The sequence below is a fragment of the Cricetulus griseus genome, chromosome 8 (assembly GCF_003668045.3).
Source record: "Cricetulus griseus strain 17A/GY chromosome 8, alternate assembly CriGri-PICRH-1.0, whole genome shotgun sequence".
In the NCBI taxonomy this organism is placed as follows: domain Eukaryota; kingdom Metazoa; phylum Chordata; class Mammalia; order Rodentia; family Cricetidae; genus Cricetulus; species Cricetulus griseus.
The window spans coordinates 92,055,717-92,127,805 of record NC_048601.1 but is presented as its reverse complement, the minus strand read 5'-3'; the positions used below and the strand labels follow the sequence as shown (position 1 = coordinate 92,127,805).

At 42.8% G+C, this 72,089-nt stretch overlaps 1 protein-coding gene across 6 annotated transcripts; it reads right to left on the bottom strand.

Annotated features, from left to right (window-relative positions):
* Positions 1-26,154: 26,154 nt before the first annotated feature.
* On the bottom strand, positions 26,155-47,211 carry Tra2a (transformer 2 alpha homolog). 6 transcript variants are annotated; one of them, XM_035448501.1, is made up of 9 exons: positions 46,986-47,210; positions 35,655-35,964; positions 35,240-35,373; positions 33,529-33,688; positions 30,522-30,710; positions 29,204-29,319; positions 27,857-27,991; positions 27,285-27,352; positions 26,155-26,957 (listed from the first exon to the last, which is right to left on the bottom strand). In XM_035448501.1, exons 4-9 carry the CDS (start codon positions 33,559-33,561, stop codon positions 26,947-26,949), a joined length of 552 nt encoding a protein of 183 aa, XP_035304392.1. In that variant the 5' UTR covers positions 33,562-33,688; positions 35,240-35,373; positions 35,655-35,964; positions 46,986-47,210; the 3' UTR covers positions 26,155-26,946. The 6 variants fall into 6 exon arrangements, with proteins under 6 accessions (XP_035304392.1, XP_035304393.1, XP_035304394.1 ...); XM_035448502.1 differs by having other exon boundaries at positions 35,666-35,964; XM_035448503.1 differs by having other exon boundaries at positions 35,886-35,964.
* Positions 47,212-72,089: the final 24,878 nt, after the last annotated feature.

Here is a 72,089-nt window from a genome sequence, read left to right as displayed (position 1 = left end):
AACAGTAATTTTTCATAACAACAAATTGATCAGCTTGCTACCAAGTTGTACTGTTTTTCTGGATTAACTGTATTTGGTTTTTTAAAAATGAGACCTAACGAAATAACTTCTTTAAAAACATGGGATAAATTATTCATTTTTCTATAAATATTAGCCCATGGTTTTCTATCATTGTCAAACAAATCTTAACAGCTGGACTCTAAACCAAGTGTGTGGCGTTTTAATGAATATGTTCCTGGGCTCCTGTGAATTTAATGTGTTATTATTGTAACAAACTGGATACTCTGTCTAGGACCTTAACACTCCATTAATAAAGTTGAGACATAAAAAAGGGAGGTGGATATAGCCCACTTCCAATCTTCTAAGCATTTGGGAGGTAAGTATATACTTCATGGCAAAATTAAAAACCAAAATACAAGAAGCTAGCTAATTGGTAATTTGCTTTTCGAGCACACACACACAAAAAAAAACCTTTGAATTTTCTAGAACCAATATGAAGTCGGTGTAACTCTTCAAGTTCGTAAATTGTGTCGATGCTTTAACTCACATTGGATGCAGACAACTCCAGATTCTTCAGCAATTGTAGCTCCCTAATTAATATTAACTCCACGGAGGAAGATTCCCCACCCATCTGTTTACCCAGTCGACAGCTGCATCTCTTCTACTGACCTGAAAAAGTTAAAAATGTTGGATATGCCTGGAAGGTTCGTTACGGTTGCTGTATCCACAGGTTGTGAGCTGAGGCTAGGTAGGCAGAGCCGAGGGCTGCGGCCCTGGGGCTCCCCTGCCCCGGCCTGACGCCCTCACGCCGATGGGCACCTTTCTTGGCGAGAACCGCTCCCCTGAGCCCTGTTGAAGCAGTGGCGCGATCAGGGACCTAACCGCTCCCGCTCCAGAATCTGTCACTCCCCTCTGTATTAAACATGGTGTCCGGGAGCTGAGAAGAAGAGGTGGCTGCTTTCCCTTCTCCAGCTCTGCGCAAAGAGGGCGAACCATCCGGCCGCATCCACGCGCGGGGCCTGCGTGTGGCCCGCGAGGAAGGCGCGCGCTAGAGGATGCTCAGCCGCCACCGAGAGGGAGCGCAGGCTGCGTCTGCTCCGCAGGGGCGGGGCGGGGCGGCGGGCGGCCGCCGATGGCGCGGAAAAGCGGCCTAGGGCGGAGCTCCGACGCCGACCCACGGCTCGGCAGAAGCCAGGCCCGCACCCAACGCCGGGAGAGGCCACGCCCTCGCGGGAGCCGCTCGCCCATTCGTGGAGGCGGCGAGCCTATGGTCGACAGCTACCGCCTCCGCGTCTTCGCTGGTCTCCACCCATTGGCCCTCGGGCCGCCCCTGTATTTGCATATTTTGTGGCGCGAAAATAACCCTTTGCTCCCTTGTTGGCTGGGCCATGGGTGAGGGGTGGGCTTCCGTTCGCAGCGCCCTGCCCTTTAACTGCTCGCCCGCTCCCAGTCCCGCAGCGCGTGGTACGCGGGGCCAACCTGGAGGTCGGGGGCTCGCACGCGCAGTGCCGCTGGACGCTTCTTTTAGGTCCTCGATTGTAAACGTGCTTTTTTTCCTCCTTTTTGTTTTTTTTTTCATTTCAAAGAACCACAATCAAACGTTCCCAGGTGCCTGAACTTAACCAATCTTCTAGAGAACTCGTCCAGCCCCTTCCCTGCCCAACTCCCTTTGTGGTCCGCAGGGTTGTTTTAAGCAAAACCTAACAACCTCTGCAAAAAAAAAAAAAAAAAGTAAACGAAAAATTACGGGTAAAATCAGCTATTCCACGACCACGTTTTCGTTGAAGCTGCCCTAAAACCGGTGAAGTTGAGACCGACCTTGAAGGATTAACGATTTCTGTAGCTGAAATGTACTAATTTCACTGACGTTTGGTGGAGACGGTGAGAAAATATAAATACGAAATTGGCTTGGAAAAGTACGAAACAAACGAAATAACCATATTTAACTTCAGTAGCCGAGAAGGTAAACATACACAATGTCTAAGGTGCTGGTGGGGTTGTGTTTATAAATAAATTTTTTTCTCAAAAATACAGCGATGAGAACTCTGGTTGTGACAGAAAGGGAAGTATAATTTTTTTATGTGTCTACATTCATAAAATACTTTAACACTCTTTATCTGGAGAAAAAGAAACGAACCGATCAGAAATATAACTAGTTTATCCACAGATAATTTTAATTATTTTAAGTCTTGGCAAGGGGGGAAAGAAACTCAGTTTAATTAAAAATCGGTAAAAGATTATTCTTCAGCAAATATTTAAGAAATATTTGAAGAAATCGGTTAAATCAGGACGTTCAAAGAATTTTCTGTGTGTTAACATTCAGTTGTAGTAGGTCACATCTTCAACTGCTTTGGGGAAAACTATAGTTTTTTACTGTTTAGATCTAGTCTCTATAATCGAATTAAAAAGTAACAAACTTATTTAAACAGCTTTTAAAAACAAAATTTAAATAACTGAGTTGGTGAAGAACTTAAACAGAAGTAATCATTACACATTTTGTTTAGTTCAACTACATGTCACTAATGTGGTCAATAAATGGTGTTTTTTAAGCTTTTATGTAAAGTCACTCAGAAAGAGTCACAAACGGTTTGAGGTGAACAAACTAATTAAAACTTCGAGACTGAATTTAAAAGTACAAAGCTAAAAATCTTAGTAAAAATCTTAAATAAGCCCATATCTAAGAAACTTTAAATGTGAAGATGTGGCTACTTAGAAAATGATTTTAGGTTGGGATTTATTTTTGCATTTTGAAATGGTGTAGTATACCAAAAAAATTAAAGAATTTTAAAGAGAAAGTTGCATTTGTAAAATAAATTCAAAAATTAAACTAGACAAGCCAAAACTCTAAAACCTGAGATTATTTTCAAATGTTTTCTCAAAAACAAAGGCTTATACAAACACTTTTCTTTGATCTGGTTGAGAAATGTATTGTTTTAAATTTTCATCTTTAAGTCAGAAATTGGGATTTCACTTGTCTGTTAACTTTATGTAGAACTGTGAAATAGCAGATAGCAGGGTTCCTCTTTCTGCAACTGTATCTTGTTCTATACTGCTTCTCATGGGTGAAAACTGTAGAGTGCTCTTTCTTCTGGGCAGCGGGAGAATGAGACCTTTCATGAAAAGCCTCGGTGGGGATTGGCGAGTTCCTATGTATTTCCAGACTAACCATAGAAAACAAAAGAGCTAGGCGTTTGTTTGTAGGGGGAGGAGCCTGAAGAGGCTGGGGAGAGTTGGATATTTAAACTTATCTATCCGTTGCAACTCATTTACTGTGCACGTTCCCTTGAACAACAAAAGTGCAAGGAAGGATTGAGGAGAATGCCTTAACTAAAGGTGAAATGAGACAAAAATTCAAGCGTGGAAAGTCCATTGCAGAGAACAGTCCAAAGCTAGGCTTCCTCACTAAGATACCATGAGAGCTGGGGGCATGGAGAGCTGGAGGGTGCTCCCCACTGCTCAGCATTTTCTAACTTCTGTAATTCAAAGACACATCTTGGGTTACTGTTTTCACAGTTGAACTGTTCCATCCCAGAAATGTCTTCCCCAAACATTAGGAATTAAAGTTCCCTTGATGACAAAACAAAGCCCCTCCTAGGTAGCCTTCGAGGCCCCCAGATGAATGCCCCAATGCTGTCAATACACACGCGAAGAGGTCATTTTTAGATTTAATAAAGCAGACGTTTTTCTAATTCCTTGCTTGTCAGAATAATGATGGCTCATTACCATGTCCACTTTAGTCACCGAAATTCATTCCCTCTTGAGTTCAGTTGTGTTTTGAACCTGAGCCTTCCTGCCTGATGATCCCAGCTCTAAAGGGGAAACTCCAGCATTTGGTTTGATTTCAGAACATGTCAGCTGAAGTTCATGAGGAATATGACATCATTAGATGTAGTTTAAAACAAACTAATCTGAGATCTTTATCAAAATTGACCTAGGATAGTTTAAAAACAAACTAATCCGAGATCTTTGTCAAAATTGACCTAGGACACTTGTAAAACATTTACTTTCTTTTTTTGTTTAGTATTGTTTAATAATATAAATAGTAGTAGTAGTGTTTTGTTTTATTCGTTTTTTTATCAACCAAAGTATAGTGTTTTTGTTTTGTTTTATTTTGTAGCCAAGGTTGACTTTGACCTGGTGATTCTCCTGCCTCAGCCTCCTGAGTACTGAGTTTACAGGCATATACCAGTGAGCAGTTAAAGTATACCCCTGCCTTCTTAAAGAGAAAATTTTGTCTGAATGGAGGTTTTGTTTAATATCAGTAACTGGAACCGTTTTATATAAGTTTTATTTGGTTTTGGTTTTTGGAGGTCTAGTGGCAATCATTAAGGTAATTTTTCTATTTTTTTTTAAATATTAACTTAAAAAAACAAAAAAAAAATCCATGGTAATATAAACTATTTCTAGCTACTTAATATCTAAAATGTTTTTCCTAGGACTTCCAAAGACTGGGAAATATTTTTTCATAAACTTAGAAGTAACTAAATCTTATTCTGTAAAATTCATGAAGACTTTTAAAGATAGGTATTTGATATATAAACAAAAATAAAACACGTTACTATGGAAAATTCCCCATTTAGCTAAAATAACTATTACCCTTCTCTTATGATCATTCTAATTCTAATTCAGCCACTAAAATCCAATTAATAAAAAGGACAGGAACAAAATAACATATCATGAAAGTCAGAAACAATATTAGAAATTGGTCTGTCATACTGTTCACATTTGGTTATGGACTGTTAAGTTCAGGGAGATGTCACAGCTTTTGTTTTTGTTGAAAGCTACTTAGAGTTTTGCTCCTTGGCTCATAGTTTATTTGCTTTTATAATTTTATACTGCCACAATTCAAATCAGTCTTTGTTTTTTACTGAAATGCATGACTATGTATGAAAAAGCCAAATGGAAAATAAACTTAAAAAAAAATAGAATAAGGGCAACCATAGAAATATATTCAAATTTTAGTTTATACCAGAGCCAATATTGTAACTTTTTAATTAAATTGAGTTTTGTTTTGAATAAAACATAAAAACAAGCTGAGTTTCTGATGACAGGGACATCCAGGCTAAAGGCAGCAAGCATGTCTCTGTTTCCTCAAAACAAATTTTCCTGCTGGGGCAGTCTTCTCTGGAATGGACTGCAGTCAGTTTTCGACTGAATACCTAGATGCCTTTGCACTTCTGCTGAGAAGTCTTCTGGAGAGGTCTATGAAGGTATAAAGCAAGCTGGGGCTTGTGTTCAAATCAGAGGTTGCAGGTCAAAACGAGTGACTAAGCACCATTTTCAAAGGATTTTTCCTCAACCATCAGAATACTGCAGGGTGTTTTGAAAGCTGGGGGGTAAGGCTACCAGGGCAGACTGAACTGAAATTAGGGGCTGTCAGTACGTCCAATGTGTAATTTCTAAAACAATGCAAGTATCTTTTCAAGTTTGTAGCTTCCTAACCCTGTTTTGTAAAATATTAGTATATATTTGTAAAATATCCCATATTGGTTTTTTTGGGGGGGGCAGGGGCAGGGTTTCTCTATGGCTTTGGAGGCTGTCCAGGCAGTAGCTCTTGTAGACCAGGCTGGTCTTGAACTCACGGAGAACTTCCTACCTCTTCCTCCATGTGCTGGGATTAAAGGTGTGTGCTACTATACCTGGCAGTTTTGCCTCTTATGAGTTCTAAAACGTCTACACATTGTGATTTTCACAGCATTTTTTTTATTAAGATAGTAGCTGATTTCTAAGTGAATATCCTTTGTATCAGGTCTAATTAAAAATGAGATTTCATTTTAGATCTACAAACAGTACAGTGAGATCACAAATTTAGGTCAAAATATAAATGTTGTTAATGTATTTTGTGGCTTTACAAATACCATGTACTGGATCTTTCTTTATTCTTTTTTTTTTTTTTTTTTTTTTTTTTTTTTTTTTTTTCCAGACAGGGTTTTTCTGTGTGACACTCCTGGCTGTCCTGGATCTCACTCTGTACACCAGGCTGGCCTCACAGAGATCCACCTGCCTCTGCCTCCCAGAGTGCTGGGACTAAAAGCGTGCACCACCATCACCAGCAAAATATCCCATATTGTTAAAGCATAAATATAATTAGCTTTAATACCAATAAAAGTAACCCTGACTTCGTAGCTTGATAAATGTTGTTTACCCACAAAATCTCAAGTCGTCACAGTTCCTTTCTCTGGGCTATGTGTGAACAGTGTAATAAAAGTAAATAGAAGTATAGAAAATGCCATTATGGAAAAAAGTGCCAAAGATATTGGTCTACTTTTGTGAAACAACTTTTGAAACAATAGAAACAACATTTTAAGTAAAATTTGAGTCCTGTAATTTACCTTTTTTTTTTGTCTTGATTTATTATATTTTTACTGTGTTAAGGGAGCTGGGAACAAATTTTAATGTTGTTCCTAGGCAGATCACTAATAAAGTTCTTAGTGGTTAGAAATAATGAATGAAGCTGGGCAGTGGTGGTGCACGCCTTTAATCCCAGCACTCTGGGAGGCAGAGGCAGGTAGATCTCTGAGTTCAAGGCTAGCCTGGTCTACAGAGTGAGTTACAGGACTGCACACAGAGAAAACTGTCTCAGAAAAAAAAGAAAAAGAAAGAAATGAAGAATGATGTTTCAATCCAGTGATAGCCCCTCATTGTGTTGCTATAAAGCTCCCTTAGTTATTAAGTATCTATTAGGTTATTAGTTACTAAGTATTCCTACATTATTTCGTTACAAAGTAGAGGGGTCAGTCCTATGCCACAAGCATTTTTAACACATGGAGCCTTTAAACAGATAAATGACCACTGTTTTTAAGCAAATGACATTATGTTTGCTATAGTAAGTAAATTTGTTTCTTTTTCTTTCTTCTTTTTCTTTTTTTTTTTTTCCTTTTTTTTTTCCCTTTGGTTTTTTGAGACAGGGTTTCTCTTTGTAGCCTGGGCTGTCCTAGAATTCCATCTGAAGAACAGGCTGGCCTTGAGTAGATCAGAGTGCTGGAATTAAGGGTGTGCTCTGCCACACACAGCTACAAACTTATTTTCTTTATACTTGACCTTGGTCTACTAATGCAGTATGACCCAAAATCACTCTCTTGGTGTGGCAATCAATAGAAATAAATTTGTTATATTCAAGCAAATAGATAAAAAGGGAAAAGAAGATCAAAATCAGATTTATGCAACAATTTTAACTCTTAAAAAGACTTAAAAGCTGGGTGGTGGTGCACGCGTTTAGTCTCAGCACTCGGGAGGCAGAGGCAGGCAGATCTCTGAGTTCAAGGCCAGCCTGGTCTTCATAGAGAGTTCCAGGACAGTTTCCAAAACCTAAAGAGAAACCCTGTGTGTGTGTGGGGGGGGGTGTCTTAAAAAATCACTGGTCAACTTTAGTGTACTATTGAAAAATTTGTAAAAATAAAAATTTGGGGGCTAGAGAGATGGCTCAGAGGTTAAGAGCACTGACTATTTTTCCAGAGATCCTGAGTTCAATTCCCAGCAACCACATGGTGGCTCACAACCATCTATCATGAGATCTGGTGCCCTCTTCCGGCCTGCAGGCATTCATGCAGGCAGAACATTGTATACATAAGAAATAAAATCTTAAAAAAAAAGAATAAAAATTTGGGTGTGCAGTTAATACATAATTACTGTACTTGTGGGAAGGATCATCTAATAGTTTGTGGTTTCAGATTCTTGTTATGGTTTTGGCTTTCCAGTTCATGTAATTTTATATATGAAATCAAAAACAATTGCTTGTTTACTGAAGGCTGTCTAGTTGAAGACTTGGAGTTTAAAAAAAATCTATCTATGGATTAATCTGTGGCATACAACCTATTAAAAGCCAGATTTAACAGCACTTACCAACTCATAAAACAGGTTTTGTTGATTCTTTTAATTTTAACTGATATAAAAAATAAAAATTACACATAACTGGGGTATTATGTGATATTTCAATGCATAATATACTTTATATCTGTTTACGTCAGATTTAATTTACTTAGCTCCTAAAGCATGTATCATTCATTTCTTTATGATGAAAACACATGAGTCCTTCTAGATTTTTGAGGCACACAGTACACAGTTGTCTCCTATAGTTACACAACACAATATCATATTAAAGCCTGGTGGTGGTGCACACCTTTAATTCCAGCACTCTGGAGGCAGAGGCAGGTTGATCTCTGATTTCAAGGCCAGCCTGGTCTCCAGAGTGAGTTCCAGGACAGCCAGGGCTACACAGAGAAACTGTGTCTCAAAAATAAAAGTAAATAATATTCTTCAGTGTAAAATGAAATTGTAAATTCCACAATTTGAATCCTCATGTGTATAACAACATGTTCTTTATGTTCTCTTTATAATTTTATTTCAAAATCCAAGCTAGAATGGATGAAAAACCAAGAAATGAGATTAGTGTAAAGGAAAGGCAAGAATTTAGAACTCTTGTAACTGACAGTGGATACCTAAAGCCAAAGGGATCTAAACCCAGCATAGTATACCCTGTTACTTTGTCTCTATGTACTACAGAGGAGGTGGGTGGTATGTTTTAGATCCTAGTACTAGAAGCTTCCAAGTGGGAAAATGTCTACATGTTTATGCCAAAGCTGTTCAGTAACGGGTGTTTACACAGAGCTTGTCTCATTTGACTTATAACTCAAGATTGAACTTATTTCATAAGATAATTTCAGGGGCAGCAACATTAGCGATCTCAATTCCATTTGGGGAAACTGGACAAAGTAAGGTCAATTCAGGCAGACATTCTGGGTGCTCTTTGGAGGACGAGAGGTGAACTAAATGGCATCATCTGGTAACCCTAGCTCGGGTGATGCCATTTCTTCTTTCTATTTTTATTCTCAGGGAAAGAGACTCAAGGGCAAGATTTGCCCAAGCCCAGTATCATTACCTTCATATCTCTTGGTCAGAGGTTCTGGCTGTCATTGACAGCTACTGCTGAAAATGCAATGGTGGACAGGTTCTTGAAAACAATCACCTGCTTTGCCTCAGGAACTTCAGTCAGGATCTGATTTAAACTCTCCCAGTCTCGGGAGGTGCAGCCCCGAGGTGCAGTGTCTGCCTAATATGCAAGCCCTGGCTGGCTTTGACCCCCCAGTCTCTTTACAACTGGTAACATCACATGTGAAAAACTGGGGTATCGAGAAGGTCCCATGACCTCACTCATCTCAAAAAGCTTACTTCTGTGCACAGCTGTGTCAGTCTCATGGGCCAAGAGACGGAGTTCTGCACACTGCCTTGCACACTCTTGGTGGTGAGCTAAGCCAGTCCTCCCCATATCAAATTGGGGGAAAAAAAAAATGTCATGTTTAGGTTTGCTCCTTCTTCACTTCCTAGTGGGTTTGAGTCTTACCTCACTCTTGCTTTACTATTCTTTGTGTGTGTGTGGGGGGGGTGTTAAGTGAGTGTGGATTACTATTTAAGTGTGTGTGTGCACACTCGAGCGTGCATCTGTGAGTGTATGCAGAGTATGGTTCAGAGAGTTCCCTCTGGGCCCATCGCCCGGAGAATTAGTTGGACGACAGTTAACAGAAACATTGGGAGATGATGGCCACTGGCCATGAGCACTCCTGGCTTCTTACTGCTGACTAGATAGATGAATTGATGTGACCCAGGCTGATGACTCAAGACCTTGGCTATTCCTTTGTTGAAGTGTTCTTCCATAACTTCATTTACCTGTAAATCATATGGTCTTCCTCAGCTGTCAACACTGACCCTGCTGTGACACCAGGTCTGTGTTTCCCCACCTCCTACGCCTTTGTTTCCATGGCTGTAAAAAGAGTTAAAGGATTTATACAACCGTCTACCTTTTTTACAGCACAAGGCCACTGAGTACCCATCAGCAAATATTTGTGGAATTCAGTTTTCAGCAAGGAAGCTACGATGGGGGCTGTTGATTATGGGCCACTGCACTTCAAGGAAGGTTTATGGACACTGCACTGCACAGTCTAGAAATACTAGTCTCTTTAAAAACCTGAAAACATCACAGCCACATCTCTTCCAATAGATTACAGTGGACCCAACTGCAGCTGTCATTCAGTGGTAGAATGCTTGGCTTGCCCAGCTATGTAGCAAAGCTAGGTCCAACCCCCGGTTGGAGGAGGGTACAGTAAACATAATTTTTCCCTTGTTTTAAATAAACTAGAAAAAATGGCTTTCACATCACTCACTTTGTGCAAACAAGACATTTTCTAGAATGTCCTAAAGGTGTAAGAGAAGAAGGGATTACTGTGGATTGTTGTCCTTCCCTGGTGCCAGCCTCTGTCACAGACCACTGTCCTGACAGAAAACTAAAAATATCTTCACTGTCAACATAAAACAACTCATCTTCAGAGAGGAGTTCCCTCTGTGTTTCCTTTATATTTAGAAAGTAAGTTCTTGTTGTAAGAACAATCTAGAGTGAAGTCAAAACCACACAAATGATAATAATAAATCAAATGTCAGATGCCCAGATGGTCTATAATGTGGATGTTTAGTTCCTGTTATTTTTAAAGTTGCTTCTCTTAGGTTTTTTTGTTTTTGTTGTTGTTGTTTGTTCATTTTGAGACAGAGTTTCTCTGTGTAGCCCTGGCTGTCCTGGAACTCGCTTAGGAGACCAGGCTGGCCTTGAACTCAGAGATCCGCCTGCCTCTCCCCCTCCCAAATGTGCCACCAAACCCCCACTCTCCATTAGATTTTTAAAGACATACCACTTAAAAAAAAAAAGACATACCTCTTTTTATATCTTAATTCTGAAAAAAAAAAAACTAGATCATTAGGAAAAAAACAAACCTATAACCTGTTGAAACCAGTTGGAAGATATTCTAGCCAAAGCAAAAGTCACTGAACGATTTATTTTGTTGTTGGCTTTTGTATCACTAGCTTTAGACTGTAGGTAATGGATTTAAAACATTACAGTACTCAGGATGGATGCCTGTGTTCACTTCTATTTCTGTTTTCTTAAGCATGACTTGCTAAGAAAAACAGATATAGAAGGTTCATCTGTTTTAATCCAGCACTTGGGAGACGGAGGCAAGCGGATCTCTGTGAGTTCCAGGACAGCCTGATCTACAAATTGAGTTCCAGGACAGTCAGAGCTGTTATAAATAGAGAAACCCTGTCTTGATAAAAAGAAAAGAAAAAGCAAGTTCATCTGTGAATCAGATGTAAAACTGTAATCCCCTGTAAAACTGAAACGTTCTTTTGAGTAGCATTTAAGAGTCAAGACATTTTGCATAGAATTAAAGAATTTCGGCATAGTCGCTGCTTCTGAGTAAGTTTCACCAACGGAGCACTAAGAATTGCGAAAGCAACGGGACTAGAAGGGGGACTAGCAGGGCGCTGTGCGAGAGGAGATCCTGCAGGGGGCTCAGACAAGGGATAGTGCAGACAGCGCTCTGATTGAGGCGTTCCCCGCACAGAGTAGGTAATTCGTTTTTAAGACGACAGCAGAGCTTGATGGAGTAAACGAGTGGCTTAGGAGCGGTTTCCTCTTTCTCACTTAAAACTAAAGGGGAAAAAAAGAAAATACTGGAATTTACCAGAAGTGAGTAAACTGCTGGTTCCACCTACAAAGTTTAACATTTTTAGAGGGACTAAAATTTGCAGAGTTTAGGCAGGCTGAGAAGAGATTTCGTTAATAAAAATTTTATTATGCAAATGACAACATAACAGTCAGTCAGTACAAAAGTTTAATTAGTTTATAGTTTAATTAGTTTATAGCCCCAAATGCCAAGAAAAATAAGACCCTTGGCTCTGCTACCTTGGAGTTATCAGTAATAAAAACAGAAAATAAAAAGAAAATTATTCTATGAAACTTATTCCACTTCAAAAACTTAAATACTTTGCTGTGTATTTCTTCTTTGTTCTGAGACTGGATCTTGCTATGTAGCCTTTCACATATAATTTGTAAGAGAAGAGTCATTATCATCTAAAATCAGAACTGATAAACAACCAAACTTGTATTTACTTCTTAATTTTTAGAACTGTTAATTTTTGAGTTGTTAAATATTTCCCACTGAAAATCTTTCAAATCTATAACACTGACAGATGGTGCACCTGCAATTTTAAACTCACCATTCTTTCTCTTTGTTTTTTTTTTTCTTTTGTAGCAAAGGACTGTAAAACCAATTAAGCACCAGCCGAGCTATTCTATTAGAGCCTACACAGTCTCATTTATTTCATATGTAAGTAAACTTCATGAGAGATTTTTCCCATCTATGTTGTTAACTCCTAATTACCCAGTACTGTAAATGATTCTTCATGTAAATTATATGCCTAACAAATATTTGTCGGATGAATGTGTGATATCATTTAATAGCTGCCCTTCAATGCATAAATTCTCCTTAAAAGTGGTTGAACATCTAACTACTGGTGTTTGTTCTAATATGACAAGTGCATACTCCCCTGCCTTGTAAAAGCTATGCGCTGCCTTTTAAATAGCAAACCAGGGGGTGGTGGTCCCAGCCACTCAGGACACTGAAGGAAGGAGCTCTCTTGTACACGAGAGTTTGAGCTACAAAGAAACCATGATTCAGGGGGGAAATTTTTCTCTTTCAGATTGAGAATACAGACCAACTTTTTCCAGCTCAAAATATCCTTAAGCTTCTTTTCCCCCAAAGATACTGAAAACCTCAGAACTACCCTAGTGCCACACAGCATCGTGCTCCTCCATCATTTCCTCAGTCAGGCGCCTGAGGACTAGTCAGAACCGAACTGAAGGACGGGACAGTGTAGAAGATCTCACCGCACTTGGATGAATGCAAAGATACATTCGTTTGATGTATTGGATATAATTCAGACTGTATTTCAAGTCTACAGTTCTCTCTCTGTCGTAATAAGGAAAAAATGATGTGGTGTTTACTTAACTTATTCAACAAATATTTATGTCCCTAAAGTGCAGCACTTTGGAGGTAAGAAATGGACAAGTTTGGTCAGCTCCTTACAAGGAAGCACTCTGTCATGCATGTTGTCCTTAAAAACATCAGTGGTGTGCCCAAGAGGCCCTTAGCATTCGCCAATGGCCCATTTTATAGCTTTTCTTTGGAGAATTTATCTAAATCCTCCTTTCCCTGTGGGGCACAGTGTGCACATGGAGGCCAGCAGAGGGCGCTGTGACCCTCGGAGTTACAGGCTCTGGGGTAGACACCTGGCTTGTTACATGGGTGCTGGTCATCATGATTGTGCTGTCCTAGAGGACTTGGTAGTGAAGAGCCACCGGAAACTGTTGCTACATGAAGGACCTTTTCCTCCATTGCATCTGAATTGAAAGCTGATTTTCTAACTTTATATGCAGGAATGCAGGATTTGGTGAAAAATTGATGCTCTTCCTGTTTCCTGTCAGCAATTTTGAGCCTCAGTTGTCCACCCATTGATTTCAGCTTTCCAGATTAACCGGCCTGGTTCTCAGTGTGGTCTCATTAAAGGGAACGTTTGATCAAATCACACATTTGTCACCTTTTCCCAGATTTTTGTTCTCCTTGTGTTTTTCTGAGTAATATTCCACACCCAGGCATTATAGAAGAGAGATAGATAGATGAAAGATGGATGGATGGATGGATGGATGGATGGATAGATAGATAGATAGATAGATAGACAGACAAGAAGGAAGGAGGGAAGGAACGAAGGAAGAAAGAAGGAAAGAACACTGAAGAAGGTCACTCCATTTCCTGATAACATCTCCCAGCTGCTGATTGACTGTCTTGATACAGAACTTTGTTTCTCTTTCTCTCTCTAGTTTTTTTGTTTGGTTTTTTGTTTTTCCAAGACACGGTTTCTTTGTGTAACAGCCCTGGCTGCCCTGTAATCACTCTGTAGACCAAGCTGGCCTGGAACTCACAGAGATCTTCCTGCCTCTGCTGGGATTAAAGGTGTGCACCTGACTGTTATTTTACTTTAAAGTGAGGTGGAGTGAGTGACCCTTTGAGAAGGATCATCTTGGCCTCAAACTCGTGATCTTCCCGAGTTGACTTCTTGAGCCCTGGGAATACAGTATGTGCCACCACACTCAGCTGCCAGAAATGATATGAAAGCATAAGGAGGGCGGTCACTGCCTACCAGCTGCCCCGTGGGGTGTAACCAATGAATGCGGTTCTTTTGTTTAATTAAAAAGAAAGCCCTTTCCAGTTCTAAAATTTGGATAATTCTTTTGAATTTGTTACCTAGGAGTTACTCTTTCTGTGGTATGTATGCATCTGTGTGTGTGTGTGTGTGTGCGCGTGCCTGTGTGCCTGTGTGCCTGTGTGCCTGTGTGCCTGTGTGCCTGTGTGCCTGTGTGCCTGTGTGCCTGTGTGCCTGTGTGCCTGTGTGCCTGTGTGCCTGTGTGCCTGTGTGCCTGTGTGCCTGTGTGCCTGTGTGCGTGCCCATGGAGGGCCAAAGGCTGATTTTGAGAATCTTGCTTGGTCACTCACTGTCTTATTCATTGAAGTAGACCAATATGATTACTGTGGCTGGCTAGCTTGCTCCAGAAGTCCCCATCTCTGTCTAAGAGTTCAGGAATTGCAGGTAGCCTGCCACATCCTGGCAGTTAAACTGGAGCTGGGGATCTGAACTCCAGTCCTCAGTCTTGCTCAGGAAGCCCTTTACCTGCTAAGTCATCTCCATGGCCCCGGTTGTTCATTTTGTTTTTGAGATAGGATTTGGTGTAGCCTGGAGTAGCCTTCAATTTCTCGTCATTCTGCCTCTACCTCCCAAGTACTGGGATTACAGGCATGTGTCACCATGCAGCCAGCTGCTGCTTTTGAAATATTTAAACAGGATCTAGCTAGTTGTGTTGCCCTTGCTGCCCTCAGAGTCTCAATCTTCCTTCCTCAGCTTCCCAGTTAGGATTATATACATGAGCCACTGTGTCTGTCTGATTGGAGGGCGGGGGGTGAACCACAGGTGGGCGTCCTGTGTCTCCCTCTGTCACTCTCTATTTTATCATTTGAGATAGAGACTCTCAGTGAACCTGTAGCTTAGTGATTAGCTAGACTGTCTGACCAGCAAGCCCCTGAGATCTTCCAGGTTCTTCCTATCAGTGCTGGAATGACTTTGACTTGTCCTGCTTTTCAGGTAGGGGCTGGGGACCTGAACTCAGGTCCTTATGCTTGTACATCAAGCACTTTACCCACTGAGCCATCCCCTAGCCCTATATCTAGTGTTCTTTCTTTTTACAGATTTTTAATGTGTGTGGGCAGGTGGGTATGTGTGCGTGTGGTGGAAGGTGCCCCTTGTGCTTCTAAAGTTGGAATTACAGGTGGTTGTTTGTAGCTCAGTGTGGGTTCTAGGAACTGAACTTGGGTCCTCTGCAAGATCAATATGTTCCCTTAACTACTGAGTAATCTCTCCAGCCCATTTCCTTAAAAAAAGAATATAATAATGAGTATCCTGGGGCTGGAGAGATGGTTTAACACTTACTACCCTTGCAAATACCCTATGTTTGGTTCCCAGTGCCCACATGGAGGCTAACAGTGGTTAGCAACTCTAGTTCCAGGGGACCCAGCACGGTCTTTGGCTTCTCACACAGTAGGCTTACATAAAGTGCACAGACATACATGAAGCAAGCATTTATAAAAATAAAAACAAATCCTCGCCGGGTGTTGGTGGCGCACGCCTTTAATCCCAGCACTTGGGAGGCAGAGGCAGGCGGATCTCTGAGAGTTTGAGGCCAGCCTGGTCTCCAGAGCGAGTGCCAGGATAGGCTCCAAAGCTACACAGAGAAACCCTGTCTCAAAAAAAAAAAAAAATCCTCTTTAATCCCAGCACTCAGGAGGCAGAAGCAGGTGGGCCTCTGTGAGTTCGAGGCCATTCTGGTCTACAAAGTGAGTTCCAGGACAGCCAGAGCTGTTACTCAGAGAAACCCCGTTTCAAAAAAATCCTAGCCAGAAGTTGGTGGCACGAATCTTTGTGTAGTTAAATAAATGCAGCTAGGGGCCTGGAGAGATGGCTCAGAGGTTAAGAGCACCGACTGCTCTTGAAAGACCCCCGAAGAGGTACTTTCGTAGAGGGAGACCCACACCCAGGAATCAGCGAGGCCACGAACTGGATGTAAAAACAAGAGGCTTTATTGGGGAGGCAGGTACCCGGGGCAACTTAGCTTCTGTGTGGCTAAGCGCCCCGAGCCAAGGGAAAGGGGTCCTTATATAGGGAAAAAGGCGCAAGCTAGGAGCAAGGATTCTATTGGATAATTCTAATGAGGCATTATACAGAGCTATTCCCATTGGTCAATGTATATGAGGCGCTATACAGGGTTATTCAAATGAGGCAAAGTACAGAGTTATTCAAATGAGGTGAAACACAGAGTCTTTCAAATGAGGCGAAATACAGAATCATTTCCATTGGATGGTTCAAATGAGACACAGAGCCATTCCAGATCAGCATATTCTCAAGGTCTGGTGTCTGGTGTCTGGTACAGCAGACTCAATTCCCCCCCCCTTCCTGATGGCTGACCTTGGGGGCGGAGACCTTGGGACGGAGTGTTTCTCTTCGGGCGGGGGCTCAGGGGCAGGGCTTCAGGCCGGCTCACTTGGTGTTTGTTCTCGTGCCGACCCACCTGGTGCTCGCCCTCGTGCCGGCCCACCCGGTGCTCGTTCTCGGGCCTGCCCACCTGGTGCTCGTTGCTCGGCCCCAGCCCCGAGGCGCGGTGCCAGGCGGGGCGGGCCGGGGGCGCGAGCCCTGCCGGGGTGAAGGCTTGGGAGGCTCCGGCAGCTTCGGGGCAGGGGGCTCAGGGGCATTTCGAGCGGGTCTTTCACTCTTCCAGAGGACCTGAGTTCAATTCCCAGCAACCACATGGTGGCTCACAACTATCTGTTATGAGATCTGGTGCCCTTTTCTGGTGTGCAGATACACATGAAAGCAGAATGTTGTATACATAATAAATAAATAAAATCTTAAAAAAATAAATAAATGCAGCATAAACAAATGTAACCCATCTTTACATAGTTAAAGTAATATTATACAATATATATATATATATATATATAATATATATATATATATATACTCTGAATAGATCAATAAATTAGCTGGGCGTTGGTGGCACACGCCTTTAATCCTAAGCACTCGGGAGGCAGAAGTAGGTGGATCTCTGAGTTCAAGGCCAACAAGGTCTCCAGAGTGAGTTCCAGAATAGCGGGGCCTGGAGAGATGACTCAGTGGTTAAGAGCACTGGCTTCTCCTCTAGAGAACTTGAGTTTGATTCCCAATGCCCACATGGGAGTTTACAGCCTCTGTAGCTCCAGTTTCAGGGAGTCAAAACCCACTTCTGGCCTCCTTGGGGAGCCAGGCATGTAAGTGGCACACAGACAAACATGCAGGCAAAGTACACATGTGCGGAAAATAAAAAGAGAAGGACTTTTTTTCTTCTTTTCGGGGGCGGGGATGTTTCGAGACAGGGCTTCTCTGTGGCTTTGGAGCCTGTCCTGGAACTCACTCTTGTAGACCAGGCTGGTCTCGAACTCACAGGCTGGTCTGCCTCCCGAGTGCTGGGTTTAAAGGTGTGCGCCACCACCATCTGGCTGGACCTTTTTTCTTTACTTTTGAAAAATTATATTTATTGTATGTGTATGGACACCGGAAGCCATGGTGCTTTTTTGGAGGTGAGACGATAACTTGTGAGCACTGCTCATCCCACCATGTGGGTTATGGGTATCCAACTCCATTGTCAGTCTTGGTAGCAAATGCCTTTGCTTGCTGGGCTAGCTCGTTGGTTCAGGAATGAATTTCTTGACAGAATTAATTTTGCTTGTTTTGCCAGAGAATAGTCAAATTTCAAGAAATTAGTGTCAGGGCTAGAGAGATGGCTCAGAGGTTAAGAGCACTGACTGCTCTTTCAGAGGTCCTGAGTTCAACTCACAGCAACCACAACCATCCATAATGAGATCTGGTGCCCTCTTCTGGCCTTCAGGGATACATGCAGACAGAACATTGTATACATAATAAACAAATAAATCTTAAAAAAAAAAAAATTAGTATCACAGTCAACTTGTTTGTGTGTGTGTGTGTGATTCCGGGGGGGAAAAAGAATGTGTTAGAGAATTAAGTTTTCATTTAGAGTTACAATTACAGCAGGATTAGAAAATTGCCTCACAGGCTAAAGAGATGGCTCAGTAGCTAAGAGCACTTGCTACACTAAGCATAGAGGCATACACCTCTAATCCCAGCACCCAGGAGGCAGAAACAGGCTCATCTCAGAGTTCGAAACCAACCTGGTCTATATAGTGAGTTCTAGGACAGCCAGGCATACACAGAGAAAACATGTCTTGACCCAGGTTCAATTCCCAGCCACCAACATGTCTGTAACTTCAGTCTCATGGGAACCAATGCCCTCTTCTGACTTCTAGTACTGAGCTGTGTCTCCAATCCAACTAACAATGGTTTCAAACCTTTTTAGATTTATTTATGTTTATGAATATTTGACTACAAATTGATCTGCGTACTATGTATATGCCTGGTGCCATAGGAGTCTGTGGTGGTTTGGATGAGAATGGCCCCCACAGGCTCATACATTTAAATGCTTAATCTCCAGTTGGTGGACTGCTTAGGAATGCTTAGGAGATGTGGCCTTGTTGGAGGAGATGTGTCATTGGGGGTGGCCTTTGCGGTTTCAAAAGCCCAAGTCAGGCCCAGTTTCTCTGTCTCTCTCTCTCTGCTTCTGCCTGTGGATCAAGATGTAAGCTCTTAGCTACTGCTCTAGCATCAGGCGGGCCTGCCTGCCACTATTCTTTGTCATGATGCTCAGGGATTAATGTGCAGATACCTTGTTTATACTCTAGCAAATAAAGCTTGCCTGGAGGTCGGAGGGTGGAACTAGTTACTAGCTAACCATAGAGGTCTGGTGGTCTGTGCAGACAGACAGGAAGTGAGATAGCTGGACAGTTACAGAGGGTTGAGGGCTGCCATGTGGGTACTGGAAATTGAACCCTGGTTCTCTGGAAAAGCAACCAGTCCAAACTAGCCTTGAACCCTGTATGTAGCCCAGGAAGACTTAGAACTTTCCATTCTCCTACCTCAGCCTCCCAAGTATTTCTAATTACAGGTTTGTATCACTGGGCCAGGCTTTTGGTTATTTTGTTAGTAGGTCTTGCTATATAGCCCATGTGAGCTCACTTTCTAGTAATACAGTTGCCTCTCTCCTTGCCTATCTGTCTGCAAGCCTACAGCAAGATGGTGACCGGCTCCTGTGAAATCAAGTCTCATAGAGGAAGGTGGCTCGAATCCTGGATGGGGAGTAAATTCAGTATCACATATTCCCCAGATACCACACTGCAGGACTGAGGTGTGAGCCTGGGTGAGCAACACAAGGCAATCGCAACTGAGGGCTGGTATTAGACATGAGCTACTAAGCTCAACGTAAAATTATAATATTGAAAGAAGAAACTGTTTCTTTAGTTGTTTTGTTTTTTCGAGGCATGGTCTTGTAATGTAGACCCAAGCTGACCTCGAGTTTGCCAAGTAACTAAGAATGACCCTCCAGCCTCAGCCTCCCAGTGCTGGGATTAGATGCATCTGAAGGGGAGAAGAGGAGCGGGGAGGAGGACATGAGGGACCAGGAGATACCTTAATAGAGGGAGTCATTATAGGTTTAAAGAGACACCTGACACTAGAGAAACGTCCAGAGATCTACCGGGAGGACCCCAACTCAGACTCTAAGCAACAGCAGAGAGGCTACCTTAAATGCCCTTCCCCTATAATGAGATTGATAACTACCTTATATGCCATCCTAGAGCCTTCACCCAGTAGCTGATGGAAGCAGAAGGAGACACCCACAGCTAAACACTGAGCTGAACTCCTGGAATCCAGTTATAGAGAGGGAGGAGTGATGAGCAAAGGGGTCAAGACCAGGCTGGGGAAACCCACAGAAACAGCTGACCTGAACAAAGGGGAGCTCATGGACCCCAGTCTGACAGCTGGGGAACCAGCATAGGACTGATCCAGACCCCCCTGAACGTGGGTGTCAATTAGGAGGCCTGGGTAGTTTATGAGGCCTCTGGTAGTGGAACAGTATTTATCCCTAGTGTACAAATGGATGTTGGGAGCCCATTCCCCATAGAGGGATACTCTCTCAGCCTAGACACAGGGGGAAGGGCCTAGGCCTTACCCCAAATGATGTGAAAGACTTTGATGATCCCCCATGGAAGCCCTCACTCTTTCTATGGAGCAGAAGAGGGATGGGATGGGGGGGGGCATGGGAGGCGGGAGGGAGAGGGAACTGGGATTGATATGTAAAATAAGATTGTATCTGCCTGGTGTTGGTGGTGCACACCTTTAATCCCAGCACTCCGGAGGCAGAGACAGGTGATCTCTGTGAGTTCAAGGCCAGCCTGGTCTACAGAGTGAGTTCCAGGACAGCCTGCAAAGCAATACAGAGAAACCCTGTCTTGGAAAACCAATTGAGAAGACAAGTAAAGATAGAGAGAAAAGACATTTAGTGCTCGTGTTGGCAGAACATTGTGAAAATCGCTATATTCCTGACAACAGTCTATAGATTCTGTGCAGTCCTTATAAAAATTCCAGTGATATTCTTCTCAGTGTTAGAAAAAAGTCCTAAAATTCACAGGAAAGCAGAGCTGGGAAGATGGCTCAGATGGCTGCTCTTCTGGAAGTCCTGTTCAATTCCCCCGCAACAACCACATGATGACTCAAAACCGTCCATAGTGAGATCTGGTGCCCTCTTGTGGTGTAGAGGTATACATTCAGGCAGAACATTGTATATATAATAAATATTTTTTAAAAATTCACAGGAAAGCATAAATGTCACCAAATAGGCAAAAGCATGCTAAGCAGAAAAGGCAATGCTGGGGGAAGTGTTGGGGGTGGTTGCACAGTATCTGATTCTCAAACTGCATTTCAGAGCTATAAAAATAAAACCAGTGTGGAGTTGGCAGAAAACAGACACATAGGGACCTTTAATCCCAGTACTCTGGGGACAGGGGCAGGCAGATTGCAGAGGGCAGCTAGGGCTATGTAGTTCTAGGTCATCCAGGGCTATATAGTGAGACTCTGTGTCAAAGAAACAAGACATATAGACTAGCAGGATGAAAGAGAAGACTCAGATGTATATATTGGAGAAAAGACAGCCCTCCTTAACAAGTGATGCTGAGAAAAACTGGATTCCAACATGTAGAATGGAATGGGATTCATGTTTGTCAGCCTATACACAAAAGTCAATTCAAAATGGATCAAAGATCTTAGTGTAAGACCCAAACTGTTAGGGGAAAAACACCTAAGATATAGGCAAGCTGAGCATGGTGGCGCACGCCTTTAATTGCAGCACTCAGGAGACAGAGGTAGGCCGATCTCTCTGAGTTTGAGGCCAACCTGGTCTACATAGAGAACGCTAGACCAGCCAGAGCTACATAGTAAGACCCTGTCTCAAAGAACCAAAAACAAAAATACAAGTATAGATAAAGATGTTCCAAAAAGTACTCCAGTAGCACAGTAAACAATCCCAAGAATTAGCAAGTACAATTGCATGAAATTTTTATACACTTAGTGCAGTGTCTCATGCCTTTATTCCCAGCACCGAGGAAGTGGCAGCAGGGGAATCGCTGAGTTTGAGGCTAGCACGGACTATGTAGCAAATTTGGGACAGGCAGGGCTACAGAGTAAGACACCCTGTCTTAATAAATAAATAAATCGAAACCAACCACACAAAAAAAACATAGTAATAAATCAGCTAGTGAACTCAAAAGTTCTCAAAAGAAGAAAGGCCAATAAATACTTAAAACTTGTTCATCAGCCTCAGCCATCAGGTAGATGCAAATTAAGACAGCATGGAGCGGGCTGGAGAGATGGCTCACTGGTTATGAGTTCTAGCTGCCCTTCCAGAGGACCCAGGTTTGATTCCTACGACGGACATGTGGCTTACGACCCTCTGTACTCCAGTTCCAAGGAGTCAGACAGGCTTTTCTGTCCCCTGACAGCACTGCATACAAGTGCACAGGCAAAACACCCAGACATATAAAATAGAAATAAATAAGTCTAAGGTCGAGAGGGTTTAATGCCAGCACTTGGGAGGCAGAGACAGGAGATGTCTGAGTTTGTGGCCAGCCTGGTCTACAGATCCAGTTCCAGAACAGCCAGGGTTACACAGAGATACCCTGTCTCAAAAAAACACAAATAAATCTAGACGGAAAAATGGTCTTAAAGGGTACAACATCGAACTTCATTGAGAGCGTGTCTTGCCCTGGTCAGAATGGCTGTCACAAAGGGGAAAAACTCTGATGAGAATGTGGAGAAAGAGGAAACATGCACTGTAAACTAGTGCTCCACTGTGGAAACCATCGTGGAGGTTCCTCAAGAATCCCAAAATAGAGCCACCTTGTGATGTCCACGTATGACTTCTGGGTCTATACCCAAAGAACTCGGAGTCAGCACACCATAGAGACATCTGTGTTTACGACGCACCGCCAAGATATTGAACTTGTCCAGCTGTTCACTAATGAATAGCAAAGAAAACAGGGCATTTATCCACACTTGAAAGACAGGTAAAGCTATATATCTAAATTTATACATACATATATCTCACATACATGACCTGAAAGCAGGAGAGGCACTAATTGGAATAAAGAAAGGGACTGATTGGGGTGGGTGAGACAGGACAGTGGGGAGGGACAAACAATAGCCAGTTACGCTATTGTAATGTCATAATGAAATTATTTTTATTGTAACTTTAGTATATTAAATAAAGAATTATCATAAACATTTTAATACTCTCCACACGCCTGAGAACTAGCCTGATTGTTTACTACTTTGGAAGTTGCTGAACCTTTAGTAAATTTCTGCAGACTAAGGGCCATAGAATAAAGCTTCTCTAAATAATGTTCTGCTAATCACCTTGCTCCCTACTTCTTTTAACTTTTAAGATTTTCTGTGTGTGTGTGAGTGCAGGTCAGAGGACAGCTCTCTTAGAAGGGTCTCCCTTTCTGCCTTGTTGACACAGGTTCTCTCTTCTGTTGCTGCTGGGGTCTCCACAGCACACACCACACACACCCCCACACCCCCCACACCCCCCCCCCCCCCCCCGTCTCCACACAATAACGCCGGGATTACAGATGCGCACCATGGAATCTGGCTTTTACTTGGGTTGGGGGATGGGTCTCCAGTTCTGGAAAGTATCCGAGTTACCCCTTCAGGCCCTTCTCCCCCTTATTAACCTCCTCTTTTTCTTCCCTCTTTTTTTTTTTTTTTTCTTTTTCTAGAGAGGGTCTCACTAGGTAACTCTCCTAGAACTCCGTGGCCTACAATGTTTTGGGAGTCCCTTAGACAACACTGGACAACTCAAAAGGCAGCTTTTCATGCTTGGTGTTGGGTTTTGTTAAATAGTCTATGGTTCTTGGGGGAGCACCGACAGCCTGGATGGGAAATTTCATTTAAACTATGTATGTATACACTTATATGTATTATATGTAATTTTAGATATAGTATTTTTAGATACTCTTATTTTACCCAATCCCTCCTTATGTATTTATCGCCCCTAATTGAAACCACCCCATTTTTCCCGTTTCCCTTTCAGATCACTTATCCCGAGACAATTCCCCTCTCTATTGCTCCCCCTCCCTCTGTGGTCCTTTTACTTTCCTGGTTTCTGCAGTTACTCCAAGTTATATATTCACATCTGAAGACTTGGAGCTAGGAGCTACAGGTGAAGAGAACATGTGACCTTTGCCTTTCTGGGTCTGGGTTACCTCACTCACTATTATCTTCCTGGTTCCATTCATATATGTGGATAGATCCTGGTGAAAATTGAAACCATTTAAAAATCTTAAACTACTAGACCATGGCTTGCATTCAGCAGTCTATCACGTTCTTTTAGTCTCCTTCAATTTGGACTGTTCCTCACGCCCCACACCTTCTTTCGGAAATGATGTTGTTGCCCAACAAGCTGGTTTCTCCTGCACCTGGCTTCCGGTTAGGTGAGATGGGGACACTATGCTGAATTAGAATACCCCTCTATTTTCCCATCATCTTTCATGGGATTGAAATCAGTCTGGCCACCTCCTTTCTCCCGATTCTCTCTAGTGTGGTGGTGAACCATAGTGATGCCATCCTAAGTGTTTTTTGGGGAAGCATAGTTGTCTGCTGTTCTCATCACTTAATCCTTTAGCTGTCTACCAGCTTTCTTCAGTCTAAAATTCTAAACATTTTCTTCTTTGTAGTGAATACCCTGAGTGGAATATACTAAGAGCATGTTTCTTAGTATGAACACCATCTCTCTCACCTTGACTATCAGGGCAGTAAAATGGTGATTTAGAGCTTTGTTGTTTGAGACAAGAGTCTATGTAAACACTTGCTGACCTGGAACTCCTTATATAGGTCAGACTGGCCTTACTCGGAAATCCCCCTGCCTCTACTTCTGCTGGGATTTAAGGTGTGTACCACCACATACGGTTATAAGTTTGTGTGTGTGGTGTTATGTACATGTATGTATGTATATGCACACATGTGCATGCATGCATACATCTATCAACTCAAGGATGCTCAAAGAGTACATTGGGTTTATTTATTTTTTGCCATATTTCCTTGAAACAAGTCTCTTAATGAACCTGGAGCTAGGCTGTCAGCCAGCATGCCCCAACTATTATCTCTACCATCCGTACACAACTTTAGGGTTACACGAATGCAGTCAACACCTGGTTTTTATCCGAGGCTTTGAATTCAGGTCCTTAAGGCAAGCACTCTCATTTCCTGAACCATCTCCACAGCACCCCCTCTACACCTCTTTCAAATGTCATTTATAGTTCTATTTGACTTCACAATAACAAAAATGTCAACAGCTGAGCCATCTCTCCAGACCCAACAGCTTCTAAAGGTCTTATCTCATTGTATGTAAATACCATTTCATCTAGTTGGCCACTGCTGGATACTTGGGTTGATGACTTGGCATACTAGTTAAGACTCCTTGGGGATACAGGTCCCGGAGCGGGGCCATTCCTATCTTTTGATGAATTGATACATGTGCGTCATGCTCCTTCTGTCCACACACTTGCTGATACTTGTCCTTTTGTAAGTCATCTTTGTTTTTTTTTTTTTTGGTTTTTCCAGACAGGGTCTCTGTGTAGCTTTGGAGCCTATCCTGGCACTCTCAATAGAGACCAGACTGGCCTCGAACTCAGAGATCCACCTGCCTCTGCCTCCCAAGTGCTGGGATTAAAGACTTGTGCCACCAACACCCTGTGTAAGTCATCTTAAGATACATTTTTCTTTATAGCAATGATTCCATTCAATAACCTTATATCTTAATGTTTATTTTATGTATATTGGTGCTTTGTGTGCATTTATGTCTGAGGGTGTCAGATCTCGTAGTTATGGACAGTTGTTAGCTGCCATGTGGGTGCTAGGAATTGAGCCCTATGTCCTTAACCGCTGAGCCATCTCTGCAGCCCTTAATAATCTTAAAATTCCCATAATTTTATGGGAAGAGTACATTTTCATTTAATTTTTTCAGACAGAGTTTCTGTGTCCTGGAATAAGCTCTGTAGATCAGACTGGCCTCAAACTCAGAGATCCACCTGCCTCTGCCTCCTGAGTGATGGCATTAAAGGAGTGCACCACCACTGTCTAGTGGAGTACTTTCAATTAAAAAAAATTATTATATATATAGTGTTTTACCTGCATGCCAGAAGAGGACACCAGAATCAGCTGATCCGAGCTAGTGAGAGATCACTGACTCAGGTCTGACAAATGGGGAACCTGCATATGACCTTAACATATGACCAAACTAGACTCCCTTAACAGGTGACAATGGTATGACAGACAATATGAGGCCACTGGCAGTGAGTCCAAGATCTAATTCTAATGCACAAACTGACTCAGTGGAGCCCGTTCTATATGGAGAGATACCTACCTTGCCCAGCCTAGACACAGGGGTGTGGGGGAGGAGAGGTGCCTTGGTCCTGCCTCAGTGAGATGATGGGACAGACTTAGTAGACTTCCTAGAGAAGGCCTCACCCTCTCTGAGGAGCAGATGGGAGGTGGGGAGAGGTGGACAGCCCTGGCTGTTCTTCCAGAGGGTCCGGTTCCACTCCTAGCACCCACATGGTGGCTCCCAGCTCTAACAGTTCCAGAGGATAAGATGACCTCTTCTAGTCTTCAAGGCGGTCACCGCATGTACACACTGCTGCACTGACACACATGCAGGCACACACTCAAACAAAAATAGCTTTCAATCCAGTTGCATTGTCCACTGTTATCAAATAAAACAAACAATCCCTTTTCAAATTAACTTTTATTTGAAATTACTCTTCCCCACATGTATTTTAGGATTCTATACTATACAATAACCCACAAAACCAATAACCCAATACCAAAATTTCTAACAGCAAGTTATACAGTTGTTCTAGGTAATAAATAAAGGTTGTCCTTCAGTGATTAAGGGAATACTTAAGTTTCTGTAAATTTAACACAAAAATCACACTTTAAGTTTATAAGGTTTAACACGTAACTTCAAACATAACATGTTTTATAGGAATCTACAAGCTTTAATTCCTAAAAGGTGACTTAATTTTTTAGGGTCAAAGTTACATTCTTCATAGTTTCTCCTATAGCTTCAAACTTTCTACACTCAACTCTGTTCCAGGCCACTCTAGACAACCTGACGTGACTCATCTACTTAAAGTGATCTTCCCCAAGAAGGTTAAAAAGCAGTTTGTCACGACTGCAGGGTTCTAATAGGACGTCTACTACACTACCCATCACAAAAGCTTTCAAAAGACGGCCATTTCTTCCCTCCTAGTAGGGAGTTAGTCCCCTGTAAAGGCAAAGAACCACAAAGCATAACAGCGGGCTCCTTTTTTCTCAGATGTTGGACGACTTAAATGACAATTACACCTTTAAGAGTATAACAAAGGATGGAAAACAGTAACACAACTGGCCACACTATAGATGAAATAAACCAAGGGTTTTTTTGTTGTTTTGTTTTGAGGACTAGGAAGCATCGGAAGCTCATAAATCCAGAATCAAAAAAGGAAAGGAAAGTCCTTAGCCATAACTGCTTCATTATCAATAGCGTCCTGAAAGAGAACAAAAACAATTATTATAGTTTGACTTGCCTAATATTTTTCCAACTATTAACAGCTACCACATATGCAAGTATCTGGTTAGAAAGATGGTTTCAGCTGGGCGTTGGTAGCACACGCCTTTAATCCCAACACTCGGGAGGCAGAGGAAGGAGGATCTCTGTGAGTTCGAAGCCAGCCTGGTCTACAGAGCGAGTTCTAGGACAGACTCAAAGCAATACAGAGAAACCATGTCTCAAAAAACAAACAAACAAACAAACAAACAAACATACATACATACATACATACAGTTCCAACACTACAAAAGCAAATTTTACATACTTGGGCTGTAGGAACGAGATCTTGACCTTGACCTGTAGCGACTGTAATACGGAGAAGGCGACCTTCTTCTGTAAGAAATGAGAGATGAATTAGCACACTACATAATCACTTCACTGAGTCTGGGGAAGAAAAAAAACAAAACAAAACAAAAACCTAGCCATTGTGGTAGTACAGGCCTTTAATCCTAAATATTGGGAAGACGTGACGTTAGTGAGTGGAGGCCAAGATAGTTTATACAGCCAGTTTCAAGCTAGCCAGGGCTACACAGAAGACCCTGTGCCTTCATTTTTAAGGAGTATGAGGACCTAGCACAGGACCTAGCACATACTGGACAAGTACCATCAAGTGACACTCTCACCCCTAAACTTTCTTCAACTCTGAACCACCCTAGCCCCCAAAATATGTAAAGTCACTTTATTAGTAGGTTGAGCTCAAGTGATCTTATCTTTGTCTCCCAAGCAACTAAGACTACCCAGCTCAAACATCCAGTTTCTATTTGTACATGCTAACCATTAAAGTACCAAATAAAGCTACCATCCACATAGACTTGACATGTCAGATTAAAACATTACCTGTACCGATAATCATAGTCTTCGTATCTGTCATAGCCTCGGTCATATCCTCTATCATAGTAAGAATCTCGTCGTCTGCCACCGCCGCCTCCTCCTCCTCCTCCGCCGCCTCCTCCTCCACCGCCACCACCACTACTACACACACACACACACACACAAAAAAAAAAAAAAAAAAAAGAGGAAGAAGAAAAGATTATTATCCTGGATCATTTTATACAAACTGGCAGGATAAGTGAGATAAGCGGGAACCTTTCTTGCATGGCAAATGTCCTCCCATCTCACCCTACTGACTCCCATGGTGTTCTGCTTTGGCTCCTTATGGTCTCACAGAACTCTATGGGGACATGGCCCAGCAGTTAAGAGCATATTTTGCTACTCTTCCAAGATTCAGTTCCGTTCCCAACACCCACGTAGGGTGGCTCACAATGCCTGCTACTCCACCGAGGGGAACTGATACCATCTTTTGGCCTCTAAGGACACTGTACTCATGTGCATACACCCCTCCCCAAAATACATAAAAAAAAAAAAAAACCAAAATACTTTAAGACCAGTGTGGTGGCACATGCCTTTAATACCGGGCACTAGAAGGAAGAAGCTGGAAGATATGTGAGGCCAGCCTGGTCTACAAAATGAATTCCAGGATAGCCAAGGCTCTATAGAGACCCTGTCTTAAAAAAAAAAGAAAGGAAGGAAGAAAGGAAAGAAAAAAAAAGAAAAAGCATAGGAAATAATAACAAATGTAAAGGGTTGAAAGATGGGTCAGTGGGCAAAGGCACTTGCTGCTTTAAACCTGACAATTCTATCCAAGGGATCTACATGAGTGGAGAGAACCAACTCCTGCAAACCATATACCCTCTCTCTAAATATATAGTTGAAAAAAAAAAGTATGTATTAGTTTAATTAAACTAGGCCTGAACACCAAAAAGAATGACTATTCCAGGATCTAATGTTTACTCATTGGGGGTGAATCTGAAGCCCCCTTCTTTGGTGTGTTCCAAAAACAAGGGACAATTTCAAGCCTGGTTTTCTGTAGGTCTTCTCTTCCCTATCAACATATCCCTCAATTAAACAAAAACAAAAAAAAAAACAAAAAAAAAGCCTGCATCTATCTGCCCCTCTTCCCACCATGTGCCACTTTTTATGTGACAGTAGTCCTGGCTGGCCTCAACCTCTAAAGATCTGCCTGCCTCTGGCTCCTTTGCATTCCTTAAAAAGCAAACAATATGAAAACATTTATATTTTTGTTCAATGTGAAAATCGTGATATTTTAAAAACAAAGACCAGTATCAATAAACTGCCTATAAAGAGGCCTACAAGAGATAACCCCTACAAAACACAAGTTCTTACTGTGTTGGTCTGCCCATGTAAATGCCTGGTGTAGGCGTGTGTGCTCTCTTGGTGATAGAATAATCCACACGAATTCTTCTACCATCCAGCTCCATCCCATTCGCCCTTTCCATAGCCTATAAAAGAAAAAGAAAATTATTCATAATTCATTAATCTTGAAGCCATTTTTAGCTAATTTAAAATTAAGTATGAACTATTTATAAAATAAACCCACTTTTGAAATGGCATAGAACTGCAGCTTATATAAGGAACCGCCAGCATTTCCAGAGCTAAGTATTACCCAGAATATATTTAAGTTGCACAATGCAACTAAGATCTGCTTCCCTTACAAAGACAAACCTCAGATATTCAGAAGAGCTAGCTAACCTTTAGGATTCTGTTTGTTTTTAACTTATAACCCCTCCTACTCCCCTTAAGACTAGATATCAATATCACCCTGAATTGCTTGGGAATTACAGCAATCCTGCCTCTGTCTTACAAGTAATAGATTACAGGTATACACCATCATGCTCACCTTAACCTACCTCTAGCCTTGCTCTTCAGTTTGTAGTTCAATATTTATTTGTAAAACTCACTAAGTAGCCAAATAGCCATGATTTAAAGGGATGCAAGAGAACAATTATAGTAGCTTGCCTCCTCTTGTTGAGAATTGATAGTACACAAATTAGTACACAATTCTAAGCCAGCACTGCCCCCTAGTGATCACCACGGGACATAACCAGCCTGCATCTGAGCTCACCATCCCACTCACTCAGGCACTTTCTGTGTAGGCCTAGCTGCCCTCAAACTCAGAGATCCACCTGCCTCTACCCCACCCCACCGAATTAGACATAAAATTAGACTGTCAACTTAAGCATCAATATGGCTCATATAAAGAAAAAAGAACAGTTACACACTACAGTTTTTAACATTTACTCATATCATTCACTTCATAAAGATTTCAATTAGCATGTAATTATATAGAAAGCATGAACTGAGAAGCAAAACTAGTTTTTTTTTTTTTTTTTTTTTTTTTTTTTTTTTTTTGAGACAGGGTTTCTCTGTATTGTTTTGGAGGCTGCCCTCGAGTTCGCTTTGTAGACCAGGCTGGCCTCAAATTCTCCTGCCTCTGCCTCCCAAGTGCTGGAAATAAAGGCATGCGCCACCATCGCCCAGCGCCAAACTAGCTTTTTTAACTGCAAAACTGTGAGCTGAGTTCCAATCTGGTCAGACAGTCAGGAGGCATGTTTACAGAAAAGATAAACAGACTTAATAATGCTGCATCATTATCATGCGTGTAAAAAATTCTTTCAAATGAAAATTATAAAACAAGACTTACCTCCTTAGAGTCATCTATCCTCTCAAAATACACAAAAGCAAATCCACGTGACCTCCCAGTTCGCTGATCATAAACCACATTCACACCACTCAATGGTCCATATCGAGAAAACACTTCACGAAGATCTCTCTCTGTTGTGTACAAACTGAGGCCAAACACTCCCAGGCAAGTATTGGGATCTGGATTTGCCTGTTGAATAAAGGTAGAGTTAAATTTTAATTAAAATTCCAATATAAGATCAAAACACAAAGATTTTCTTTGGAATACACTTTATGGCTATAGTTTGTATAAAAGCATTCCCTTTCAGCTGGGTGGTGGTGGTGATGGTGTGAGGCCTTTAATCCCAGCACTGAGGAGGCAGAGGCAGGCAGATCTGTAGATGTTCTAGAGAGCATCAACATGCTCTCTAGAGCATGTTCCAGGTCAGCTAGGACTGTTACACAGAGAAACCCTGTCTTGAAAAACAAAACAGAAAAATTCCCTCTCTCATCTAGCTCAGCAATTCTCAGAATGTACCCAAAGAATTCACCTTTTGCATGTCTGGTTCATTACTAGTTAATCTGATTCATTTCCACTTTTCCAGTAACCTCAATTTTATGTAGTGCTGGAGACTCAACCCAACAGCTAAGTACTCTGCCCATTCAGCTACAATCCTAGCCCTCTATTTTCATCCTTTTAAACATTTACTTTAGGGGCTAAAGAGACAGTTCAATGGTTAAGGGTACCTACTGCTCTTGCAGATGACCCCATGTGGGATGGTGGTGTATAACTACCTGTACCTCTACATCCAGGGGACCCAGTAACCTAACTTCCCAAAGCAAACATGTGTACATACTTTAGGCAGGCACACATAAACACATTAAAAGAATTTAAAAATTATTTCCCCCCCAGTTTCTGTCCATGTGTTCCCAGAGGCCAGATGGGGACAATGGATCCTCCCAACTCTGGTCGGTCCTCTGGCAAAGCAGTTAAGTGTTCTTAGTCACTGAGCCTTACCTCTAGCCACATTTTCATTCTGTAGCAGGATATCCTTTGAATGTTGTCAGGATCAAGACTTTAATATTATTATTAAATAAATACTGACACCAAAACTACTGTGGATGTCAGCATCACTGGTATCATATAGGGAAAACACAGCAAACAACTTTAGAGTAGGGCAATTTGAGACCTGGGCTCTAACACTTATCTAAAACAACAACAATGAACAGAACCCCCCCCCCCCCACATTTAGTGTGTGTATATATGGACACACTTGTAGTATGAAGCACATATGGAGGTCAGGACAATTCTTTCTACAATGTGGATTCTAGATATAAACACAGGCCATTAGGCTTGGCTGCCAAGTGCCCCAATCCACTTACTGAGCTATCTTGCTGGCCTCTCTGCCAACTCAAAATCAAAACAAAATACTTCAGTGCTTCACACCCAAATAACCTGCACATAAAAAGTATTACACGGAGGCTGGAGAGATGGCTCAGAGGTTAAGAGCACTGACTGCTCTTCCAGAGGTCCTGAGTTCAATTCCCAGCAACCACATGGTGGCTCACAACCATCTGTAATGAGATCTGGTGCCCTCTTCTGGTATGCGCATATACATGGAAGCAGAATGTTGCGTGCATAATACATAAATAAGAAAGTATTACACGAATTCAATAGGAGTATAAGATATTACATAGATCTTTGGTGTTTTCTTGTTTCTTCCCTATAATAAAACTTTTGAGTGAAAACAAAACAAAACTTGAGTGTACCACATAGAAGTTTATGATTCTCATTTTAATTGAACATATTTTTTCCCAAATTTGATTTTTTAAGAAACCTGGAAAGAGCTGGGTACAACTGTGCACACTCAACATCCCAGCACTAAACAGACGGGATTCCTGGTGCTTGCCGTACAGCCAGCATAGCCAATAGTTGAGGCTCACAAGACACGGTAATTAACTGAGGAAGATAATGGGCACACCCTCTTGTCTGTATGTGTACACTGTGCAGACACAGAAACCAACTCAGTGCTTAGGACCTCACACTGCTCTAGCAGAGGTGCATTTCTAGCGCCCATGTTCCGAGGATTAAGGACTGTCCATTACTCTGGCTCCAGAGGAACTTACGCCCTTTGCAGCTTCCTTAAGAAATGCACTTACACAAACTTCCTGCTTAGTAAATGCAGCATTGAAGAGGATGAGGCAGATCTACATGGCAAACCTGTCACACACAAAGTCAAGAAAATGTACTTTGGGGCTGGAGAGATGGCTCAGAGGTTAAGAGCACTGACTGATCTTTTAGAGGACCTGGGTTCATATCGTAACACCCACATGGCAGCTCACAACTGTCTAATTCCAGTTCCAGAGGACCTGACACCCATGGCAAAGCACCAAAGCATATAAAATTAAAAAAAAAAAACTAATAAAAATGTACTTCATTTGTAGGAGGTTTGTGAAATTATGTATATTTATTAATGTACACAGTGTTCTGTCTGTATGTGTCCCTGCAGGCCAGATGAGGGCACCAGAACTCATTACAGATGGTTACCAGTCGTCATGTGGTTGGCTGGGAGTTGAACTCAGGACCCCTTAAGACTAGCTAGTGTTCTTAACCTCTGAGCCATCTCTCCAGCTCCCCAACCCCACCTTTTCAAGAAAGTATTTCTCTGTGTAGCTCTGGCTGTCCTGAACTCATCCTGCAAACCAGGTCGTCCTCAAACTAGAGATCCGCCTGTCTCTTGCAGTGGAAGTGCTGGGATTAAAGGCGTGCGCCACCAAGGCCCGGCTCACCCCTCCCCCTTTAAAGATAGGGCTTCATTACGTGGCCCTGGCTGGCTTGGGACCTAGACCTCCACCCACCTACCTTTGCCTCCTGAGTACTGTGATTAAAGGCAAGCACCACCACATGCAGTTAAAATACTTGTTCTTTCTGCCATACCACTTTTTTCATAAAAGCAAGATATTATGCCATGACTACACATTGGAGAAAGAGAAAGCCAAGTTTCCATTAACCCTTACAACAAACGTACCCTGCTGCCTGTATGTCTTCTGCGATTAGACATTGGAGAGTGACTCCGACTTCTTCGTCGACGATACTCTGGTGTATAGGATCTACTTCGAGATCGTCTCCTATGAGAATGAGACCTGGACCGAGTGTAGCGTCTATGAGAATGCCTCCTTGACCTTGACCTTTGAAAGAAACAAACTTAGGTTTAATAGATCACAGGGCTGGAGAGATAGCTCTACAGTTAAGAGCATTTATTTGTTGCTCTCCAAGACAACTCAGGTTTGGTTTATGGTGGCTCATAACCATCTGTAATTCCAGTTCTGAGGGCACTGCATGCACATGGAATACATACATACAGAAACACAGGTTATCTAATTAATAAAAAATTTCTTAATTTTTGTTTTGCTGCAGCAATTGAGGTATGTCCCAACCACTCACTTGGGTATTTTACTTTCTATAAGGGATGTGATGCCCTCTTTGGGACTCAATGGACACCTGCTTATTTACACTTTTTTCCCCCACACACCCATTTTTATTTATGTATATATATGTGTACATATTTGTAGATGCCTTCCAGAAGTGGGCTGCACAACACCTGAAGGTGGAGTTACAGGTGGTTGGCCGTAAGCTGTCAAATGCTTGTGTTGAGAACTAAGAATCAAGAGCAGATCCTCTGGATGAACAGCAAACACTTATTTTTTAAATTTCTATTTAGTCCACTCCTTCACTCTCATTTCATTTTCCATCAAAAAAAAAAAAATGTTAAAGCATACTTAAGAAACAAGAAAAAGAATAGCAGCAGCAGCAGGGTGTGCATGTCTTTACTGCCATCAGCACTCAAGAGAGACAAAGATCTCTGTGAGTTCCAGGCCAGCCAGGGCTAGAGAGTGAGACCTTGTCTAAATTGAAAAGAAAAAGAGAAAGTGATGGAGATGCACTCAGAGAATAGCAAAAACAAGTCTGCTATACCTATAAAGGAATTATGAAGAGCAAAGAATATTGAGGTTAACCTGGTATTAAGTTCTTGAATAAACAGACTTCTGAGAGAAGGATAAAACCAATCTAATGGTGTACTACCAGAGACAAATCATTCCATAAGGAAGAATACTAATGAAGATATCCCTTATTCTCCTAATACTAATTTTAGTAAAATCTGCTGCTAACACCACTGCCCAAACAAACAAAAAAAAACCCAAACAATAACAAAACAAATACCAGTTTTTGCCTTGGGCAGATGGCTTATGGGTGATCACCATGTAGGCAGAGAACTATGAGTACCGACCTTCAAAAGTTCTGTAAATGTTGGCCAGGTGTGGTAACTGGTCGTAATTCCAGTTTTGGAAGGTAGAGACTAGGGATCCTCAGAGCAAGATGTCTGGTTAGAACAGCCACACTGTTAAGCTCTGGCCTGATTGAGAGATTCTGCTTCAGAAAGTAAGGTAGATGACAGGTTTGTATATCTAGTTTTTTTTGTTTTTTGTTTTTTAATTGTGTACGTATGTTTTTGTGTAGGTACAAGAGTAGAGGTCAGTTACACCATTCGGCTTCCAAGGATTAAACTGAGAGAATCAGGTATGGTGGCTGATACCTTTACCCAATAGGCAGTAGCTAACAGATAAGCTAAGGAATGATTCTAAATTCTGCAGTGAACTTTCTATATGAAATGCTGCAAAAAGGAGATCTGACAAAACCATCTTGCTGTGAAGAAAGCAGTTAGCCCATTTTAAACTTACCTGGATTTTGATCTTGATCGAGAATGGGATTCAGAATGTTTGGAAACCCTTGATGGACTACGAGATCCTGACCTGCTCTCTGATTTTACTCGAGCAGGAGTTCCCGTTGGAGATTTTGACTGAGAGCGAGACTCCTAACAAAGAAGACAGTATTACAAATGGCACTGGTCAAGTAGATGCCTACCACCTAACATTTAAAATACCGTAATTATTTATATTGATTGCTCCTGAAAAACAAATGGTTAGGCAACACCCTCCAGAAAAAAATTTCAGCTCATTAATATCCCATTGTTAATACTGCTAACTGTCCTCAATAATTCCCTACTTGAACCAGATCATCAATTTTCTATTAACTAAGTAATCATGCAAATTCATCTACAACTTGATCATACAGACACTGGAACATAAACCATACATTTACTTAACCTAGGACCCATTCATTCTTCCAGATTCTTTTAATTCTACTTCACTCTTGCTTTCTACTTCTCTTCATTCTTCATTGAGTTTTTCATTTTTCATACTTCGTGTATTCTTCCCCAATTCAAACAATTCAAAATAGCCTTAAAAATATTCAAGAGCTTCTATCTGACCAATCTTCTGTTCAATTTTTTCCCCCATTCAATTTTAATTTTCTGATCTTTAATACTTTTCATTAGCCTTCTTTTATCTTGATTTATCTTCCACATTCTTGGAAAAAACTCTTCAATTTCTTCACGAACATTAACCTTAATGGAAAAAGAACATTTAGTATATTTAAGCACGTGGGGATTATAAAACTCTGCTGGAGTTCAGAATGTTATCTACCAAATGGAAAGGCCAGCAGGTAAAGTGCAAATAACTAGTTTATTTAAAAATAAATTAAAAAAACCAAATTTTCATAGTATTTAAAAATGTGTAGTCTAACAGAATTTACTGAATTTCTCTAAGATTTTAACCATATTCTTTACCCTCCTCCCCTTTCATGTCCATTCTAGTCCCTAATTTTAATATAAATGTAATTCAAACATAAACTACAATTCCCCCCACCTAAATATTCATTTTCCACTATTTTACAGGCTGAAAGCTCTTACTGATCTTAGAATTAACTTTCAATAAGCCACACTTAAGAAATTCAGGTACGGCTGAAGCAAAGCATCCCAGGCCAAAGTGGCTATACACACCATCTGAACTCACATGACAGCACACATGCCGGAGATCAAAGACATAACAAATTAGTAAAATTGCACCTCCCAATTTTGACTGCTGTTTCCACTCATTCTGATTAACCAGAAAGATGTGTTTTGAAGACAAGCACATAAAAACTAAAGGGAGAGCACAAAGTTTCTAACAGCCCTTCGCTTTGACTGGTAAATTCCTGAAATAGATGCCGTTGATGTTTGAGACACCACTTACACCATAAAGTACGAACAAAATGTGTATCATGACAATTGTCCTTGATCCCACCACTTTTGTATTTATGCACACCAATGTATACTCTTGCAGAGAAATAGACATCTCCTCCATGGCAAACTAGTCTCTGAAGTTAGTTCTACGTAAAAATTTATCAAATAATTAGTAACTGACTAAAAACCATAGTAATCCACATAACCAAAATAGAACCCAAAATTTGGTTTCTCCATCCACTTAACACTCAGTTATTAATGCAAAGAATTAGCCCGATCTTAACAAATGTACAAATTCATACCAATTTTCATTTATGCCACATCTCCTGCCTCTATTTCCCTCCCAAGCAAACATGGGCATGTACAACCAAACTTGGTTTTACATTGTGCTGGGGACTGAACAGGGCCTGGTGCTAGATAAGCACCTTATCAAGTGAGCTATATACCTAACCCCTTTCATTGAAGTTTAATATCAAAACATTTGCTTATCAAGAACTCTACCCATTATCTTCCTGGTTAATGACAACCTTTCCAGTGCTTTGTTGTTATTTTTCAAGACAGTGTTTCTGTGTAACAGCCCTGGCTGTCCTGGAACTTACTTTGTAGATCAGGCTGACCTCACACTCAGAGATATCTTACTGCCCCTGCCTTCCAAGTGCTGGGATCAAAGGCATGTGCCACCACCGCCCCACCAACCTTTCCAGTGTTAAGTCCTTCATATCTTACTCTAAATTTTCTAGACAGTTGCCTGGAGCAACATATATAGTACTTAAGAAAAAGAAAAGTATTGATTTTGTTTATAATTGAAGTAAAGGGGATGGTCCAAAATCTGAACCAGGAGAATGTCTTTCTTTTAGCTTTCCTTCCTATAAACCAGACTTTAACATAACATTCAACTATGGCACTGTGGAAGTGCAGTGGTCACAACATTTTTATGCACCCACCAAAGTCTCTTTATACATTAAGCACCAGGTCTTGCTCTGAGATAGTATAAACTTTAATTTTACTATGATTTTAAAGAAATCCTAGAAAAAGTCTACAATTTAATCTTAAGGACTCCTTTAATGAGAATTTAATGGTCCACATAAATTTTTAATTACCAAGCCTCTCATTAAACATTGTTACCAAAAATGACTTCTTTAAAAATACTACACTTTAAAATATTTTGTGCCCATGTGGCCAGAAAGCAACTCACTGGGAGTTATGAGGTGCAGCAGCAAGTGCCTTACCCACCATTTTTTTTCTTCTCTGTATTGCTTTAGAGATTGTCCTGGAACTTGCTCTGTAGACCAGGCTGCCCTGGAACTCAGAGATTCACCTGCCTCTGCCTCCCAAGTGCTGGGATTAAATGTGTGAGCCACCAACGCCTGGCTCCCACCGAGCTATCTTGCTGGCCCCAAAAATTACTTCTGTAGAGTAAAATTAATAAACTTAAAGCTAAATCCCAGATCTAGAGTCACAACAAAATATCACAATTTGGCAGAGTATCTTTTTTTTTTTTCTTCTTGAGACAGGGTTTCTTTGTGTAGCCTTGGCTGTCTTAGAATTCTGTAGACCAGGCTGGTCTTGAAGTCAGAGATCCTCCTGCCTCTGTTTTCCAAGTGCTGGGATTAAAGATGTCACCACCTCCTGGCTGGCAGAGTATCTTTTAAAAGACATTTTAAAGGTGTTCTCTTCTTTCTGGCAGTGCTAGGAATTGAACCAAGGCTGCTGCATGCTAAGCAAGCACTATAATACTGAATTACAATTCCAGTTCAAAAGTACTCTTATTTTAACACCCAGGGTGTCACAAATATTTAAAGCCGTTTTTATCTGATCTCTCTCATCTTCAGGAATCTTCTATAAACAACTTTATAGAATAGTCCTTAGCTCTCTAACACTTGTGGTGTCACAAACTTCAACTATGAACAAAAAAAGTTTCAGAATATGGCCTGTTATTCTAATAGCTGGTGTTAAAGAAGTCATTTATGGAGGACAAATGCCAGATTTTAAAAAAATCTGATTTTTTTTTTTTTTTTTGGTTTTTTCGAGACAGGGTTTCTCTGTGTAGCTTTGGAGCCTATCCTGGCACTCGCTCTGGAGACAATCTGGAGACAAGGGTGGCTCAAACTCACAGAGATCCGCCTGCCTCTGCCTCCCGAGTGCTGGGATTAAAGGTATACGCCACCAACGCCCAGCTTGACTCATCTTTTTAAATGAAACTATTTCAACTATTCAGTGAACTTTACTTTTGTTCAGAGAGGGTTTCTCTGTGTAGTCCTAGCTGTCCTCCAACTCAAGAGATTTTGTGCTGGAACCTTGCCCTTCTCTTTGTTTTTGAAATAAAATTTCATTATTTTGCCCAGGCTGATTTCAAACTTGTGGTATCAAATAATCCTCCCCTCCCCAGTCTCCTAAGAAACTGGGACTACAAGCATGTGTGACCACACCTGGCTAACTTTAAATTTCATAAAAGAAATTCATAAGACTATTTAGAATTAGGAAACTTAAATTGCAAGGAAGGGGGAAAATTTCTGGTAAGAAGCGGTTATCTGTTTTGTCTTACTATACTAACCAGCTCTTAAAGCTGTCTTAATGAAGAGTTGTTAAAAATTCCTTAGTATTGTTGGGTGCTGGTGGCGCACGCCTTTAGTCCCAGCACTTGGAAGGCAGAGGCAGGCAGATGGGAGACCAGCCTGGTCTACAAGAGCTAGTTCCAGGACAGCCTCCAAAGCCACAGAGAAACCCTGTCTAAAAAAAAAAAAAAAAAAAAAAATCCTTAGTATTCAACAACCCTTTAAAATATGCTGCCCAGCTCAAACAGCCAAATGACTCACTGACCCTTATACCACAGATTATAAAAGAAATACTAAATAGGCTTCCATCTACCTTAGATACTACAAACCAGAAAGAAGCCAGGCAGGAGGTTTTCAAAGCACAATCCAAACAAGTTCTGGTATTTGCTATATGGACAAATTGATGCAGAACATAAGCAAGCAATAGGAAGCTCAGTATTGTAGATGCAAACTGACAAATTTACATATATTCAAGTCACATCTTGTGAAACAAACTGCCTTCTATTTCCTTAGTATTAAAAATGGGAATTTCCAAAGAAATAAACTAGTGAATTTAAATCATGTGTCCCATGAAGATGCACAATGCTTATTCATCTCTTTTAAGATCCTACTTGGCTGATCCCTATGAGGTCAACATGATCTCTATCTACAAAGGTTCATGGATAACTAACAAGACATATGCCTGTATTTGGAACAGCTTTTCTTCTTCCCCCTCACAGGATTTCTCTGTGTAATAGTCTTAGTTGTCCTGGAACTCAATTTGTAGACCAGGCTGGCCTCGAACTCCCTCCCAGAGATCTGCCTGCCTCTTGCCTCCAAGGTGCTGGGATTAAAGGTGTGTGACAAAGCCTGGTAAGTTTGGAGTAATTTTGAAAACTTGTATCATAAATTTTAGTAACTGGCAATTATAACCAAACCTTAAAGTTATGCCACAATTCTCAGGTTATCTGTAAAACTTATAATCTTTTGATAAAAATGTTAAAGGTTGCCCATAACTCTGCCAGCTGATAAAATGTCCCATTCAAAAGCTGTTAAAGAAAAAAACCCACTATTTCAAAGGTACACGTTTAGGGCTGGATGTAGCACAGTTGTTTGTGAGCTTTCCTAACATGTACAAAGCTGACTCAATGCCCCATACTTGGGTGTTGTAGCACATCCATATATTCTTAAGATACTTCAAGTTCAAGGTCACCTGGGCTACATGGTCCCTCTTCCCCCAAATATTAAAGCCAGTAGATAACAACTAAAACCAACCTAAAAACCAATTGCCAAATCCTCTGGTGCCATAATGTAGGTATGAATTACATGACAGAGCCTTGTTGGGGGTGGGGGGGAGTAAATTTTCTTCTATCAGGTTTACTTACTCTGATCAATACCACAACAAAGACCACAGATAAGGATATGTGGATATGTACAGTTCACATTTCCTTTTACTATATTGGCCTTCCACCTTTCATAAGTATTCAACAATCAATCTCTTCTTCAATGTGACTGTTAATATTTTTCACCTCCACTTCTGTCCTATTAAACCTGCAAGACTTATGCATCAATTCACTTAGCATAGAAATATATACCATTACAAAAGTCTCGGGTTGATCATGCTACCTGAGCACCTACCGACAATATGTTTTTTAGTCATCCAGATTCAAGGAAAACTACTCTGCTGACTCTTCATGCCACTGTTTCTCTTAATAAGCTAAGTTATAAGGCAGTTCATTTAAAAATAAGACTCATCCACAGTATTTGCTGTTAGTCTCTTAGATCTCAAGGCTCCGCTGGGGGGTAGAGCAGAATCTCAGCACTACCCAAATAGCCACCATGTGTAGTACTTCATAGATCTTTATTCTCATTTTAGGAGTGGCACAAAGTGAAAACGCCTTAAACACATTACAAAATAAAACCACCATCAAATTCAGGTCTAGTACTAGTCCTACTACAAGACGTCATCTTTACCTTTCCCCTACTTGGTTTTCTAGTAATTCAGGTATCTGGAACTCACTATGGGCTGGACCTACAGCAATCCCCCTTCAGTGCAGATTGTAGGCCTGAGCCACCACAGCTGGCTATATTGTATCCCTTCCCACCCATCCCATACAGCCCAACTCCCGATTCTCCTGCCCCTTTCAAGAGGGATTGATTATAGGTAAGTACCTCAGTGCCTGGCTCGCTCTACCCTTTTGGGGGGTAAATTATCTATTTACTTATTATTTACTGGGAGTGATGGTCTCTGTGCCTTGGTTCTCTTTCTCTACCATGTAGATTGGGAGTACTGAAATCGGGCTGTTGGACTTGGTGGCAAGTGCCTTTAACCACTGAAAAACCTCAACAGAGGCTTAAGACTGATTTCATTCTTTTATTCAGATGTTGCTCTGGCCACCTGAAATTCAGTGTGGACCAGGTCTGCCTCTACCTCCAGAGAGCTGGCATTAAAGGCATGCACCACTATGCCCAGCTTTAAAAAAAGATTTTATGTGCACAAGTCTGTATATAGTGTGTATGTGGGTGCCTGCAGAGGCCAGAAAAGGTTGTTGATTTCTTGGAGCTGGAGTTAAAACAGTTGTGAGCTACCTGATGTGGGTGCTGGGAGCTCATCTCAGGCCCACTGGAGGGACAGCAACACTCTTGAAACTCCACCATGTCTCTCACTTCCACTCTACCTGCCCCTAAGCAATTAATCTAAGGAAATGTTTACAATTAAGTTGCTGGAGCTTAACTAAGTGGTATGGCAAATCTTATCATTTTTAAATTTCACAATACACATTCTCTTAAAATTGTGTTGCATGAATTTATGTGCACCACTTGCATTCAGGTGCTACAGAGGCACTGCTGGATCCTCTGGAGACAAGGTCCTCCCCACCATAATTTCATTATGGGTGCTTTGCCTGCATGAGTACCACGTGTATGCCACACCCACTGAGGCCAGAAAGGAGCGTCTGAACGCTTGGGGATGGAGTTACAGATGATTGTGAGCTGCCACGAGTGCTGGGCATTGAAATTGGGTCCTTTGCAACATCAGTCAAGTGTTCTTAACCTCTAAGCCAATTCTCCAGCACTGGGAGACAGAGTTTTACTGTTTATCCCTGACTGACTTCAAAATGACATCACTAAGACCACCATGCCTACTACTACACTACTCCAAGTTTTAAGATATTAATACACACAACGTGTGTATGTCTGCATGCTTATATACCTGTGAAGGAAGGTCAGAGGCTAAAGTGAAGGGTCTTGCTTTATTACCCTCTACCTTACTGTGTGAGATTGGGCTTCTCACTGAACCCAGAGTTTTCATCTATTGGTTAGCTGAACTGCCTAAGGAGTACTGGGGATCCTCTTGCCTGTCTCCTAGCACTGGGACCAGAAGCAAACTCTGCCAAGTCTGGCTTTTTACAATAGGTGCCAGGGTTCAGAACTTAGGCTCACAAGCTCGTACAGCAAGCACTTTCCCCACTGAGCCATCAGCACACTTTTAATTCCAATTAGTACCAGTAAATTTGCTTCATTTTTAAAATTCTCATTGTTCAATCATTCTGTACCAACGAGATGCTCATACTAAGTCTGTTTAAAAAAACATTTGTTTTCAAGAGACTAGAACAAGAACTGAAAAAGAAGACTGAACAAAAGTTTTGTGTCCGTTCTCAATTTCTACAAAGGATATTAGTTAAGATCAAAATTCTAACTTTGGATAAGTTTTATAAAGCAAACAATCCATTTTTATTAAGGTGACAAATAGATTCCAGCACTGAGTTTGAAGTTGGCCAGGCTTACACAGTAAGACAGAAAAAGTCAGACAGATTAAGCCACCTTCCTACATTCTCAGCTCCAAAAGAACATTGGGTGAAAATGGGTGTAGTGGCACCTGGCTATAAATTCCAGAAGCTGAAGAAAGAGGATCTTGAGTTAAGGCAAGCATGAGCTTTAGTACCCTGCCCCCCACCCCAGGACATTTCCAGTACTTGTTAAATTGATACATATATACATCTGTAACCCTAGTCCCAGACAATGCAACTCCCTTCTTTTGGTTTCTTCAGGTATTGCATTTGTGGTACGGAAAATATACATGCAGGCAAAACACCCATACACACACAATAAAATTATAGGGGGAGGGGGACAGAACACCTAAGTAGCCCCTCACTTCTATAAAAGACAGTGGAAAGTTGTTCCAAAGTTTCGCCATGGGTTTGTAGTACAAAATTCTTTTTCCGCCATTATCTTTTTCCCTCCTAAAATTCATTTACACCGGAAGGGACGTCAGTTTCAAATAGAATAGACAATCTTGAAAAAATACTTCTAGCAGACTCTATTAATGGATCAATATGGTGAAGTAAAATGTACTTTTCCACAAAGAAAAATCTAAACATTAACAACATCCTGTATATACAAAAATGAGTATTGAACTGTGGTTTATGTGGTCTTCTGTGTCTTGGTTCTCTCTTTCTCTTGGGTTTTCTCTGTGTAATCCTAGCTGTCGTGGAACTTAGTAGACTAGGTTGGCCTCAAACTACCTACCTCTCCACCTACCTCTGCCTCCTGAGTACTGGGATTAAAGGTGTACCCCAGTATGGTTTGGGTGGTTATTTCTAAAATGCTGACAGTAGTACTCTGGCCCTTGCTAAATTATCAGGAGTAATAAATTTAAAAAATGTATCCAAAAAGAATTTTGGGGTCTGAATTCTAAAATGTAGATGTAAATATTTCATTTTCAGTGTTTTGTAGACTCTGGAAAATTTCCACCTAACTTTAAATACTTTTACTGAGATGGGATTAACATGATCCTGGTTATACCCTGAAGATAAAGTGAATGTATCAGATGCGATCTTCTCAATAAATTCCTACGAAAAAAAAAAACAATCAAAAACTAGATTAATAATCTTAAAAAAAAAAACTGGTAAACCCAACATTTGACTACTGACCTGTAAAAGCTTCCCCTAATTTACTGTACTGAGAAAAGTTTGAAGTGCAACTATAAATTCAACAAATACAATCATCTGAAAACCTTCTAGACTGTTACCCTCAGACATCTTCAGAGACAACGAGAAGGGGCACAGCTGTTGTAGTATATGAAATTTTGTAACTGATGATTTATGGTCAACAGAAAACAAACAAAACCAACTGTATTTAAATAACAAATTAAATTTAAATACCAACAACAACAAAATCAAGGTGAACCTTCAGAAAAGCCTCTAGCCTGTTTAAGAACACACACACACACACACACACACACACACACACACACACACACACAGTCTTGCTTTCTGCTCCCTTCAAAAATAGTTAGGGCTGGGCGATGGTTGTGCATGCCTTTAATCCTAGCATTAGGGATGTAGAGGCTCTGTAAGTTCGAGGCCAGCCTGGTCTATAAGAGCAAGTTCCAGGTCAGCCTCCAAAGTCACAGAGAAACCCTGTTCCAAAAAACCAATAAGTAAATAAATAATAAAAGAGAACTCACTCCCCATTAAGCCTTAAAGAGTTGTAACTGACCCTGAAAGTACTGATAAGTAAACCTATTGAGTCATGGGTACCAGTATAAACAAAACTAAAAAAAAAAAAAAAAAAAAAAAGTGGTTTCAACAGGCAGTGGTGGCACATGCCTTTGAGAGGCAGAGACAGGCGGATATACAAGAGCTAGAGTTCCAGGACAGCCGCTAAAGCCACAGAGAAACCCTGTCTAAAAAAAAAAAAACATGGTCTCTACAATTGGCAGAATAGGGGAAGCTAGAAAATTTTTGTTAATTGGCTGTTAAGGCCTAAATAATTTTTAACTGAAAAGTGGATTCCGGAATATTAAGTATCTTGTCACCACTAGGTGACAAATTAGAAAAGCAACAGAGCAATTAAAGTAACACTGGTGCAAATCCCAAAAACCAAACGGGTATTTAAAAAAACAGACAACAAACTGACAGAAAAATGTCTTTTCCTAATTATGTACTTTCACAAGTAACACAACTACCTCCGAATATTTTATGATCTTAAAAAAAGGCTCACGCCTTTAATCCCAGCACTCGGGAGGCAGAGGCAGGTGGATCTCTGAGTTCGAGACCAGCCTGGTCTCCAGAGTGCCAGGATAGGCTCCAAAGCTACAGAGAAACCCTGTCTCGAAAAACCAAAAACCAAAGTAGAAAAAAGGCTTGTTAGGACAAAACAAACCTTTAAAAAAAAAAAAAAAGTAAGTAGGTTCAGCTATAATCAGCCTGAAAATTCATTCAAATAATTCAAAGATAAACATAGTTTTGATCCAGTCCTAGTGCATAACCAGCCCCCAAACAAACAAAAACTCCTTTTCTCAGGAACCAAAAGCTAACTGACCGTCTGACTTGAATGGCAGAGTACAGGTGTCTGTATCTAGGGCTCCTAAAAAGGACAAATTCTTTCCTCTCAACAAATCCCTCAAGTGTGAGTGTGGTATTTTTCCTCACCCACCCTCTCCCCACTAGACTAAATACCAACACAGCAGCCAGAACACTCATAGCCTGGGACTTTTGCTTCCCTTTTTTTTTTTTTTCCTTCCTTTTTCCTGGCAGGGTTTTGTTTTGTTTTGTTTTTTTGTTTTTTTTTTTAACCAGGACTCGCTCCCATCAATTTCCACTACGAGGGTAACTTTGGAAACAAAGCTCAAGAACGGGAATAAAAGTTCTAATACACTCAAGCTGAGGACAACGCGTTCTTTGTGCTGTTTACATTCACAGGACCTCAAAAATAAAGAAAACCTTTCCCTGGGGGATGGGTGAGAGGGAAAAAAAAAACAAACAGGAGGGTGGGGGCTGTAAATTTCAGGTAATCTTTTTTTTGAGTTACCGCTTAGCGACTTATTCCCGCCCCCCCCTCTTGAAAACCGAGCCATCAAATTACGTTCAGTTGCGTAAGGTTAAAAAAAAAAAGTAAGATGCCTTGACGCAGTCTAACCATAAAAAGCTGTAAAGGGGTTTTCTCGGATGAGAGGTCAGAGAGGGAAGCAAGCCTGACAAGTTGAGAGAGACAGAGAACCCCAGCACGGAGCAGCGAGGAGAGAAGCGGGCGTTACACAGCGTTTCCACATCCACTTCCAAGGGAAAGCAAAGAGGAGGAGGAGGAGGAGGAGGAGGTGGAGGAGGAGGAGGAGGAGGGCATTAAGGGGAAAGGCTCTCGCGCGTCGTTTCCCTTCGCAGCTCTCGTCTTTTAACAACTCTTAAGGGTCGCTGCGGCCGTTGACTAACCACTTCCTGGGGCTCGTCCCACCTCCAACGCCTCGAGGCTCCCCGAGAAGAGAGCCTCCGAGGCGCAGCGCCGCCGGTTCCGCCGGAGACGCGGCCGCTTCACTGCAACACAGAGCCAAGGAGACACGGGCCCCGCGCGCAGCCAGCGGCCCGCCCGGCCTAGAGCCAGCCCGCGCGCACAGCCGCCCGGCCGCGAGCGGGCGAGCGTGCGGACGGGCCGGGGCCGGAGCCGCCGGACACGGACACGCCACGCGCGCCACCGCCGCCGCCGCCGCCGCCGCCGGGGAAGCACCTACTGTGTCCGGCCGGAGGGAGCGCCCCGCCGCCTCCTGCCCCACCGCGCCGGGGACCCGCACCTCGGAGCAGAGATGGGAAGCTGAGAGGAAAGGGAGCGACAGCAGAGGATAGGACCGAGCCGGGCACCAGTCGGCCGCCGCCGCGGCGCCCCGAAGCCGACTTGGGCCGGGGGTGGTGGTGTGGGGTGGTGTGTGTGGGGGGGAAACGCGCGCGCTCCTCGCGGGGCCCCTCACGGCTGCGCCCGCGGGCCCCGTCACCTCGCCCGAGCCCCGCGGCATCGAGCCGCCGCCGCCGAAGACGGCTCCCGCGGCTTTGTACTCACTCTGCCCTCGAAGTTGTTCTCCTCTACATCGCTCATGTCGGCCAGGAGCTCCCCAGAACTAAGCAAGAGAGAAGACGTCTCGGCTCGAGGGCCGACAGCCTAGGCGCCCCGCTGTCCGCACCGTGGGGAGGAGGAGGAGGAAGGCGACGACGGCAACAACGGCCGAGGCGCCCCGCTCCCTCCGGCTCGCACGCTCAGGCAAGATGGCGCCGGCACCGCCACAAACCTCCTGGTGTCCCCGGCGCCTGACGTCACGGGGCGGGGCCGCGCCGGCGTCAGCGGCCCGCCCCCGCCCCCGCCCCGCCCCGAGAGGCTTTGTGTCGGCCTGGCCCTAGCGCGCGGAGATTGGCGGGCCACAGCGGCATCCTGGCTCCTGTCTTAAAGGCGTGTGTGTTGCGGATATCTGTCTCTGTTTATTTATTTATTTATTTATTTATTTTAACGTTGACATAGCAATACGGGCACAGGTGGGAGTATACTGAAATGCTACGAGTTCCTTGCTCTCCCCTGATTCCAGTCCCCCTTCTAGTCTATTAGTTATTATTTATTTATTTTATGATTCTTAGCTCAATGGTCCTTATTTTAGATTGGACTTCTTATTAAACATAATAATGCTCAGGTCGGGCGGTGGTGGCGCACGCCTCTAATCCCAGCACTCGGGAGGAGGCACAGGCAGGCGGATGTCTGTTCTACAAGAGCGAGTTCCAGAACAGCCTCCAAAGCCACAGAGAAACCCTGTCTCGGAAAACAAACACACACAGAGACAAAAAATGTTTACTGCACCTGGTGAGATGGGTCGGTGGGTAAAGAAACTGAGCATGGGCCAGTGAGTTCCAAAACAGCCAGGGCTACACAGTGAAACCCTGTTTTGAAAAACAAAAAAAAAGAAAAAAGAAAAGAAAGAGAAAATAAAAAGAAAAGAAAAATAAGAAATTGCCCCCGGGGGCAGTGATGAATCTGTGTTAATAATGTTACCTGTGGGTTATTTGAGACAGAGTTTCTCTTTGTAGCCTTGGATGTTCTGTAACTCAATCTGTAGAACAGGCTAGCCTTGATCTCACAGAGATCTGCCTGTCTTGGCCTCCGCAGTGCTGGGATGAAAGGCGTGACCACCACTGCCTGGCTATATTAAAAAACAAAAGTTATATTTGACCTGAGTGGGAGAATATGATCTTAATAAGTGTAAGGCCCAGGCTTGAGCCCTAGAGCTGCAGGCAGAACGGCACCAGAGGACAATACCTTGTCACAGGTTCCCAGATCTTAGCACAACTGACACCATGATGGAAATGCTGTTTAAGCCATAGAAGCACGAGAATTTGAATTGCCTATGAGAAAACTCCATGAAAACAAGACAAGAGTCTTGTGACCTCAGTTTCTTCAAAATGTGGGCTTGGTCTTTTAATGTGCTTTCATGCTCTTTCCAGGTGTAGCAGATAGGAGTGAGTTTGCTTCAAATTACCCATTGCAGCTTATTTCTTTGCTTCTTTTGTTTTGTTTGTTTTTCCAGGACAGGGTTTCTCTGTGTAGTCCTGGCTGTCCTGGAACTCACTATGTAGACCAGGCTGGGCTCAAACTCAGAGATCCCCCTGCCTCCATGTAGACCACCATGCCTGGCTGCTGCTTGCTAATGTTATTCAGAATGTTTAGAACCTGAACTCATGTGAACTTTACTCTTAAAAACCTTTTTTAACTCTCAAAGTATAAATTATCTGATGTTCTAATATAGTTGGCTATTGCGTGAGACTTTAGTCTGCCTCATTCATCAGTTCCAATCTCCATGGTCCCAGTCCCTCTGGAGCTGTGGCAGACAGCACCACCTGCTAAAACAAAACCTAATCCATCAAAATCCACAGTTCTGGGAAACTCTTTAAATTTACTGATCTTGCTGTTTGGCTTCTGTAGTTCTGCTTCCTGCTAACTCTTCTTGTTAACTGAGGTGTATCAACCCAGGATGTGGTTTTGTGCTTAAAAAATTAGCCCTGAGAAAGTCTTGGGCTACACCGGGATCCTGAACACCCAGTGTAGTCTCTGGCTGGCTAATACAGACTTTCTACTGGCTTAAACCCGTGTCCAAGTAGTCTTCTCTAGTGGATACCAACAACTCCATGAGTCCATGAGTGAGAGAAGGTAGAAGAAAAAGTGTTCTATGATCTCATTCATACCTGCAATAGTAAGGAAGAACGAAAGGGAAGGAAGGAAGGAAAGAAAGAAGGAAGTTAGGAGATTTGTAGCTTAAGAGTTTTGCAGACAACAAAGTTTACAGCATTTTAAAAGAGCTGGGTAGGGGCCAAGCCTTGGTGGCAAGTGCCTTTAATCCCAGCACTCAGGAGGCAGAGGCAGGTGGATCTCTATGAGTTCGAGGCCAGCCTGGTCTCCAGAGTGAGTGCCAGGATAGGTTCCAAAGCTACACAGAGAAACCCTGTCTCAAAAACCAAAAAAAAAAAAAAAAAAAAAAAAAAAAAAAAAAAAAAAAAAAAGAGCTGGGTAGGACTGACTTTCGTCACTTAGCTGCTAAAATGGCATTTGAAGAGATCTCAGTTTAAATGTGTATCTAAATTGTCCACTAAGCTTCGGGGTTATCCACCAGAAGAAGCTGGTGTCCTAAATTGTTCCCTTCTCCTCCTCCTCATCTCTTTTTTTAGGGAGATTGCAGGTGAGTTCCACTATGCTCCACTTCTGATTCTTTTCTTCTTTTTTTGTTTTTTGAGGTAGAATTTCTCTGTGTAGTCCTGGCTGTCATGGAATTCACTCTGGAGACCAGGCTGGCCTCAAACTCACAGAGTTATGCATGCCTCTGCTTCCCAAGTGCTGGGATTAAAGACGTGTACTGTCACCACCACCAGGCTTCCTTTTTGTTTGGTTTTTGTTTTTAGGTTTTCTTCCTGCCTTGCTTCTTATTTGTGCCTCTCTGAATCAAAGCAAGCAAGCAAACAAACAAACAAACAAACTCTACTTGCCAGGCGTTGGTGGCGCACACCTTTAATCCCAGCATTTAGGAAGCAGAGGCAGGCAGATCTCTGTGAGTTCGAGACCAGCTGGTCTACAAGAGCTAGTTCCAGGACAGCCTCCAAAGCCATAGAGAAACCCTGTTTCAACCCCCCCACCACCACCACCAAAAGAAAAAAGAAAAAACCCTGCTGAGAATCACATTTTACTTCCCTTCCAACATGAAAAGGTCAAGCTTGGAGAGAAGAAATAGCTAGACAATGGAAATGTCCTCAGTGTAGGACTCTGTCAGGTTTGGAGACTCAAGGCCACCAGATGGCATTATGCTCTCTCTCTCTCTCTCTCTCTCTCTCTCTCTCCTCTCTCACACACACACACACACACACACACACACACACACACACACACACACACATTTTTCCCATCTGTTTTTGACTCCAGTGCTGTAACTCCTTGGGTGTTGCTGTGATTGCATTTACTTTCCATATTGATCAGCTTATGGTTATTAGCATTCCCTTCTGCAAACTTATTCAAATCTCTCTCTCTCTCTCTCTCTCTCTCTCTCTCTCTCTCTCTCTCTCTCTTTCTTTTTGAGACAGGGTCTCACTGGCTGCCCTGGAACTCACTATGTAGACAGGATTGACTCGAACTCACAGAGATCTGCCTGCCTCTACCTCCTGAGTGCTCACTATGTAAACCAGGCTGGCCTTGAATTTACAGAGATCCACCTGCCTCTGCTTCCCCAGTGCTGGGATTAAAGACAGGTGCCACCCCATCTGACTGTGTTTTTGTCTTTTAATTGTGGTAAATTTGGGGCAGAAGAATGCAGGTGACTGAGAAAGATTGATAGGTTTCAGGGCTTCTTAATTCCCTAAAACAGAAAAAAAAAAAAAAAAGTAATTGCCACATATTACCCATAATGCTCTCTAGCTTCTCCTAAAGGTGGGCTTTTCCTCATGGTCTTGTTGGCTCTGGGCCAGGAACTGGCCACAGGTGTTTTTTGATGGGTTTAGGCACAGTCCAATGCACAGTAGCTTCTGAAAGCAGCTGGACAATTTAGTAAATGCTAGGAGAAGCAAGAAGAGGGAGTGTCTCGGTTCTGTAGCATTCCCAAAGGTAACAGCTCTGAATTCATAGCAACTTTGTTTATCTTACTGGGGAAGAACAAGAAACAGGTTCCTTCAACATATTGACATAGCTGACCACAGCTAGAACAAAAGTAAAATTTCTCTCACAAGAAGATACAATCAGGGGAGTGGGAGCTCTTTCAAATTGTCTGTTTCAAACACAAAAGAGTTACTTGGTTTCTTAGAAAGAACACGTCTTCCTTCAGAGTGTTTCCTCCTGGTTGTTAATTCCTCTGCTGCACATGAGCAAGAAAACAAGCCTGTGTGGTTGGAGAGGCACCAGAACCGAACCCACCCACAGTTTAGAGGAGACATGTGCTTTTAAGTTGGAATTCACTTGAAATGGGCACCTAAAGTTACATTTTTAAATCATTTTTATGACAATAGGAGTAGCTAGGTATGTCTCAAAGGTTATTTTAAAAGAAATGTAGCTTGCAGGGCTGGAGAGATGGCTCAGCAGTTAAGAGCACTGACTGTTCTTCCAGGGGTCCTGAGTTCAATTCCCAGCAACCACATGGTGGCTCACAACCATCTGTAATGAGATCTGGTGCCCTCTGCTGGCATGCAGGCAGAAGACATAATAAATAAATTAAAAAAAAAAAAAAAAGAAAGAAATGTAGCTGGCAAGGTAGCAGATGCAGACAATCCCAGCATGTGGGGGTGGCAAGGCAATAGGATCAGGAGTTCAAGGCTAGCCTGGGCTACATGAGACCCTGTCTCAAAAAAAAATCCCCTCCATAATGAAAGGATTTTTAAATTTCTTTCTTTTGGTTTTTCGAGACAGGGTTTCTCTGTGTAGCTTTGGAGCCTATCCTGGCACTCGCTCTAGAGACCAGGCTGGTCTCGAACTCACAGAGATCCGCCTGCCTCTACCTCCTGAGTGCTGGGATTAAAGGCGTGTGCCACCAACACCCGGCGGATTTTTAAATTTCTAAGAAAAGATAGGCACAGAATGGGCTGGAGAGATGGCTCAGCCGTTAAAGGCTAGGCTCACAACCAAAAATAAAATATAAGATAGGCAAAGAATGATGACTCTATTCATACGTCATCACTCATTAAATATTTACCACATGACTATGCTTTGTATTATACCATACATTCCATGATCAAGAGAAGTGAACAGCATTCAAAAATTCAATTATGGTTACATAATTTTAAATAACAGAGTAGAAGAAAACAGGGTCCTGAAGAAGTCATTGTGAGAGAATGGGACATTTTCTTATCACATCTGGTTTTAACAGACAATGTAGACATAATGGAATAAGGAAACACGACTGAGGAGGGAATAGCGAGATGCCACACATCTGAAAAATGTCACCAGGGATGTTAAAGTTGGTGTCAATGGAAACTGCAAAGACGCCAAAAGCAGAGGGGTTTTAATGTCATGTTTGGAGCAGAATAAGTGGTTTGGTGCTTAGTGCTGACCGCATCGCAGGGGTAAATGATAGGTAAATTTTTCAGGTAAACTTTTCTTCTGTGTAGGAAGGATGACCTTCAGATTGAAAATGGTCAAACAAAGGTGTGTGGGGAGGCTCTGGGGCCCCAGAAGGGAGGGAGAGGAAGACTCTAAAGCTGCAGAAATCCAAGTGATTTTCTATTCTGTTGTAACAGGGCCCCAGACTTTAACACTATGATGTCAGGATGGAAGGACCATTCATTCAGTCCATGAAACTCAGCACGGAGACAGCACTACCTGATCTGTCAGAGCCCATAGTTCTGGGAAAGTCTCAAAACCTTGCACTTTGCTATCTGTAGTTCCATCCTAGCTAACTGTTCTTGTTGACTGAAATATGTCAATCCAGGACTTGGTTTTTGTGATTAAAAGCTTACTTGAAAAAGGCTCAGTACTACACTGGATTCCCAAACAGTGTAGTCACCAGCTGGCTAATGAAGACTTTCTATTGTCTTAAACCCATGTCTGAGCAGTGGTCTCTGGTGGAAACCCCACAACAATGTAATTTTCAATCAGTTTTCTTTCTTTTGATTAATAAATTTATAAATAAATATATGAAAATAAATAATATTATTAATTTAATTTATCATTAATTGTGTGTATGATGAGTGATTACAGACATGTGCATATCTTGGCACATGTGTGACAATCACAGGACAACCTTCAGAAGTTGCTTCTCCCACCCCAGATGCCAGGAATAGAACTCAGGTAGTTAGGCTTACATAGCAAGTGTTTTTACCTGTTGAGTCTTATTACTGGCCCAAGTATTACTTTATTTCATGGGGAAGAGGTAGGAAAATAAAAGCAAGTTTGCCTGGCATAGTGATACGAACCTTTAATCTCAGCACTTGGGTAGCAGAAGCAGGCATATATCTATGACTTTGAGGCTAGCCTGGTCTACAGAGTTCCAGGCCAGCCAAGGCTACATAGGGAGACCTTGTCTAGAAAAAATTCCAAGTAAATAAATAAAAACAAGTGTACCGACTATTAAATAAAATTAAAACAAATAAAAAGAACAGGGGCACTCTTTGCTCTTACCTAGGATCCTGGTTCATTTCTCAGTGTTGTGTCACAACCATCTGTAACTCAAGTACTAGGAGATCTGATACTGTCTTTGGCCTCTGTGGGTACCGGGCATGCATGTGGCACACACAAATATATGCCAGAGAAACACTCATACATGTAAAGTAAATAAGTGTAAAGATATATTTTTGTTGTTGTTGTTTTGTTTTTTGTTTTTGGAGACAGGGTTTCTCTGTGGAGCCTGTTCCGGAACTTGATCTGTAGACCAGGCTGGCCTCAAACTCACAGGGATCTGCCTGCCTTTGCCTCCTGATTGCTGGGATCAAAGACAATTTTTACAAAAAGAAATTGTAGACCGTTAACAAACTTTTGGCATTAACAAGTTAACAGAGGCCCTGGCTTCTCTGAGGCGCTATTGACCATTGATGGCCGCTGGGAGAGGGGAAGTCACTGGGGAGTACCCCTCGCCAGAGGTCGGTTTCATAGGATGCCCATGTGGCAGCCCTGGTTAAACTTAGTGGGTCACAAAACAAACAGAACATAAGAAGTTTTGAAAGTGTGAGGGACAAGAAAATGAGTCAAGCAGTTTCTGCTCCCACTGGGCCCCCACCAGGTGGTCAGCCAGACTACAGTGCAGCCTGGGCTGAATGCTACAGACAGCAAGCAGCATGCTGTGCCCAGACAAGTCCCCAAGGAATGCGGAAGTACCCTCCAGCCCTCAGGGCCAATAGTAAGAAGTGGACAATACAGTATTTGCTTCATTGTGTGGGGGAAAAAACCTGTGTTAAATATGTGGATGCAGACAACTTGAAGATTTTAATTTTGTTTTTGGTTTAAAGTAGTGTCTCCCCCGCATCTATCTATCCATCCATCCATCTATCTATCTACCTATCAATCAAAATATCTATCACTTCTGATAGGAGGTTAATATTTCTGTGCAGAAATAAAAATTGGTTTGTTTTTAATCCTTAGTGTAGATGGACACATTCCAGCAAATGTATTTGCAACTATTAGGTGGTCAATGCTTTGTGATATAAATGTACTTTTTCAATGTATACTTTCACTTTTAAAATGCCTGTTTTGTGCTTTACAATAAATGAAACTTCCAAATTAAAAAAAAAAAAAAGTGTGAGGGACACTGGGTGGGAGTGGCAGGAATTGGCAGGGGTGAGAGAGGGATATGAAGGAAAGGGGGGTGAGCGTGATCAGAATGCATTATACATACATATATGTAGTTGTCAAATAATACATTTAAAAAACGGGTCAACACATACATTGAGCATAATATTTTGGACTGGTGACAAGATGAACATGCTTGTTAGCAATCTCAAAAAGCTTAAACTTCTGGGGCTGGAGAGATGACTCAGCAGTTACAAATGCACACTGCTTTTGCAGAGGACCTGGGTTTGATACCCAGCCTTCACATGGAGACTCTACTGTGTGTAACTCCAGTTTCAGGGATCTGATGCCCTCTTCTGGCCTCACTGGGCAGCAGGCACACATGTGAACACATGTGGCTTGCAGGCAAAGCAACATTCACATAAAATTTAAAAAATAATTAAAACAAGCTTTTATTTTAAAAGTTTAAACAATTCCTAATAATGCTTCTGTAGCTTTAAGGCCGGATAAGTATAGGCAAATGTGCTAAATAATTCAAGCTTGGTAAATTACATTTAGGCCGGCGACTAAACAAGAGATACAAAAAGTAAAAGATAAATACAGAATCAATAGTCCTGTTCTTCTTAAAGTTTTGGAAGTTGACAAACATTCCAAGGACAGATCTAAAATATTAAATATTAAATAACCACAGGTGTGATTTAAAAGCCAGTGACTTGGTGTCCAAGAGATGGCTTAGTGGTTATGAGCTTCTTTTATTCTTACATAGGACCCAGATTCAGTCTCCAGCACCCATTTGGTGGCTGGCCACCATCCTTAACGCCAGTTCCAGGAGATCTGAAGCCCCTTTGTCACTTCCTTGGGCACTAGGCAGGCTCATGATGTACATACAAGCATACAGTCAAAACATTCATACACATAAATAAATCAAATAATGGTCACACTCTAGATGAGCGTTTCTCACCCTGTTAAAAGCAGTTTGCATGGGAGAATAGAATCGGGGGATTTTCAGTTTTTGTGCACTACAAAAACATTTTCCTTCTAACCCTGTCAGGCTTTGTCTTCAGTGCTGTGCACCTCAGCTTATGCGCACCTGCGCATACACACACGCACAGAGCTTTTTTTTTTAAGATTTTATTTATTATGTATATCAACATTCTGCTTCCATGTATATCTGCACACCAGGAGAGGGCACCAGATCTCATAATGGATGGTTGTGAGCCACCATGTGGTTGCTGGGAATTGAACTCAGGTCCTCTGGAAGAGCAGTCAGTGCTCTTAACCTCTGAGCCTTCGCTCCAGCCCGCACAGAGCTTTTTAAAGAGCTATAGTCTCACATAAATTACAAATGCTGGTTTGTGTTTCTTTCCAGAAAGGAAGATTAAGACAACAATGTAAATCTCTCATTTCTCATCAAACTCCGACCAGCTGTACCTGCTACAGATTTTTGCCTGGATCAGTGGTGCCTGTGAAAGGGGAAGGTGAATCTGACTACTTACCCAAGGGTTGGTCCTGTGAGTGTCTGAATTGAAACCATTTCATAAATTTAGAAATCAGAATTATTGCCGGGCCATGGTGGCACACGCCTTTACTCCCAGCACTCGGGAGGCAGAGGCAGGCAGATCTCTGTGAGTTCAAGACCACCCTGGTCTACAAGAGCTAGTTCCAGGACAGCCTCCAAAGCCACAGAGAAACTCTCGGAAACCAAAAAAAAAAAAAAAAAAAAAAAGAGGTGGTATTATTTTGGGTCCTTCCACCATAGGGATCTGCTCACCAGCTTGTGACTAGGAGCTTATCTAGCAAGTACTCCTTCTGATAAGATCTGAACGCAAGTTCCTGTTATCCACCCATCCTTATTGCCAGAGGGGCCTGGGAACTCGAACTTCTGACCTGGGCAGTTTCCCACTGTGCCTGCTGACTGGTATATAAGGCTTCCTTCCTTTGTAATAAAGGACATTCTCCTCGCATGAATGACCCGCTGTCTTGTCTTTATTTAAATCCTCGGGCCCCTGCCCGAATCTGTGAGATGTAGCATTGGAGCTACAGTGGAGGTCCCACTGAGATGGGGAAAGAAGGGAAGACGCTGAAGGATCACCCCTGAAGGCTGGTCAGCATTCTCATTAAGGTACAGAGCGGTTGTATTGAACATGGGTGCCGCTAGTTCTTACTCTCTTATGGGGGACCAACTGGTCCAATTGTCTAAAAAGCAGGGCACCTGTATCAAACATAAGACAGCAAAAGACTTCTTAAAAACTGTACATGAGGTCAGCCCTTGGTTTTGGTCTCTGGTGACCTTAATATCCTCGACTGGGAGCAGGAGAAGGGATACCTACAAAGGACATTACAAAGAGAAGGGCCAAATATCATACCAATTGTTACCTTTTCTCTGTGGTGTCTCATCAAGGACGAGCTTCTTAGTGATGATATGGAAATGAAAGAAAAGGTCCAGGAAGCCAAAGCTGCCTTCACAGAGGCTCAGGACCAAGAGTCTGTTAGGTCACTTCAAGCTTCTAATGTTTCTTCCTGAGTCCTCCCCCCTCTTCAGGGGACGAGACTGAGGAACACAAAGAACTTCAACTCGAGAAGGACGTCCTCAAATTAAAGCATACGCTTAAAAAATACTCCCTTGAGTCAAGTCCCTGCTTGTAATCCCGAGCATTCTAGCTCTTTCTGTCTTCCTTCAGCCCCTCCTGAAGAGCAGAGGGGTAGAGTGATGTTCCCAGTCATAGAGACAATTAATCCCCCAGGCCAGAGTCAGGGAGAGCTTGCCCCTCTCTTAACTTTAAGGAAATAAAACAACTAAAGGAGGCAGTTGTGGCATACGGGCCTCATGCCCTTTTACTCTGGCCGTTTTTGAATCCTTTTTGGACTTGAATTGCACCCCCAGTTATGTCGAGCTACGCTGTCGGGGGGGGGGGTGAGATTATTTGATTTGGAGAGGAGAATACCAAGAACTATGTAACTAAATGGCACAGTGCAGCACAGTTGCTGGTTTCCCCAGAAGCAATTTAGAAATGCTTACTGGCACAGGAGCCTATGCAGCTCTAGGCCAGCAAATTCTTTACGACCCAGCTGCATATGCACAGATCTCAGCAGCTGCTGGCGGCGCATGGAAAGCCTTACCTAATAAGGCCTCAGGAGACCAACTTTCTAAGGTCCTATAGGGACCATCTGAACCCTATTCTGAGTTTGTGGATCTACTCCTACAACTTGCAGGGTATATATTTGGGGATGCCAATAATGCCATGCCTATAGTAAAACAATTAGCTTTTGAAAGCGCCAACAAGTACTGCAAGGAGGCTTTACGGCCTCACAAGAACAGAATCCTCAATGATTACATTCAAATTTGTAGAAATATAGATGGACACCCCATTATGGGATAAGTTATTGCTTTTGCTATGCAGATAAATTGGAAGGTCAGTGAGGGGGCCAGACCTAAGACATGCTTTGGATGCTGACAAACTGGGCCACTTTAAGAAAAATTGTCCTGCTAAGGACTCTATTGCCCCCCCTCGCTCAGAGCCAGGTCTTTGTCCCCACTGTAAAAAAGGACATCATTGGGGCAATAAATGTCTATCAAAGACTGATGTACAGGGTAACCCTCTGCCTCCTCTGGGAAACGGGAATTGTGATCTGTAACATGCCCCTCACTCCCAGGCGTACAGAGCTCTGGATACACCTGTTTCCCACCCTATTTAGGTCCCACCCCAGAGAAACCCCTTTGTATCCAGGACCTTGTCAGAGGTACCCCAGGAAGCACAGGACTGGACCTCTACTCCTCCACCAGAGCAATATTGACTCCTCAGATGGAACCCCAAGATTTGGACACAAGAGTCAAAGGCCCTTTACCACTGGGCTCAATTGGGTTGATTTTAAGAAGGAGTAACACTCACTTCACGGAGTTATGGTCATTCCTGGAGTGGCTGATGAAGATACTGAAGGGGAGATCAAAATTATGGTGGAAGCTGGTAAGGGAGTCACTGTTATACCCCAAAGGAGCTAGAATTGGTCAGTTAGTTCTGTCCCCTAAAATTACAACTAATAACACCTTCTTTAAGCCTGTAAGAGGAGAAACGGGGTTTGGATCTACGGGACCTATGGCATGTTGGGTATCCACTTTGGCATCCAAAACCCTTAATGACCCTGATTATTTCAGGGACTCCTAGACTCAGGTGCAGATACGTCTGTCATTTCCCTCAACCATTGGCCCAAGGCATGGCCTCTGCAAGAATCAGATAGTAGCTTACTGGTATAGGCATAGCGAAGTCACCTAGTAAAAGTTCCCGTCTCCTAATTTAGAAGGATGATGAGGGACACTCTGTTATATTTCAGCCCTTCATTTTGCCTCATATCCGGGTTAATCTTTGGGGCAGAGATATCCTAGAAGCCATGGGGGCCATACTGGCCACACCTCCTGTGCAGCACATGCTTAGAGAGAAAGGCTATTGCCCAGGAAGAGGGATTGGAAAGAATTTACAGGGTGACTCCCTGCCTATGTCAGATAAACCCTTGTTACAGAGATCCCCTGGAGACTGGAGAGGGTTGGGGCATTTTTAATGGGGGTCATTGTTCCACAAGCTTCGCATACCTCCAATTCCTATCACCTGGAAAAAATGATGAACCTGTTTGAGTAGAACAATGGCCCCTATCTAAAGTAAAGTTGGAGGCTGCTCAAACCCTGGTCCAGGAGCAACTCAATGCCAGTCATATTGTCCCTTCTACCTCTCCCTAGAATACTTGCATATTTGTTATTAAGAAAAAAAATCATGTAAATGGAGGCTATTACAAGACCTGAGATAGGTTAATAAGACCATGATGCTCATGGGTACCACTCAGCCAGGGTTGCCAACCCCTGTGGCCATCCCAAAAAACTGGCACTTGCTTGTGATAGATTTAAAGGATTGTTTTTTCAATATTCCTCTATACCCTGCTGATGGTCAGCGCTTTGCTTTCAGTGTTCCATCTTTAAATTTAAGAGAGCCTTATAAGAGATATCAGAGGGTAGTTTTGCCTCAAGGCATGGCTAATAGCCCTACCATGTGTCAAGGCTACAGAGCCAGTCAGACAAAAATATCCTCGATTATATATAATTAATTATATGGACGATGTATTGTTGTCTGTGCCAAAAGAAAAGCTATTGTTATCTGCCTTTGGGGATCTTCAGACCGCCTTAGGATTGGCTGGCTTACAAATAGCACCAGAGAAGGTACAAAAAGAGTTTCTGCCTGGTCTACAAGAGTTAGTTCTAGGACAGCCTCCAAAGCCACAGAGAAACCCTGTCTCCGGGGGAAAAATGGGGAGCACCCTCAAAAGATTAGTCTTCAACTGGACACCCTTCAAACATTAAATGATTTTCAAAAGCTTCTAGGAGATATCAATTGGATCAGACCTAGCTTAAAAATTACTACTGGGCAGCTTAAAACTCTTTTTGATATTTACAAAGTGATTAGGATCCCAACTCTCCTCGAGTCCTTACTCCGGCAGGATGGGAGTGCACCCATTTGATTGAAAAGGCTCTAGAAGGGGCTCGTTTGGATTATACAGATTATGCCCAGCCTTTAAAATTATTAGTATTTTGTTCTGCTCATGCTCCTATGGGAGTTTTTTGGCAAAAGAATTCTATTCTTTGGGTTCATTCTCAAGCCTCTCTATGTAAATCAGTGGTATCCTATCACCAAGCTATAGTTGCACTCCTATTTAAAGCACAAAAAGCTGCCTTACAAACTTTTGGTAAGGAGCCAGATTAGGTTGTTACACCTTTGCCCATCAACAAATAGAGTGGCTACAAAATAATAGCTGTGATTGGGCCATTTTTCTCTCTACTACCCAGAGTGATTTTGACAACCATTACCCATCCAATAATCTGGTTTCCTTTTTTAAAATGCATCCTTTGATTTTCCCAATGATTATAGTCTCTCAGCCTATTTCCAAGGGTCAAGTGGTTTTCACAGATGGTTCTTCAAAGGGTACAGCTGTAGTTGCATCTTATTCCATCATTAAGACAGCCAGAATTGCTGCAGCTTCTGCCCAAATGGCTGAATTTTTAGCCTTGGTCATGGCTGTACAACTCTTCCCCACGGGGGCACTAAACATCCATACTGATAGTCAATACGTTGCTTACATTATCCAACCCCTGGAGACAGCTGCCTATGTCCCCCTATCTCCAGAGTACAAGAGAGTTTATTACAGATGCAGGGTCTGCTATGGCAACAGAGAGAACCTGTATTTTTGGGACATCTTGGGGCCCATACCCCTTTGTCAGGACCCCTCAGTGAAGGAAATTGCACAGCCGACAGGTACTCAAATCATTACGGTTTCACAAGAGCTCACTGGAGCACAATCCTTACATAAGTGCTTTCATCTCAGTGCAGGGTCCTTAGGCTTTCTTACTGGGATAATCAAAGAACAAGCTGTTCAAACAGTTAAGGATTGCCTTCTCTGTATAGAATTTCTTCCTGTGCTTCACTTGGGAGTTAATCCCCAAGGACTTTTGCCCAGTCACATGTGGCAGATGGATGTAACACATGTGCCATCCTTTGGTAAATTACAATTTGTCCATGTTTCCGTACTGTATCCCATCTGATATTCGCCTCAGCCCATTCTGGTGAAAAGGTGAAAGATGTTAAGAGCCACTGTCTACAGGCTTTTGCTTACATGAGGGGGGGATCCCGAAACAAATTAAGACTGATAATGGCCCCGCCTATGTCTGCAGAGGTTTCAATCAATGTTGTCAAGATTTTGAAATTACCCCCAAAACTGATATTCCTTACAATCCCCAAGAGCAGGCTATTGTGGAATGCACCCATTGCACTTTGAAAACCTATTTGGTTAAAGTAAAGAAGGGGGGGCCTGGAGGGTCACCTTGGCTCCCCTCACTCTACTCTATCACTTATTCTCTATATCTTAAATTTTTAAATTGTAGATGCTTCTGGTAATTCCGAGGCAGACTGTCACCGTGGTCCTCTACACAGAAAAAAAACCCTCTGGTTAAATGGAAAGACCTTCCCTCCAGCCTTTAGAAAGGGCCAGATCTGGTTTTGCTGTGGCCCGGGGGTCCGTTTGTGTCTTTCCACAGGATGGCAAGTCCCCAATTTGGGTTCTGGAGCATTGTGTGTGCCCTGTTCCTGCTGATACACATCAGCCATCTAAAGACCCATTGGGCCTTAATGAGGAACCTGCCTGTCCTGATGCCGGTGCGTCTTTGGAGTCAGGTGTGCCTGGTTATGGTCAGCTCCAACCTGGGAGGTTGCTTGTTGGGCCCTTTCCCCATGGGAAAGGCAGCCATAAAGGAAGGATTTAGAAGAAGCAAATTTAATCACAAGTTTTCAGCTCTGAGATGCCTTGTGTTTTACTAAAGTCCTCAATATCTCTCTTAATGAAACCTTCTCATATTTACATGGCTGCATGGTTTTGAGCAATTCATCCATCGCCAATTTTCTCCTAATGCCACCAATGCCTCTGTTGTTGGCCTTAAGATCACCCCCTCAACTTGGCCCAAGGTGTTGGCGGGCCAGCTTAATTTATCCTCTTTAAACTGTGTAAGGGGCCGTGGGCCCAAAACTATGCGGCTTAAAGCCCACCTTTGTAAGCCTTTTAATGACCTTTAAGTTTTCGGCTTAAAGCCAGCTCTGTGAGCCTCCTGTAACCTGTAATTAGACATGGTTTGGCCAAGTGGAACTGCTAACTGCTTCTGTTCCGAGAAAGGGTCTGGGGCTTTTCTGTTCCATGTTCCAAGGAAGACCACTAGATGTTCCAGCTGATAAGAAGAATGTTCCAGTCCCAGCAAATACCAGATGTTCCTTCTATTATCCCCCCCCCATTCTATTGTTGTAGGGCTATTTAAGCCCACTCTAAGCCCCAGTAAATCGAGACTTTGACATTGCACAGACGGACTCTTGTCCTTTCTCGAGCCGCTTGGTCTCCTTTCTTTTTCTCGCCCACGACTCTTTCAGGCAGCCCCCCTTCGGAACCCTGAATGACTGGACCCGAGGGACGGTCAAAACTGGAGTCACACCAACTTTTTGGGGTATGTTCCTTCCCGGGCCTTATGCTTGCTTAGACTCACTCTCTTTGGCTGCCCGAGAGGATAATTTAAAATTTGCAGTGTGTGTTCTTCCACCCTTTTCTTTGTTCAATAACACTCCCTCAGGAGAAGTGCTTCATTGTTCCCTCCAGGAATGCAGCTTGAGAAGCTGTTGGAATGATGAAATATCAGCCTTGGTGGTTCATGTTCCTGGTATCGTGCCTACGCCAGTGGAACACTAGGGAGAGAACCAGCTGGTCCTTACACGACAGGAGAGAGATTTTGACATCATAGCCGTCATTATGGCCAATATTGCAGCCGCCACCATGGCAACTATAGTTTCTGGCATTGCAATCTCAGTCAGTTGCCATGGCAGGCATGCTGGATAAGCTCTCAGGGGAGGTTGCTTGTTGGGCCCTTCCCCCATTGGGGTCTGCTGATCATCTTGTGACTAGGAGCCCTATTGGACCCTTCTCCCATTGGGGTCCACTGACTGTCTCGTGCCTAGGAGTTTATTTCTTGTTTTCCTCTTTCCGACCAGGCCTGAATGCAAGAATGCAAAATATCCACCCATCCTCATTTCTGGGGACATGAACTTCTGACCTGGGTAGTTTTCCACTGTGCCTGTTGACTAGTATATAAGTCTTCCCTCCTTTGAAATAAACCGCATTCTCCTTGCAAGAATGACCCATTGTCTTGTCTTTATTTGAATCCTCAGACCCCTTGCCCGAATCTGTGAGAAGTGTTGTAGTGCGGGCACTACAGTTGCCTCTGCCTTAAGTTCCCAAAATAATATCAATTCTCTTGTACAACTGGGCACTTTAAATCTCAATCAGCAAACTTCTCTCTTAATTTCCCAAATTACACGGCTCAATTGGTTACTCAATTTACTAAGATTAATGAGACCAGGGTGCCTCCCCTTTTGGGAGACTCCCTCTTAAAGGGACTGCAGCTGACAGGTCAATTAATTAAGGAAAGAGGTGGCTCGCTAGCCCTCGGGATTATGTCCCTGGGCAGCGCCGCCTTAGCCTTAGTCTGCTCTTGCCGATGGAAAGGCAGCAAGCCCAGTGACATTTTCTAACAAAGCAAATCATGCTTTCCTTGGCAGAGGATAACCCCTCAGCACAAGTCTGGCTGGGCCTGCAAGACAAGTGAGTGATCAATGATGGGTAAGACTGGGGGACATCTGTTAAGCTAAGACAGAGGGTCTTCCGGGCCTGGGCAGGCTTTTCAATGACAGGTAAAGTAGATGTTGACGTCCCGGGCGACCTAAGACAAATGCTTATTTTTTGTTTATATATAAAAGGGGTGACCTGTTGGGTCCTTCCCCCATAGGGATCTGCTCACCAGCTTGTGACTAGGAGCTTATCTAGCAAGTACTCCTTCCGATAAGACCTGTTATCCGCCCATCCTTATTGCCAGAGGGGCCTGGGAACTCAAACTTCTGACCTGGGCAGTTTCCCACTGTGCCTGCTGACTGGTATATAAGGCTTCCCTCCTTTGTAATAAAGGGCATTCTCCTGGCATGAATGACCCGCTGTCTTGTCTTTATTTAAATCCTCAGGCCCCTCCTCGCCCGAATCTGTAAGAAGTGTTGTAGCGATGGCGCTACAGTGGTATGGTTGCCCATTCTTGTGATTCCACAGCTGAGGAGGTGAAGACAGTCTAGCCTACTTGGCAAGAGACCTTATGTTAAAGTTAATTAACTAATTAATTAAAACAGTGAATGGCAGGTTGTGCCTTGACCTACACACACATACACACAAAGGATTGCTTTAGATTTTATGCCTATAGCATAGGACTTGGTTGATGATGTTAATGCTTTTGCTTTTGTTTGTTTGTTTGTTTTCGAGACAGGGTTTCTCTGTGGCTTTGGAGGCTGTCCTGGAACTAGCTCTTGTAGACCAGGCTGGTTTTGAACTCACAGAGATCTGCCTGCCTCTGCCCCTCCCAAGTGCTGGGACTAAAGACGTGCGCCACCAACGCCTGGCTATGTTTTTGCTTTTTGAGACAAGATCTTGCTATGCTTTGAGATCCTCCTGCCTCAGCCTCCCAAGTGCTGAAATCACAGGCACGTGTGAACATATAGTCCTTTACAGAACAGGTTTGAATGAAAGGTGGAGAAAGAAAAGACAGTTGCTTTTGCCATGATAACTTAGGAACCTACCTCTGAGTAGACTGTGCAAGACAGCGCACCTAATAGGACATAAAAATAGTACACAGTGAGTAGATTGTTCAGGAGAATAAGGGGGAAAATACAAGACAGTGCTTGGTAGCCATATCAATAAACTCTCAGTAGATTAGACGTCAATGTTAGCATTGCTGTTATCACTGTGTCAAAAAAAAAATCACCAGCAGGAGTTACAGAAAAGAGGAGATAGCACTTAGTTGAAGCAGTATACAGTTAAATGGATTTGGATATTTCAGTTGGCTTTAGACCAGTGGTTCTCAACCTTCCTAACCCGGTGACCCTTTAAGGTGACCCTTTAATACAGTTCCTCACGTTGTGGTTACCCCCAGCCATACAATTATTTTCTTTGCTACTTTGTAACTGTAATTTTGCTGCTGCTATGAATCAAAATGTAAATACTTTTGGAGATAGAGGTTTGTGAAAGGAGTCATGACCCCAGATTGAGAACCCTGCTCTGTATTTAATAAAAACCTACCATATATACATCTCTGGAAAGAGAAAGGGTATCTGCAGAGCATCTTGCATTCATTTCTGGTTGCCTTTCACTCTAGGAGGAACGAAGACTGTTAAAGTGTGTTGCAAAGGCAGTGGCTAACAGGAAGGCGATCCAAACTGATACTCCTCAGGAAAATGGAGGACCAGGACTTTGTTTTCTGTTGCTGTTACTGTTTTTTGAGACAGGGTTTCTCTGTGTCTTTGGAGGCTGCCCTGGAACTCACTCTGTAGACCAGGCTGGCCTCGAGCTCACAAGAGATCCGCCTGCCTCTGCCTCCCTAGTGCTGCGACTAAAGGCGTGCACCGCCACCGCCCCACCAGGATCAGGACCTTGACTGTTATAAAAATTAGTCACAGATTTCTTCTCTTGAAGAACACATTGTGACTCTGATCCTCTTCACAAAAGACAGAGTCTGTTTCTCTACCTGCTTTAGTCAGGGCTGCCCTTGAAAGATTTTAGTTTGCTGAGAGAAAAAGTTTTGAAAGATTTTAGTTCACAGAGAGAAAAAGGTTCCCACAGGCCTTGCCCATTACAAGGAAGCTGACCCCAACCCCGGGCACATCCTATGGTTTAGACGGGGGCGATCGCCAAGACAAACCTCTTTGGGTCACACCTGGCTGGCCAACAGACAATCAAGGACTTTCCAGGGTACGTTCTGTGGTTTTTCCTTTGTAGAAAAGCAGGTCACACCTGGGTGACCTCTCTAACATGAGATCATACTTTGTAATCAATCACTTTGTGCCCCTTGCCTGTGTGCTGATCTGCGGTTTTTTCCTATATAAGGAGCTTGCACCCTATGCTGGGGTGTGCAGCTTTCCCGATATTGCTGACACCCGAATGTGCATTCGTTCAATAAACCCTCTTGCTTTTGCAGCTCTTGGTCTGGTTTCTCAGGGGCTCCTCGGGATCTTGAGGCCCTTAAGGGTCTGGGGGTCTTTCACCCTGATGAGGGTGCTGGCCAACAGATTCAGGCAGCAACTTCACTGTTTGAGCTCGTAGCTGAGGGTCAGTCGTAAAGTCCTGAAGGTTTCTGTTCTTTCTCGCTATATGGTCACTATCAGAAAAGAAACCAAAACTTCTTGCTGACACATCACTGTGTGGAGAGAGAAGACAAACTGATTACAGGGACAGCTGCCAGACTTGTCAGTGAGGCTATCCTTGAATGTCCAGCACCAGGAGACCTGCCAGATGACTTCAGCAGCAAGAGTGAGTCCATGGAAAACCAACAAAAGAACCTCACACACCCCTGCACACACACAGCTGAGCTCAGCCCAAATGATTGAAGCTAACGACTGAGGCCTGGAAAAATAGCAGCCACAGAGGTCAAGGAGAGGGACTTCCTGAGAGTATCAGCCTTAAGGATGGAACTCAGGCCAGGATGTCAACAGTGCAGGAACTAACAATTCTTTTCAACATATGGGAAATTTTTACATGGAATTTCCTCGAGAAGAAATAAACTTTACTTTAAAATGGTATTATCAGGGCTGGAGAGATGGCTCAAAGGTTAAGAACACTAGCTGCTTTTCCAGAGGTCCTGAGTTCAATTTCCAGCAACCACATGGTGGCTCACAACCATCTAAAATGAGATCTGGTGCCCTCTTCTGGCCAGAAGAATGCTGTATACCTAATAAATAAATCTCTTAAAAAAATAAAATTGTTATTATCAATGGGGGAGGTTCTGTTTTGTTTGTTTTAGTCGACAGAATGAAAATTAGAGCTAAGGAGTGATGCAGGAAGAATGGATTCACAGCTCATATGTGTCCTTTCTACCCTTTCACGTTTTAGATCTTGGAAAACTTGTGTGTACAAACTTGGCTGGAAGTTTGACAATGCTTTCCTTTTAGTATTCAAAATAGTAACAATTAACATTTGTTTACAAAATTTACAGCAACAATGATTCATTGCAAACATACAGCTGTGTAGGCCACTTGTTTTTGACCATTTGGTTAATAATAATAATAAAAAAAGCAGAGTTTAAACTCCTCAACAAACTTGTCTTCTGAGTTTATTAGACTTTTACAAATTCTTGTCAAGGAGAGTGGTGTTCCACTTAATCCCAGCACCCAGGAGTTAGAGGCAGAGGCAGGAGGATCTGTGTGTGAGTTTGAGGCCTACCTGATCGACATAGTGAGTTCCAGGCCAGCCAGATCCACACAGTGAGACCCTGTCACAGAACAATCTCTTCTTCCTTGCAGAAACAGTAAATGCTGGATGAAGCTGGTGCAGCTGGCAGCCAGGAGGACCTGAGGACCTAGGCAAGGAAGGCTATGGTTATGGTCTTAGGCCAAGGCTGTGGGTTGGTGGAGGCAAAGCTGCAGACAAGGACTAGGTCCCCAAGCTAGGCCACCTGGTTAAGTAGGTGAATATCACATCTCTGGAGGAGATCTGCCTGTTCTTCCTGCCACTCAAGGAGTTTTCCTGAAACATCCCTAAAGAATGAGTCTCTCCCTCTCCCTCTCCCTCTCTCTTTTTTTGGAGATAGGTTTTCTCTGTGTAACAGCCCTGGCTATCTTGGAACTCACTTTGTAGACCAAGCTGGCCTCAAACTTGGCCAAGTTTCCATTATCCTTCTGCAGAGAGGATACTGGGGGAAAAGATGGTTAAGCCCCATCCGGTCCCATGTAAGAGGACGGACTCTGTGCTCTGTGCTGGTGTGCCTCACCCCTGCTACCAGAGCACTGACATCTCTTTGCCTCTGTGCCCAAGAAGCCGCTGCTGTAGGCTGAAATCCATGGCTGCTACATATCAGCCAGGGGTGGCATGCCACCCTGGACAACTTGCCAAGGCCACCTTTGATGTCATCTCTAAAACCTACAGCTACCTGATCTCATCTCCTACCCCCACCCGCATCTCCCCACCTTTGGGAAGAGTCTATGTTCACCAAGACTTCTTTTTTTTATCACCACTACACACATTTATTTATATTTGTGAATGTTAAACAGAGAGACAGTTCTGTCCGTTTTTCTACAAGTATTAAACAATGTCAGTTCAGTTAAATTTAAATTCCATATGTGCTTCATTGAAGTACATTTTTTCTCCCTCCCTTCCTCCTCTACCACCCCCCAACTAAAACCCTACCTATCATATGTCCTTTCTTCTAATCTACCCCTGACTCAAAATTTCTGTTTCCTCATGACCTCTGCATCCTTCCTTTTCTTCCCTTCTCACTTTGGTAGCTTCCTCCCCCCTCTTCCCATGTTCTCAATTTGCTCAGGGGATGGTGACCCTTTCCCCTTCTCCAGGGGACAATGTTTGTATCTTTTAGGGTCCTCCGTGTTTACTAGTTTCTCTGGCAGTGTGTATTCTACATATGTCTAAAATCCACTTATGAGTGAGTACATACCATGTTTGTCTTTTTGTGATTGGGTTACCTCGCTCACAATGGTTTCTTCAAGTTCCATCCATTTTCCTGCAAATTTCAAGATTCCATTGTTTTTTTTTTTCCTGCTGAGTAGTACTCCATTGTGTAAATGTACCACATTTTCTCCATCCATTCTTCGGTTGAGGGGCATCTAGTTTGCTTCCAATTTCTGGCTATTACAAATAGTGCTGCTATGAACATAGTTGAACAGATGTCTTTGTTGTATGAATATTCACCAAGACTTCTATGAAGAATAAAACTGACATTTTGTGAAAACCCATATTAGAGTTTTCCTTCAGAGGGAGAGGGGAGAGGGAGAGGCTGTCTTAGAGCTCCCTCTATAGACTAGGCTGGCCTTGAACTCACAGCCTCCTGCTGTGCCACCTACACTGTCCAGCTTTTCTCTCTCTCTCTCTCTCTCTCTCTCACTCTCTCTCTCTCTCTCTTTCTTTCTTTTCTTTCTTCCTTCGTTCCTTCCTTCCTTCCTTCCCCTCCCCCCTCTCTCTTTCTGTTCAGGGGCTGGAGAAATGGCTCAGTTCGGGAACTTGCTCTGTAGAGCAGGGTGGGCTCCAGCTCACAGAGATCCGCCTGCCTCTGCCTCTCGAGTGCTGGGATTAACGGCGTGCACCACCACCTCCTGGCTCAATTTGGGTTTAAAAACACTACCCTGAACTGGTTCCTTTAACATAAGATGTCATTTAGCTTGTGATATAAGCTATTTTATTTTGAATTTTTATTTTTGAGATGTTTGTCTCCCCTTGTTGGCTTTACGGATCATTAACTGAAGAATCACACTTTTGATTTATTTTGTTTCTGCCTTGCACATTGGTATTGTCTCTGGGTGACTAATGTTCCGACACAGAACAGAATCTATGCTCAGAATTGTTTTCAGGGTGTGTCCTTTCTCTAGTAGTGTGCCTGGGATCTTCTGGATTGGAGAAACAGACGCTATAGTTAAATTTGATACTCTGAAAAGTTTCTACACCTCGATAAGCCTCTCTGCCGACTCAGCAATCCAAATCAGATCAAATCAAACCTAATTAGAAAAAGCCCAGGTTTAATGGGTAAAACACTCCTGGATGATTTTTCCGACTCCCCAGAGAGGAGATGAGGAAGAGAGACCAAAAAACCACCTGTCTGTTTTCTGGGGAGCAGTTTGAACACCTGATGGGAGTGGTCTCGAGTATCTGGGGGGGGGGCATCATTAGGCAGGCTTTCTGAGATGCCACAGGGTTTGGAGAGAGATGTGGGAGGGAACTTGAGGTGAAGCTTCCATAGGCCCTCCCAGGGTGGTTGCTATGCTCTGCGAGTCATTGCTGTGCACTTGTCCGAAAAGCACACCCAGAGCCGTAAAGCATAGCGCCACCAGCTAACTTCTGATTGGTTCCTTGCCACGAGGCAGGCATCTGACCTCCTAGTGACCAAGGCAAGATCAGACAAGCACATGTTGGGCTATTATGGCTGCTGAAATGGGGAGCTGGTCCCTTCATTAGGAAAAGACCCTCTCAAAAACAATCAATTGTAATACAGATTGAGACTAATATTGAAAAAATATATGTGTCCATATATGTGTGTATACATGTTATATCTTTGCGTGTGAGTGTAATATTATTTTAACTGGGCAAAGACGTGTTTCCTTTATTTATGCTGCATTTGTTTAATGATATAAGAATGTATGTTTAATTATGTAGAGATGTGTTGCATCCGTTATACCTTGCCTGCTAAAGGCACCTGATTGGTATAATAGAGAGCTAAATGGCCAATAGCTAGGCAGAGAAAAGATAGGCAGGGCTGGTGGGCAGAGAGAATAAATAGGAGGAGAAGGAGAGAAAGAGGGAGATGCCCAGGGCAAGAGACCAAGCAGCCATCACCAGACAGACAGTGAGAAGCAATGAAAGTAAGATACACAGAAGTGCCGGGTGTTGGTGGCACACGCCTTTAATCCCAGCACTCTGGAGGCGGAGTGGATCCCTATGAGTTCAAAACCAGCCAAGTCTACAGAGCGATTTCCCAGACAGCCTCCAAAACAATACAGAGAAACCCTGTCTCGAAAAAAGAAAAAAAATAAAAATAAAAGAAAAGAGCTAAGCTAAGGCCCAGCATTCGAAGGAATATTAAGTCTCTGTGTCTTGATTTGGGAGCTGATTGGTGGCCCCAAAGAAAAAGCCTGGTACCCATGTGTGTGAGTGGGAGTGCATGTCCATGCCATGGCCTGTGTGTGGAGGTCTGGAGAGACCTTAGAGACCTTTGCTGCCAGGTACCCCAGCCCCCAGGCTACCTGGCCTGTGGCCTGTGATCATTTGAGGATTCTTGGGCCTCTGTGTCCTGTCTAGCTGCAGGAAGGCTGGGATTACAGATATGTGCTGTCATGTCCAGTTTTACATGATCTCTGTTGCATGAGTCTTAATCTGTGCCTGCCTGAAGGCTGCCTTGTGAATTTGTTTGTGCCTGAGTCTGTGTCTGTCCCTAACAAAGGGCTTCACTTTTATTGAGTGGTGTAGAAGGTATCACATGGGGAAGGAATGGGGTAGTTTACATACATCTTTTATTTTTTTTTTAAAGATCTTATTTATTTATTATGTATACAACATTCTGCCTCCATGTATATCTGCACACCAGAAGAGGGCACCAGATCTCATTACAGATGGTTGTGAGCCACCATGTGGTTGCTGGGAATTGAACTCAGGACCTCTGGAAGAACAGCCAGTGCTCTTAACCTCTGAGCCATCTCTCCGGCCCAATTTACAGACATCTTTAACAGAGTTTTACAGGGGATTAAGTCACTGGCTCCAACTGGACAAGATAACAGATATCATTGTTTATCACCCAATATCCATGTGGATGATTTGAACCTTTAGGTAGAGTTTAGGAAGTTGCTTTCAGCAAATGATCCACATGAGTTACTCTGGGCCAGGGGCATGAGAGAGTACATAATTTAAAATTACAGCTACAAACAGTTTGAGTACACAGAAGGAGAGCATTCTTGCCTTCAGTGAACTCAATGTGTGTTCTTAACTTTGACTATGAGGTCCATCAAAAGTTCCAATCTCACCGAGATCTGCCTGCCTCTGCCTCCCGAGTGCTGGGATTAAAGGCGTGTGCCACCAACGCCCGGCCAGCCTGGTCTACAAGAGCTAGTTCCAGGATAGTCTCCAAAGCCACAGAGAAACCCTGCCTCGAAAAACCAAAAAAAAAAAAAAAAAAAAAGCTGGGCGTTGGTGGTGCTCGCCTTTAATCCCAGCACTCCGGAGGCAGAGGCAGGCGGATCTCTGTGAGTTCGAGGCCAGCCTGGTCTCCAGAGCGAGTGCCAGGATAGGCTCCAACTCTACTCAGAGAAACCCTGTCTCGAAACCCCCCCCCCAAAAAAA

Excerpts from the sequence above, each read along its gene's own strand:
- Tra2a (XM_027429581.2), bottom strand. The coding sequence starts at position 47,021 with ATGAGCGATGTAGAGGAGAACAACTTCGAGGGCAGA. Across the intron at positions 35,374-46,985 it reads AGAACAACTTCGAGGGCAGA|GAGTCTCGCTCTCAGTCAAA; the intron begins GTGAGTACAAAG and ends CTTCTTTGTTAG. Across the intron at positions 30,711-33,528 it reads GAAGACATACAGGCAGCAGG|GCAAATCCAGATCCCAATAC; the intron begins GTACGTTTGTTG and ends TTTATTCAACAG.